The sequence below is a fragment of the Lycium barbarum genome, chromosome 12 (assembly GCF_019175385.1).
Source record: "Lycium barbarum isolate Lr01 chromosome 12, ASM1917538v2, whole genome shotgun sequence".
Taxonomy (NCBI): Eukaryota; Viridiplantae; Streptophyta; class Magnoliopsida; order Solanales; family Solanaceae; genus Lycium; species Lycium barbarum.
Genome location: NC_083348.1, coordinates 91,201,623 through 91,273,711, shown reverse-complemented (window position 1 = coordinate 91,273,711; position 72,089 = coordinate 91,201,623). Strand labels below are relative to the sequence as shown.

General features: G+C 34.6%; 4 protein-coding genes across 6 annotated transcripts; 1 reads left to right on the top strand and 3 right to left on the bottom strand.

The window, feature by feature from the left end:
• Positions 1 to 11,307: 11,307 nt before the first annotated feature.
• LOC132624974 (WEB family protein At3g51220-like) lies at positions 11,308 to 14,210 on the bottom strand. Its single transcript, XM_060339734.1, has 3 exons — positions 13,828 to 14,210; positions 13,588 to 13,741; positions 11,308 to 11,961 (listed from the first exon to the last, which is right to left on the bottom strand). Exons 1-3 carry the CDS (start codon positions 13,836 to 13,838, stop codon positions 11,452 to 11,454), a joined length of 675 nt encoding a protein of 224 aa, XP_060195717.1. The 5' UTR covers positions 13,839 to 14,210; the 3' UTR covers positions 11,308 to 11,451.
• Positions 14,211 to 32,559: 18,349 nt separating this feature from the next.
• LOC132622786 (uncharacterized) lies at positions 32,560 to 56,638 on the top strand. Of its 3 annotated transcripts, none has more exons than XM_060337451.1 (35): positions 32,560 to 32,920; positions 33,025 to 33,782; positions 36,128 to 36,253; positions 36,336 to 36,421; positions 37,058 to 37,166; positions 37,715 to 37,810; positions 37,957 to 38,019; positions 38,129 to 38,188; positions 39,351 to 39,419; positions 40,093 to 40,174; positions 40,291 to 40,343; positions 40,419 to 40,517; positions 40,642 to 41,874; positions 42,086 to 43,087; positions 43,156 to 43,491; positions 43,961 to 44,219; positions 44,312 to 44,534; positions 44,639 to 45,029; positions 45,518 to 45,667; positions 45,760 to 45,981; positions 46,090 to 46,311; positions 47,079 to 47,744; positions 48,303 to 48,563; positions 48,644 to 48,991; positions 49,228 to 49,640; positions 49,747 to 50,176; positions 50,775 to 52,073; positions 52,236 to 52,496; positions 52,579 to 52,869; positions 52,953 to 53,426; positions 53,985 to 54,420; positions 54,679 to 54,953; positions 55,188 to 55,739; positions 55,825 to 56,034; positions 56,181 to 56,638. In XM_060337451.1, the coding sequence occupies exons 1-35, from the start codon at positions 32,863 to 32,865 to the stop codon at positions 56,298 to 56,300; spliced, it is 11,733 nt and encodes a 3,910-aa protein (XP_060193434.1). In that variant the 5' UTR covers positions 32,560 to 32,862; the 3' UTR covers positions 56,301 to 56,638. The 3 variants fall into 3 exon arrangements, with proteins under 3 accessions (XP_060193434.1, XP_060193433.1, XP_060193435.1); XM_060337450.1 differs by having other exon boundaries at positions 32,563 to 32,920; positions 53,985 to 54,416; positions 54,675 to 54,953; XM_060337452.1 differs by having other exon boundaries at positions 32,564 to 32,920; positions 47,088 to 47,744; positions 53,985 to 54,416; positions 54,675 to 54,953.
• A 1,395-nt stretch (positions 56,639 to 58,033) lies between these two features.
• LOC132624427 (uncharacterized) lies at positions 58,034 to 59,728 on the bottom strand. Its single transcript, XM_060339210.1, has 3 exons — positions 59,510 to 59,728; positions 58,982 to 59,412; positions 58,034 to 58,802 (listed from the first exon to the last, which is right to left on the bottom strand). The coding sequence occupies exons 1-3, from the start codon at positions 59,598 to 59,600 to the stop codon at positions 58,239 to 58,241; spliced, it is 1,086 nt and encodes a 361-aa protein (XP_060195193.1). The 5' UTR covers positions 59,601 to 59,728; the 3' UTR covers positions 58,034 to 58,238.
• A 4,744-nt stretch (positions 59,729 to 64,472) lies between these two features.
• On the bottom strand, positions 64,473 to 65,311 carry LOC132624016 (gibberellin-regulated protein 11-like). The gene is made up of 2 exons (XM_060338837.1): positions 65,090 to 65,311; positions 64,473 to 64,840 (listed from the first exon to the last, which is right to left on the bottom strand). The coding sequence occupies exons 1-2, from the start codon at positions 65,208 to 65,210 to the stop codon at positions 64,659 to 64,661; spliced, it is 303 nt and encodes a 100-aa protein (XP_060194820.1). The 5' UTR covers positions 65,211 to 65,311; the 3' UTR covers positions 64,473 to 64,658.
• Between the last annotated feature and the right edge of the window lie 6,778 nt (positions 65,312 to 72,089).

Here is a 72,089-nt window from a genome sequence, read left to right as displayed (position 1 = left end):
CATTAAGGCGCAGCCACCAAGTGAAATAACTGCTCAAACTTTTATTAACGCAAAGGCAATAATCTAAAAGATTTTTCTTCAATTTCACGATGGCACAAAATGGTAAATTTATACTAAATCAAGTAATGTAATCACGTGAATTAAAAATTCAAGTGAAAATTTATAGTATTACTTAATAGTAGTTAAGGAAAAAATGTATATACATAAAAAACACGTATCTTGTATTTTTTAGTTTAGTATCTACACTCAATTTGAATAAGTATTTACCTCACAAAATTAAATTAAAATGAAGAAAGAGATCAGTTAGAGCTTTTTAAATACATATTAATTAAGGAATCATTACGTGGCGTGATAGACCTACAAATTCTTTTTGGAAAAGGAAGGTAGAAAGACAAATTTTAATTTTCATAAACGTGACAAAAATCACAAAAATATTAAATGGTAGTGTATGCATTGTCACATAAAGTAGACGTTATTTCCTTCATTACTTCTATCACAAATTGAAATACTGCAATTGATACTTAGATAGTACCGTTTATTAACCTTATCAAAAGAGTATAGTTAATGTACTAACAATATAAATTAAAACACATCCAATAGATACTTATGTTTTTCAGGTCATCAACTCATGTGTAGTGTCGACACTGCTAATGAATTGTTTAATTATATTTATACTCTTACATAAAAAACGTAAATAGAACAATTTTATATGATTATTTGCGGGCAAAAAGAACTGGTTATGAAAAATTATACGAAAGGGCCACTATTAAGGCTGAAAATCTTGCTGGAAATGCTGTGAACCACATTGAAGTCAACACTCAAAGCCACTGGCTACTCCAGAAATCTAGCAACTTAAACTTTAAATTGTGTAGAATTTATTAACGAAATGACAACTAATTAAACTACTCGTCCCCTCACTCATTGACTAATTAAAATTTTCCAACTCAACTTTTTCATGGTATTAAAAAATTGAGACAAGAATGGGAGCTAATAAAATCCTCGTCTTGTGTGGAAGAGTTTCACATGTATACATGTGAGACTAGTTTGATAGGAGAATGGTCGCAGTCTTTTCTTATAAACGAAAATAAATATTCATGCGTTTACCATTACGTCCATATTCAATTCAATATAACCGACTTACCGACCATATAACACTATTCCCTTGGTTTTTGTTCCATCCCATCACTAATCGACATTCAATGTTCTTCCACCATTCTCTTACGTATACCAAGATGGTGACGAAATAACAAAAACAAAAAAAAAAATAAGGATTTGAAAACTTTGTAATGTGTGGCTCTTGAAAAATGAGAATTTGAAAATTACACAAGATTTGTACACCAATGAACGAAAATCTTCATTTGATTCTGAATTGGATTTCATGTCGGACTTTTACAATAATTAATTGTAGTACATGTTCTCGCAGAAAGGAGTGCTTATTTTATGGAGTAATTGTTTTGTGATTAGACCCGAGAATATATATAAAAGTGGGATAATTTTGAAGTTGCAGCTTTACTTTTGTGTTTCACTTAGAAACATTCAATGAACATGGCAAATAGTTGCTCTGAATCAAGGAAGCGTCAGTGTTTTGTGAGATCAAACAAAGATATGAGATAAAATCTTCCAGATATAATATATGTCAATTGCTCGATCAAATCATGCACGTTCAGGGTTCCCAAATATATATACACGAATTTCTAGTTCTAGCACAATGTCAAGAAATCATACACGGATATATACGATTTTCAGACCTTGCATCTCAAGAACCACGAGATTATCAGCTCAAAATGAAAATTTAGTATTTTTAGTCGGGTGGGTGAAATAGCATTACATCACATATTACTCCCTATTGAGTTATTGACAGTTGCATAAATTAAGAATTAACTGAAGAGAAAATGACTTAATAATATTAGTTAATATTCTATATTACAAAACATAGAGATACTTTTCTTTATTTACAAAATATAAGTACAAAAGTACAAAATATATTATATTTGAAAATTTAAAAGGACAGCCCTTCCCCCCTTCTCTGTTTCATCCACAACAGAGCCGCCTCTGAAAAATAAAAAGACCAGCCCTTCCCCTTCTCCTTTACGCCACAGATTTGGAAAAGCCCTTCCCTTCCCCCTTTTTCTTCACGCCACAGATCTGGTTTGATTATGTTTGGTGGGTCGGAATGGAGAGTTCGCAAGACACTTTGCAGAGGTTGTCATTGGTAAGAGCGGAACTGGTAGTAGGGCTGGGCATAAATACCGAAAATCGAAAAACCGAACCGAACCGAACTAGTTTGATTCGGTATTTGGTGTCCACCTTAAAAAAACCGAAACCGAAATAGCCGAACCGAAATTTGATAAAACCGAACCGAAAAATCGAACACACACCAAAATTTAATACATTACCGGCTTAATACCTAGATGGACCCTTAAACTTGGCATGTTTTGTAAGATAGGCATATAAACTTATAAGGTGACCAGATAGACACTTAAACTTACTCAAAGTGTATTTTTCAAGTTTTTCAGTTATTTTGAAAACAAAAACTATATTTTTCAAACACTCACAATTTTCATGGCCAAACAAGCCCTAAATATATCACAAAATATTTTTTTTAAAATGCAAAAATAAGGCAAACGCATATACATGAGACTATAAATGTGCACTTAAACCAATAAATACTCGCTAATCACAATTTTGCAACTTTCAATTAACTCGTTTTTTTTTTACACTTGAATAATTAAAAAACAATAACTTTAACCAATAAAAATCCTTAAAAAAAGAAATTTCAAATTAAGAATTTTCTTTTTTTTAAGGATTTTCTTCTCGGCTTTACAGTTTTCTTAATTTGAAATTTCTTTTACACTTGAAATACTGAACTTAGAAATTTCTTAATTTGAAATTTCTTTTTTTTTAAGGATTTTTATTGGTTAAAGTTATTGTTTTTTAATTATTCAAGTGTAAAAAAAAAAACCGAGTTAATTGAAAGCTGCAAAATTGCGATTAGCGAGTATTTATTGGTTTAAGTGCACATTTATAGTCTCATGTATATGTGTTTGCCTTATTTTTGCATTTTAAAAAAATAAATATTTTGTGATATATTTAGGGCTTGTTTGGCCATGAAAATTGTGAGTGTTTGAAAAATATAGTTTTTGTTTTCAAAACAACTGAAAAACTTGAAAAATACACTTTGAGTAAGTTTAAGTGTCTATTTGGTCACCTTATAAGTTTATATGCCTATCTTACAAAACATGGCAAGTTTAAGGGTCCATCTAGGTATTAAGCCTACATTACCCAAAAAAATTAAAATAGTTCAGGCCCATTAAGTTTAAAGCCAAAAAAACCCAATTGTAACAAGCCCCCTTTTGCATTTATATCCCTAATTTTCTACTTTAGTTGAGAAAATCAAATATGTTAAGGAAGGCAACTAGGATGTGTCTTTAGGATTAATGTATGTCCTTTTATGTGTTTTCTTAATTATTCTTACGGTATGTATATAACACCTAGTAATCCTATATCATGGTTATAGTTTTCTATTCTTGTATATCCTGTTTGTTTGATTTTGATTTCAATTTATCAGTTTTATGTTTTATTGCTTTTGAGAATATGAATTAGTGTCAAGGGAATCACTTCTAATATCACATCAAAAAAACCGAATTGAAAAAACCGAAACCGAACCGAACTTTAAAAAACCGAAACCGAAAGAACCGAACCGAACTAGTTTGGTTCGGTGTTCGGTGTCCACCTTCAAAAAACCGAACCCGAAATAGCCAAACCGAAGTTTGATAAAACCGAACCGAAAAACCGAACGCCCACCCCTAACTGGTAGTAAAGATTTGGGGGTAAGATTAAGAAATAACATAGTGGAGGATTGTGTTTTTGTTAGTCCAGAGGTATTCTTTGAGTTGTCTAGACTTGATGGTATCGCGATAGAATTAGGCAGTCCAAGGCATCATGTTCAAACTCCCGCTCATTCAATTTTATTTTATTTTTTAAAAACGAAGGTAGAGTTTTGAGGTATCTTATGCCTGAAGGCAAACTCTGCCTTAAGGTAGCCTTATAAGGTATTAAGGTAGAGTTTGCAGCAAACTCTACACTAAGGCAACTCTGCGTTATAAGGTAGCAAACTCTGCGTTAAGGTAAAGTTTTGCAGGCAAATTCTTCCTTGTGAATCCAAACTTTATCTTGTGATTTTTTTAAAAAAAATTTATCAGTGAGCAGGGTTTGAACTCGGAACCCGTAGATTTTTAGGCGAAGGCCAAAAATTAAAGACCAGCAATGTTACACCCCGTATCTTAGAACTAAGTTTGGACTCATATCATTAGAGTTTTAGTGGAAAAAAACTGAAGGTTTGAACGTTTTGCGAAAATGGTTGATAGGCCTACTTCGGGCAGCCATAAATCCTTGATTAGTTTGGAATTTGGGAAAGTACTCTTAATGAAAGTTGTAGTATGTAGAAATACCTTTCTAACAATATAAGTACCAAGCCAATCAGATATCGGAGCAAGGATATATGCTCGTCTCAATATGGCTAATAGCAAGACACTTAAAATTCTATAGAATCGGCTAAGTTTTCGATACGTCTGCCTTCCAGTCAAATTTCGTGAAAATATGTTGGGAATTTGAGAAAACTTAATGTCACACCCCATTTTAACCCGGAAGTTAAATTTAGGTTAGGAGTATGACATATTGGTGATTCCTATTTATTTTGTTTTAAGGAGTCGCCACCTAATTAATTTAACGGTGAATTAGGACACCTAGAGGTTAACTAAGGCAAAGTTAAAATTAAACCTCAATTAGTAGTCTGCTTAACCAGTGTGATTCTAGGTAAGGGCTCTATATTATCCTAAAGGGAAGGGGTTAGGCATCCTTTAGAATCCGTTAACTTACGGTTATCCGACCAACTTAGGTTAATTAATTAAGATTAAATATAATGTTTAAAATTTAGAAAATGACTTTAAGATATTGCTAAAGTTTTTTAAAAGAAAATAATGTTAGTTAAAATAAGATTTACAAAAAATATAATAATTTGCACAAAAGAGGACTTTAAATGCTACTTAAAAATAAGACTTATAAATACTGCTTAGACTTTAAATGAGAGTAATAAATAATGTTATTTAAAATAATACTCGTAGAAAGTATACTAGCTCGCATAAAGAGGATTTTTTAAATGCTATTTAAAATAAAGCTTAATCATTACTAAGACTTTATATGAAAATACAATAAATGCTATTCAAGATAAGACTTGTATGAAATTATGATATTTTGCTTATAAATAATAGCTTTTGAGAAAAGAATTTAGCAATTTTAAACTTTGAATAAATTATATTATATGAATGTAGCAATATAGAAAAATCTAAAATTATAAATAGAATTCAAGATATGTTATATTAATTACGCTTAAAATGTGCATGAACGTTCAACTTGGATGAATTTCCTATAAAAATATATTTGAGTTTGTAGTGACATGTTGAGGGCATCTTGAAACGATAAGATATATAGTCATACCATTTTGCGAATCAATAATTTCGAATAAGATATAAATATTAAATGTTATAAATAGTTTTAATGTAAAAAGAAGATAATAAGATTTATGGGGTTGATGATTAGTCTTCCTTAAACTAACTACCCGTCACTAAAACTAACCTATTACTTTATTAGAAATCATCTAAAGTTAATAAAAATAAGATAAGGTTAGTCATACAAAGCGAATAAAAATACAACAATAAAAATAAGGAAGAGAGAGAAAGAAAAGATGCAATGGATTTGGTCCATCTTAAGGCCCAATAAATTTTATATGCTGCTGCTGTGAGCTGTTGCTGCTTATTGGGCTTTAGCCCAGAAAACTTGTTCTCTTTCTTTGCCGCGGCAGAATTAATAAAAATGACTCAAAAGGATTGCGTTGGGCTTTTAGCCCAACAACGAATGCAAGAGAAGAACGAATCCGAGAATTCATACGCGGTGGTCATGCATAAAAAAAAAAAAAGAGAGAATTAGTATATGATTTCAACAAAAACCAAAGGTCACATTATATTGAAAGAGGCAAACTCAGAACACATTTTTTGCACATGTTGATGATTTCCTTAAATAAGTGTGGAAAGGTGCTAGTGCATTCCTACATGTTAACCTCAAATTATGGTAAAGAAACACAAGCCTAAACTGGCATTTAAAACACTAAGGCAGGAAAAAATCTGATCCAAACTACTTAGTAGGCAACGTATCCAGTAAAAGGATTCTTAAAGAAAAATTCTAGGTTAGCTTATTTATTTCAAAGGGACATAGCTAAAGGATACATAAGCCTTTCATGTCCAGGCAACTTGAGAGAGACTCATTCTAAAGAAGCAGTTTGAATCAAAGAAAAATGAGCAAATCTAATTTTGGAAAGAGGAGAAGAAATCTGAAAATCCTACAAGAAGCTTAGCTGAACCCGAATTCAAGTCATACTTAATAAGCTAAACGCGTGACTGAAAAGTACATTGATTATACCACAGAACCAGATATTTTCATAAATCAGTTCTAAAGGACAAATAGAAAGAAGACAGCCAACTGGACTCATGTGTATTCCTATTTATGTTGAAGCAGAAACAAATGACAACTTCATATCAAACTTAATTTACACGGAGATTTATAATTTAATAGGCTATTAATGGATTTAAACACATGCTGCTTCAGAATCGCGCCAAGATATTACATCACTCATGCCGGAACAAGATGGAGAGGCAGAATAAGTTTGACATGACCATACACGCCACTTATGCCCATAATGAGCTAAAGACACATATTCAACAAATTCCAGCCATTCATCTGTCTTTATTTGAAGTCTAAATATATTTTTTTTAATCTTAACTAAACTGTAGGGAAAAGTATAAGAAAAGGGAAAACATATTCAATCGAAAAGAAAATTTGTGTAGCCATCAAAAGGAACTCAGAACTGAGCAGGAAAGGGATCGATTCCATGTTTTATACACACAACAACCAGATAAAAAGGCCTAGACAAATACGAAATCAAATAGACTAATAACTGCTCATGAACAGAATCAAAACAACCAGCGAGTTTGACTATGACTTCACATTTTTAAACCCAACCTTAAACATGTGATGTTGAGACTCATCCAAACTAATTTGATCCCCACATTTCATAGAACAGAATTGAAGCCAAGAAGGAATTTACAGTTGGGGATTTGAGAACAAGGAAACACACTCATACAAACATTATCTCTTCCCTACACAACTAAACCAGGCAGCTGATCACATCATAAGCTACACATCATAAGCTACAGACCAAAATTATTGATTCAGATTAAGCGAATGATCAGTACAAATTAAACTAGCAGCAAATACGCCATAAGAGAGACACTTAGACCGGAAACAATGGGTTCATAACTGACTTATATTATCTCAAACCAATAAAATAAACCTATGCTAAGTGAGACTATCGATTATACCAGACAGCACACGACCTTAAACAGAAACAACATCGCATGTTTGTGACTGAATTATCTTCATACTGAGTGATTAAGTTATAAACATGCTAAACATTTACCAGCATGCACTAATTACTCAATACATACACATGAGAATTAAAGGGCTGAAACTGAAAGAAGAGGGATTGGAGATCACTACACGACAACAAACAGGTCTCTTTTCTACTAAGGCATATTCGTTTTCGCAATCTACACAGTTTATACATTAGCAGGCAGAATAATGCATCCATTTATCTTTCTTGATTATGCCACAAAATAAATTGACTTCTAATACACGAAAAAATGAACGGGAGTTTGACACTACATTTACTTCTCATACGTCTTAAACAGAGTACATCTTAGGAGAAACAATGTGGCTTAAAGCTAGCCCAAACAATTGTATCCAGTTCATACCCATTATCCCCCTAAATCAAACAAACTTACTCTGAAACTTAGAATCCCAAACCTACATGACTTCATATTTTAGATTAATACAATAGAGAAGTTTTAAGGCCAAAACACATGTGACAACGGTATTGTCAAACCAACCAAACCATATTTGCTAAAATCTAGAACATGTTGAGTACTCAAATTAAACATATAATTAACACTTAGATAGCACAGAAGCCACCGAAAGAAAAAAATTACCTTCTTTGGATGCAGCGAAGTGGGTGCGGGTCTTCGATTTACCCTCGAACACTTCAAAATTCAATTCCCAGAAATAAAAGACTGAATAAGAATTGATATTTTGCTTAGGGGATTTTGGCGACAGAACGAAAAAGATCTCAGTTTCTTTGGGTTTTTTTTTTCTTTATTCGAGTTGATTTTTTTTTTTGGGGGTTCCTTCCCTGATTTTTCGATCCCTTTTTCAACTGACTTCCAGCCCCCTTTTATGGGGCGAACTGTTGTGGACCGATTTATGAATTGGTCCGAAAGTAGCATGAGTTGATTGGGCTACTACATTTAAATAAAAGACCTATTTAAATAAACTTGTGTTAAAATATTACTTAATATAAAATATGCAATTATTGGTGCTCAGATAAAAATGGCGTTGTAATAGCCGTGCAATAATATTTCGAAAATCCACAGTAAATAAACACTATTATTTAATTATGCAAAGATAAATGCGATGCGTGTGCGTAAGCTAGTAAAATTCCGAAATGATAAAAAATTGTGAATAATAATAATAATAATAATAATAATAATAATAATAATAATAATAATAATAATAATAATAATAATAATGGTTCGTAACTGTAATAGAATAATGAAACGCTGGTATTGATAAAAGGCTAATAATTATAGTAAAATGTATATATATATATATATATTTTTTTTTTTTTTACTTTTCCAAAAATATTAGAAGCATAAATAGGTATTTCGGAGGAGAGGCGGGACAAAATTGGGTGTCAACACTTAAAACATAAAAATTGTATCCCTTTGAAATATATTTCCAACGGTATATTGTGGAGCCCAAACAGAGCTGTGTACAAGAAGTTATGTCTATTTTACCGAATACTGTGCAGAACGGACACACGTTGCTTTTTCAGGCGCGTGGGGGCGCGTGCGATGGCCCCGCATCGCGGGCCGATCGCTCAAATCTGAGTATAGACCTGCAGAATGTCGCGCGATGGCCCCGCATCGCGGACCCATCACATAACAGGTCGGGTTCGGGTCAAAAGTCGAGATTTCGCGTTTTAAGTTATATTTAAGCTTGGGGTTTATTTCGCTAACACCCCTAGTCACGAAAAATTATCCTAAAGTCAGGAAGAACAAGTCCTAAGCCTCAAGAACCCTACAAGGTAAGTTTTATCATGATTCTAAGTTGAATTCAAGTCCCTAATCTCTTTCTAACTTAAGTAAACCCTTCTAATCATTCCAAGTCAATTCTAATATACATATATATCCTTGTAATCTAAGCAAGAAATTATTGTTCCTAATTTAGGGTTTTCAAAAAAACCCATCCCAAGGTTCAAGAATCAAGACTTAGGAAATCTTCTTCAAAACTCAAGTCTCTAATTCAAGTTTTGGAGCAATTAAGGTATGTAGAACTTCCATCCACATGTGGGAATCTCTACGTTCTTCCCCATGCTCCGTATTCTTGATATCCATGAAGTTCAAACCCTAGGGAATTAAACCCAACATATTGGTAGCCCGTATTTATGTACATGAATTTTGTATCTATATTCGTTATTGTATTCCTAAATTTCCATTACGGTTATTAGGAACCCTAGCTTAATCCATGAATCATGAATTCTTCCTCATGTGTTCTCATTATGTTTATATGAAACTTTATGATTTTATGTAGCAAGTTACAAGCATGTTTTCAAGTCAATTATGTATATACATGTAATTATGAACTATTGTTATTACTCATGAATCAAGAACATGTTTGCAAGACTATGACAAGTTATCACATGAAACCATATTACAAGTTATTTCATGAAATCATGATTACAAGTTATTTCACGAAAATCATGAGCTTCTTAGCCAACTATATCATGTTCATGTTTTTGGGAATTGCTTAGTTAACCGAGAAGGCTCAGATAGCCTGAAACTACGTTGCCACCGTAGGATAAGAGTTGTCAGCAAGGAGGCAACACCTTCATTATGCAGTTTGGATCCTTACATGATTATTATCACGTAAATCTCATATCCCTGGCAAGGTGTGAGTGTTCTCCTGGTAGGACGCAAGTACCAGATCATGTTGTAGGTTATACTATAGCGTTCCCCACGTTACAAGTAGTTTTACATACATGTATTTCCATTGATTTACTGTTTTCAGACTTTATTCATGTTTCATGCTCATGTTCAAGTTACACTCAGTTTCAGTTCATGTCCTATACCTATGTTGTGCCATGTTCTTCATTTCAGCAGGTTTTACATACTAGTACTATTCACCATGTACTAACGTCCCTTTTGCCCGGGGCCTGCACTTCACGGTACAAATACCGGTTTTCAGGAGCATACGTCTGCGCAGTAGGATCATTTCAGTATCAGCCCATTGGTGAGCCCCACTCCTCTCGTGGTTCAACATGGAATCTGCATTAGTATTCAATTTATGGTAGTCTAGGGCCATGTCCTGATAGTTAGTATTTAGACATGTTTTAGAGGTTTCATAGACAGATGTTAGCTCTCAGAGTCAGTGGTGCTTTCATGTTTGCAGACTATTATGTTTTCATGATATTTTATGCTATGAGATAAATTCAAGACTTTATTCCGCAAATTACATTTTCATGATTCATTTAAATTGCATTATATAGATTATATTGTTTGATGCCCATGTTGACAAGCAAGCCATGAGGTTCGCTCGGACACATGCAAGCAAGGCCCGAGTGCCGTGTTACGCACAGGCCATGGTTCGGGGCGTGACAAGCAATTTGAGGGACAAAAATTAAAACCATCCCCAAAAAATCGTGCAAATTGCCTCATTTAAGAGCACTTTAGGGGCTTCTCAGATTGACTGCCCAAAAAAAAGCCCGTTATCTTTTTAGAGTCTCGATTGATATAGTATAAGATGTCTGGTCAACTTTGCAGTCAACAAGAGTAAGTTAATTCTACATATGATGCTCCTTGCCCTTTAGTCTCGTGTATCTGATGATGGAGAAGTTGAAGAGAATTATTTTTGCAAATTAAATCTATGAACCCAAAAACCAAAAGAATGAACAAGATCATATGATTCCTTGGAATCCTGTGCACCAGCTTCTCACTTATATAAAGTCATGAAGATACTATAGGTACTTAGTACTATATATAGAAATTAGTCAACTTCTTGTTGATCGCTTCTAAATTGAACGAATAAATCAAAAAGATTGACTAATAAAGAGGAAACACCATTGAGTAACAGACTAACAGCTTAGAAATAAAATGGTACGGATCTTTTATTTAAGACCTCTATCATTTTCTTATTCAAAACAAGGCCAGAAGCTGAATTTTACTGGTAGAGTAACATAGCTAGTTTCCTATCACCGCAACACATGTTTAGGGAAACAAGTTAAGATTAATTTTCCTGATTTCCCTTCTTCTTGGAGAACAATGCACCAATTAAAGGGATTAACGGCTTCCTCTTCAATTTCTTCTTGAGCTGTGAAGGACTCGTCTCATATTCTTTCTTAACGTCTTCCTTGTTGTCAATGACCTTAGTAAGCAGTGGAGGACTAGCAAACTTGACTGACCTCTTCTTCTCGAACTCGATCTCATCATCATCATCTTCCCCGGTTTGTGTTTTGACTTCAACTTTCGATGATGGTTGCTCAATGAATTTTAGCTCTTCAATCTCATCAGGATCCGCTAACGGTACTTTCTGCTGGGGTACTTCTCTTGTCTTCAACTGCTGTATCTCTCTTCTTGTTAGTTCCAACTCTTCTCTAAGAGATTGAAGGCAATGGGCCATGAAATCTCCTTCTTCTTTAGCTTTCTGGAGACTTTGCTTTGTCTCTTCAAGCTCAACTCTTGGTGCCCCAAATTTATGCTGCTTTTGTCGATCACTTGCCTTGGTCTGCACTGAATGCTGATGAACCAAGCACAACACCACCTTAATTACGGAGTACTACTATGGTATATAATTTAATATACTGCTAAAATGCAAAGAGCAGAAAGTTTGCTTGTCATGCGGCCAGAAATGTGCCACAAAATTCTATGCAAAATACAGTTACAATATATTTTAGTGCCTATAGTGTTAATACTCGAGTTCAGTTTTACTCCATTCATTCCAATTTAATTGTGTAGAGTGTTTGACCAGACAAAAAATTTAAGATGCAACGGAAGACTTTTACTAACACATAAGCAATAAGCATAACAACAACCCAGTGAAATCCCACATCGTGGGGTCTGGGGAGGGTAGAGTGTACGCAGACCTTACTCCTACCAAGGTAGGACGGCTGTTTCCGAACTAACACATAAGCAATGTTATATCAAAATTATATTACCTTTACTATTAACATGCAATAAAATGAAATATATATGTATGATTGAAAGTTTCACGCGTTCTTTCATATGATTGATCTTCTTTTAAAAAAAAATGAAAAAAGGTGAACCTGTTATATAAGTGAGTTCTAACAACACTACAAGAAAAAATATATGTGGTAACAAAATTATTTTTGTTGTCATAGATTGATTATTGTTACAAAAAGTACTTTTGGCAACAATTTTTTTTTGTTGCATAGATTTTTCCCAACGGCTGTTATTGCAACAACTCTTTTTTTGTTGCCAAAAGTATTTTTTGCAATAATAATCAATACTATGGGAACAAAATTGAATTCTTTGGCAACAAAAAAGTTCTTTGCCAATAATAAAACTAAGTTGTTACCAAATATTAAATTTTTTGTTATCATTTCTATACTTTCTTGTAGTGCAAGTGATGTCACTAAAGGTAAAATGAGGATTCGATGATAAAAATAAATTATTTTTTAGTAATATATAAATGTGACAAATCTTTTTAAGAGGACTAAAAAAATAGCATATCGCGTAATGGAACGGAGAGTAATACCAAAGAAAGTTATAAAAAATAAAAAAGTGTGAAGTCTGTAGGTAACTAAGGCCTCGAAATACTTGGAAGTTAAAACATCATACTTGGAAGTTAAAACATCATACTGAAAGTCCATAGCAGATGGACAGTTCGTGAATCATGAAAAGGTGAGATATCTCAATAATATACTGTATATAGAGCCCGTTTGGATCCGCTTATAAGTTGCTTATGAGCTGTTTTCAGTTTTTTTGAGTGTTTGGCTGATCAGCTTATAAGCCATTTTGTGCTTAAAATAAGCCCCAAAAAATAATTGAGCCCGTTTTCCTTAGCTTATCTAAAGCAGCTTATAAGTAGTTTTTTTTAAGCCCATCCAAACAGGCTCATAAACTTATCCTAGAGCTCCAGATATGAGCCTATTTGGATGGGCTTAAAAAAAGCAGCTTATAAGCCCAAAAAAAAAATTGAGATAACCAACTTATTTTTTTTGGCTTATAAGTTATTTTTAACTTATAAGATATTTTAGATAAGCTAAACCAAACGAGTTCAATTATTTTTTTAGGCTTATTTTAAGCACAAAATGACTTATAAGCTGGTCAGCTAAACACTCAAAAAAACTGAAAACGGCTCATAAGCTAAGCCAAACGGGCTCTTAGAAAAAAGATAAAAAACCTCTTTAAGCTGCCTGGCATGAATTTCTCCGGCCAACACCTTTTCCCCAAACAACATGACTGCTTCCTTCACCGACCGAAAAGGCTGCCGCGTGTCAATCTCCACACGTCCCCGCACCACCACTCCTTCTTCCCTTTCCATTTTCCAGTTGTCACTATGCAAGAAAAATAACTCAGTTTCCTCTCTCTATTATATTTGTGCAGTAATAATGATCAAAAGGAGACTAGCTAAAAACTCCACCTTAACTGCATTAATGAAGATGACGACGAAATTTTGTCTTGTCACATTTTGGTTTGTCCAATTTGGGTTTATATATGAGACGACGAAGGAAGAGGTTGTTTGTTACAAATTGGTGGGATAATTCTAGGATTACCTACTAAAGAATGTCATGATAATCATTTTTAGGAAGGAACTAAGGGTGTTATTGGAGCTAGGTGGGAGGGAATTCATTTCTTCACGTTCACTTCACAAGAAGATATATGTGTAAATCATTGTTTGTTATTTGATGGTGATATATTTACTGTTTATATTTGGTCTGTTTGGTGGTTGAACCATCCCATTTAAATCTTACAGCAATAACAATTTCCCAAAACAAAGAGATAAGTATTGGAAAGGGAAAAAACAATATACTGTATAGTTGTGAAAGAGATTTTGCAAGTGTTGGTGCCGCCACCCTCACCAGAAGTGAACCTTAAAAGGGACCCAAACTTCGTTGTTTTGAAATGGACCTCCCTCCTGATCCTGATCCATTTCAGGGAAGCCCACTTAAGTACATGTATTTTTCTCTGTCTACGTAGTTGTAGTAGACAGAGATCACTTTAATTTGACAGAAGAAAATGCACACGCGTTGTGGTCTGTTTTCATGTTAAAGTCTCGATCAAAATCATAGGAGTTTACTAAAGCTCAAGGACATCAAGAAAATACTCTTATGATTATATATTGGTTGTCCAGATTGAATTGATTAGAACAAAAACAATCTTGATCGTATTGAAATAGAAGTGTAATTATCAAGAAAGTAAGGGTGGAAAATGGCACATAATTGGGATCGAATAAAAGTGTATATAGACATTCATGCCAAGAGGCAAGGATCTCCTTTCACTACAAAAAAAAATCAAAAGAAAATGAAACGAATAAAAAGGAAAATATGTATCTCCTACGTATACCTTCCTCTTGACTTTAATCTACATATCTTAACATTTTATCGTATTTGTCGCAACGTTTAGAAGTAAAGAAAAGGATATTTGACATTAATTTATCTTATGTGTAACTCCAATATCGGAGTCCTTCCCCATGATTGCGAAATTTAATGTTTAGAAGCAAAGTAGTTAATTATCTGGATGATCACCCGAGTTTTGGGAATTGCTTACAAAAATTACTCGCGTATTTTTAGGACAATAAAATCACTTAACTATCACTATTTTTTTCAAAAAAAATACTAAACACCTAAAAAACTTCCTTCTCTCTTAATTGACATACCATACTCCCTCCGCCTCAAAATATTTATGGCATTTTGCATTTACACCCCCCTTAAGAAAACATTTATAAGTCTAGCATTTTGACTAGTTTACCCTCGTAACATATTTCATCATATTTCATGTAATCTCTCCTCAATAAATATCGACTTCATCAATGGTGAGAATCTCTTAAATGTTGTTAATTAATACAAGGGTAAAATGGGAAAGAGTTACTTAATTTTGTCTTGAGTAAATAAAACGATAAATATTTTTAGTAAGGGCGACAAATATTCTGAGACGGAGGGAGTATCGTTGAAGCCCCATTCTTTTTTAATAACAAATTTATATAACTCATTAAATTCATTTACCCAAACTCATGTCTTATACGATCAAACATGACCCTATTAAAAAGAGGCAAAGCAACGAACTAGCATGAAATCTAAATGAGTTTGAATTAAAAGATAGGAGTATTTTAATCTATAGATAGAGTTTTAAAATATATATTAAAATATAAAAAAATTGAATTTGAGTTACTTTAGGGCTTTACTTTAATATATTGCTAGATATTAACATGACCAGTTGAAATATTTATATCTTAACATGAAATGGACCAAAAGTATGTTATAATTCATATAAGAGTAACAATATAATACTCCCTCCGGATAAAAAAAAAAGAATTCACTTAGCCATTTGCACACCCCTTAAGAAACTACTCACTCCAGGAAAAAAAATGTAAATTGACCAAACTACCCCTAATTAAATAGGCATTGGGATTTGATCACATAATACTTAATCGGTACAAATCTGGAAATATAAGGTTAATTGTTTCTTGATTTAATGAGTGGACACTTTTTTTAACCCCCCAAAAAAAGGTTAAGTGGACACTTTTTTTTTATTCGGAGGGAATAATAAAATGTAAGAATAGTAATATTAATATATTTAAATAAATATTATACTGATGAAAATTCTATACCTTTTGCAGATTCAAGGACAAATATCAAATAATTATACACTGCAGATTCAAGAACAAATAACTCAAAATAGAAAGAAAAAAATTACAATGCCTTTGTTTACTTAGATATGCTATTCAATTAGATTTCTCAAAATTAAACTGATTCCAAAGTAATCTGTGTTAAAAAAAAAAAAAAAAAAAAAAAAAGGGTCAATCCTTTGCCCCTTTTATTTAGTGTAAAACATGAGTTTGGTTAAATGAGCTTGATGTGTTAAATAGGTATATTACAACAACAACAATAACATATCCAGTGAAATTCCACAATGTGGGGTCTGGAGAGAATAGAGTATACGCAGGCCTTACCTCTACCTTGGGAGGTAGAGAGGCTGTTTACGAAAGACCCTCGGCTCAAGAGAAAACTTGACAAAAAAAGGTCAGATACAGATAAATAGAACAAAGCAGTATTAAAATAAAAAGAATGAGAGCGAAAAAGCCATGATAAAGCAAACATAAAAAAAGAGGCAGTAACTACCACATATAAATAAAGAAAAAAGCATGATATAGCATTATGAAAAAAGGGAGTAACTACATTCGATATACAAATGAACTAATCGCAGTCCAAGAAATAACAAAATGTAAACATAAGTCAAAGGACAAGAACCTATATCAGTAATACTAAGACTACTACTATGGACCTACTAAGTAGTGCAACGCACGGCTACCTACTACCCTAATTTGTGTCCTTCATAGCCTCCTATCTAAGGTCGTGTCCTCAGTAAATTGTACCTTCGTCGTGTCCTATCTAATCACATCTCCCCAATACTTCTTCGGCCTACCTCTGTCTCTTCTGAAACCGTCCATAGCCAACCTTTCACACTTCCGCACTGGGTCATCCATGCATCTCAGCCTCGTTTCCCGCATCTTATCATCCACTGAGACTACTCCCACTTTGTCCCGGATATCTTCATTTCTAATCGTATCTCTCCTTATGCCCGTACATCCATCACAAAAAAAAAAAAAAAAAAAAAAAACGGGGTGGGGTGGCGTGGGGGTGGGACAATAATGACATAGCATGTCAATTAGGAGATAAGGATGGTTTTGAGGTGTTTAATAATTTTTGAGAAAAATAATAATAATTGAGTGATTTTATTATTCTAAGAGAAATAAAATAATTTTTATAGGCAATTCTCAAAACTTGAATGACCTTTCAGAAAATTAACTCAAAACAAATACCTTGCACTAATGGGTTTGATCTTTCATACCTTGTAGAACTAGACCATCCCTTCCCCATTTCTCTCTCCATCACTCTCTGAAAAAAGACTTAATTCTATATTTTTTCATGAAACTTCTTAAAGAAATTCACATGAAACCAAACTTCACAAGCTTAAAAAGGTGGTCATATTATTTATAATAATCTAAGTAAAAAGAAGAATCATTCGTATGTTTTTTTTTTCTATCTTCCATGTCAGTCGGATTTATAAGACGCTGAGTAAGCGTTTGGCTATGAAATCATGATTTCATATTTTTATTTTAAATCAATGTTTTTTATGTAATTTGTACAAAATTTCAACTTCATGATATCATGATTTCAAATTCCAAATTCCAAATGCTCCAAAAATGTTTGATTTGGGATTCCAAATCATGATTTTAATTTTTTTTTAAATGTAAAACTTGATTCAAAAGTTTATATTTTATAAAAAAGATTCATAAGCCGGTAGATATATTTACCAACCATTCATATCAAATATTAAAAGATCTGCAAGTTGGTAGTATATTAAGAGATCGCGCATATAATGTGAGGAGATTATATTAAAGAGTAGTTACACTACCTCATGCTCAATTTTCTTTTTTATTTAACTAATGGATCAATCGATGTTGTATTTTTTAGAAAGGCCTTCTAGTAGTGTATTAATTTTGTTATGAACTATAATTTGCTCATTTGGTAAGATTGTATAACAATTGAGAAAGTTTTGATGGTTTTCACTACTGGTGGGTTTTTATAGCTATGAAAAAAAATGGGATAAGGCATCATTACCCCCTCACCTAGTAGCGTTTTTGCTACGACACACCTTACTTAATTTTTGATCCTATCACCCCCCTAAACAATTTAAAACCGTAACATTTTACCCCCTAAACGATGATGTCCACTCTCATATGGGAGAGTGACATACACTCTCCTTGCCACATGTGCATTTATTTATTTTCTTTTTTTAAAAAAAAATCAGCTTACGTGTCAATTTTTAAGAATAAAAAAAATGATTTTATTTTAAAAAAATTATTTTTAAAACCCGTTAAAAAAAACTGAAAACGCGAATTAAAAAACTGAATTTTTTTCTATAAAAAAATAAATTTAAAACCCTTTTTGAAAAAAAAAATGAAATTTTGATTTTTTTTTAAAACCCATATGTTTTTTTCTAAAAAAAAAAACCAAAATTGAAAACATGATTTTTTTTTTAAATATGGAAAAATGGATTTGTTAAAAATATGGAAAGCTTGATTTTTTTTTTTAAATGTCTTAAAAGATCTTGATTTTCATGATTTCATTTTCTTCGGACACTTTTATTTTTCAAATAAAATCCGGAAAAAGTGTTTTTCTTGTCAAAATTTGAAAAAAAAAATGATTTTTTATAAAATTTTGAAAAAATTAATTATTTATTTAAAATGTGGAAAACTAGATTTATTGTAACAACCTGAAATTTTCTGAGTGAATTTTAAAATTGTTTCCTTAATTATAGTTTACTAATTTTAATGAGTTTCATATCAAAGTGAGTACTATTAAAATATATTTATATAATATGTATGTGCTACTAGAAATATTGCTTTTACACATATAATGTATGAGATAGTTTATTAATTATAAGTAGTAGAGGGTCAAATTTATGTTAGTGGACGTTATATATATTTGGTTAATGAAAAGATAGTGGGCCAAGCCCACTTCTTTAATGTTCACGTGCAGTAGTTGGCTTAGAAGGGGGTAATAGGTGTTTTTGGGAGTTTCTTTTAAGGAGAAGTATTAGTAGAAAAGATTTCAGAGGGCAGTTCATGCTGCTGCTATAAGAACCATTACAGAGGAATATATTTTTTATTTCTCTTGGTTAAGAAAGGCAAGCATTCAGGTACGTATTGTTATTGTTTTTAGCATGAAAACATAGAATTGGTATTGCAGAGATATGTAATGGTGTATAGGATTGGATGGCATGAATTATAATAGGACGTAATCATGATCTAATGATTAGGGGGAAACAATTCATTATAGTAATGATGGTAAGTTGTGGGGTAGAGATATAATTGGTTTAAAAGAAAGAAATTTGCTATGGATTCTGTCCAAATTTCGTGCACTGCTACAGCGCCCACTTTTGGGTTTCTTTTCTTTTCTTTTTCCTTTCTTTCTTTATGCTTTATTTGTATTATTATTAATGTTATTATCATCATTAGTAGTATTTTGGGATTTTGGGACTAGAAACACGCACATATATACTTAGGTACATATATTTATTATATAATTGTTTCTTAATGGTATTGAGAATTTTCACTTTTTAAAAGAATTATGGAATCAAGGATAGAATGTTGAGATTTAGTTCTAACCCTAAAATTTTAGGATTAGTTTTTCTAGGCTAATTTGGACTATTTATTTATGGTATTGAATAGATTGAGGCTATTGGAGTTTGTTTGAAGGAAATTTGGCACTTTCGGAGAGGTTGCGTTCCGGTTATAAGGCAAGTGAGGCTTAAACTCTTAGTTTACTTGCTTTTCATAAAAAAACATATGGTTTGTGTTGTATGTATGCATTTAAACCATTTAGTTCGTGTGAGTAGGCAAGCATGATCTAAATTGGATAATTTTCAAGTTTCTAAAGTAATGACTGTATGAGTCCTTTAGCGTAATTTCGCTTAAATAGATACTATTTATATAAATGTAAAGTTTAGAAGTGGTATTGATTGGATGTATGTTCCACTTATCATATCTTCAGAGGGGCATACTTCCACAACTCCCATTGATGTTCGGTGAGATATAGATGCTAGAATTTTAAGTGACCCGGGTAAGATGGGGGTAGATAATGCCCTCTCCGGAAGACGGGGTAAGACATAGACAAATACGTACTGTGTCCCGTGAGCATACATTCAGATTCAATGTATTTCATGTATTGCTCGTTCGGGTAAGATGGGGGTAAATAATGCCCTCTCCGAAAAACGGGGTAAGACATAGATAAATACGTACTATGTCCCGTGAGCATAGATTTAGATTCAGAGTATTTCATGTTCTGCTTGGTTGTGCATCATGATTTTAGCTTTAGCTTCAGTGTTTGTATATATTTAATATAATTGTACTGTGTAATTGCTTTTATGCATTATCAGGGATTTCAAAGACTTGCCCCAGGGTAAGCTGAGAGTGTCGATGATCTTGCTGGGTCTTTTAGACTCATACTTGTTGATGTTATATGTGTGCAGGTGTGGTTAACGGTGACCAGGTAGCCGATACTTGATTCATTTCCAGCTTTGTTCAGTCCAGTTCAGTAGAGGTGAGCCACCATTAGATCATGGCGGCCTCTTCTTCTTTAGTTGACTTAGTAGTATTCCGAGCTACGTCTCGTACTTTTATATTCAGACTAGCAGTTCCGTGACTTAGACATTTTATGGGGTTTATGGGCAAGACTCAGTATTTGTATTTCGCTTCTGCATTTTTCGTTACATTATGAGACTTTGCGTATTATTCATTTTTCTCGTTAATTTTCTCATGATTAGCTTAGAGGGTTCACCTTATGGGTAGAAGCTCGAAAGGTGCCCGGTCACGGCCTGATGTTAGATTTGGGTCGTGACATTTATATTCATATTTTAAGAAAATACAGATTTTTAAGAAAAAAATTAAGTTTTCCAGTTTTTTATGTTTCTCACTCTCTCAAAGAGAGTGAAACACACTCTCCTTGCCACGTCAACCTTAAGGGGGTAAAATATTACGGTTTTAAATAGTTTAGAGGGGTGATAGGACCAAAAATTAGATAAGGTGTGTCGTAGCAAAAACGCTACTAGGTGAGGGGGGTAATGATGCCTTATCCCAAAAAAAAAATACAACTTGAGAAATCTAAATTGCAAAATCCAAACAAAACTTCAACTTCAAATCATCATGATTTCAAATCATGTCCAAACGGCTCTGAACACTTTCATAAATTATGAATCAAAATGAAATGGGTTATGAGTTTCATATATTTTTTCCTAAGCCGAATCTTATCAAGATGTATATTAATTCTAATCTATTCTCCAAGTAATTCTAATTAAATTCGTTCGCTATATTGTTGGGACGTTCCATATACATCCCTGCAATCATAAGGAATACTGAGTACACTGAAAAAATGTAGCTACTAAATTCGTCATTAAGTTGTTGCTAATAGTCCGCTGCTAAGAAGATTTCTCGATAATCTGTAGCTGAATATGATTATTGACGGCTTTTAATTATTTAATAGCGAAAAGTTGTCAGGTATTTCTATTTTTTTTTTTTTTGTGATACCTTTCATTATAAGGGTGTAACAATGTGATTACATCGAATCAACATTAATCCATTATGAATTTAAGCTATTAGTAAGGGCTATGTCTGGCCCCCAATGTAATGCTGCCAACTCAGCCCAAAAACCAATTAACCAATATTATTTCAAATAACATCTTAAATTCTACCTTGTCCAAGGGTTTCTAGCATTGTAAACTGGAAAGTGCAGTGAATGTAGTATTAGAGTTATATATTAAACTAGATAACTTGATCGCGCTTCGCGCGATTATAAAAGAGACTATTAACTTTACGAAATAATTTTTATAAATAAATACCTAAATATTAAAATAATGAAAAGTAAATTATTGTAAAGGCTAAAAGATGTTAATTTATTTTAAATGGCATCATATGGAAAAAGGTGAAGAACAACAAAAAAGAATATGAAGTTATAAGAGATATTTAAAAGTCCCTAGATCAGAGATCTTAGAAAATGTTTTTTTTTTTTTTTTGTCTTAATAAAGAGCGGGAGAAGTCCGCCCTTAGCCTATTCCTTTATGCCTTTTGAACGAATCTAGAACCTCAAGTAGCAAATTCATTAGAAACCTTTCTTGGAAGACTCAATTCATTAGATAAGCCTAGTACATAATCACTGATAGGATCATTCCTGAAATTAACAAATAATTAATGGGCACTTTGAAGTAAGTTGATCCTAGAAGACTAACCTCCAGTAACAATTGAGTCATTTAGACTTTTTTCAATAATCGGTCGGAGTCATGGAATATCCCTCGTCGAGTGAAATTTAAAACTCTCCCTTTAATAAAGAATTTTACGGTAGAACAACACATTTTGCTACCCTCTTATTCCATGTCCCGAACATATATTTTTGACAATTGATATATTATTCTTAAGCAATTTGTTCTTGAGTTGGAGATAATTAAAGAGAATACCCGAAGAGACGATTAATGTTATCGGTTCGAATTTAAACTAATCTAATCTTTCACCATTTTACTATATATCAAAGGTGTAAACATCTTTTTTATCCTCGTTATTCAATTTTATTATTAAATATTACATTTACTCTTAATTTCATTTGTAATAGGTTTTACTTGTGAAAATTGAAAATTAAAAAGGGCCACAATTTAAAATGAAGTTTATTTTTATTTTCAAGAGAAAATTAAAAATATGTAGATTTTAACATATAAGTTGCTTCTTTTATATTTTTTTAGTGACATTTAATGCAGGATAATTATTTGATTTTCTTGTATGTTATTCGTCTCGAAGTAGTTAGGTAAGGAGGAGTGTAATGTCTTCAATATTTTGTACTCCTATATGTTTTTTTTCATCTTTAAAAACTAAAGAGGACCAACAAACTCACCGGGAACCAGTACGAGGTTATTCTGACACCACTATTTTGTGTTGGAAGAAAATTGAGTACTAATACTAACTCATAATAAGAGCTTTTTGTCCATCAAACCGACTTCCTCACTTTTAGATATATTATGCATCCTTCGCCAACTAAATTAAACCCAGACCAGAACAACAAAACATATTTTATAGTTGTTAGGAAAACATTAACAAAGTAACTTTAGAAAACAAAACAATTATAGTCCCTGCAGCAAGCAAAATAAAAACTATGTCTCACAATTGTCAGTATGTAACCACATAACTAATTCTACCACAGTTAATCACTACAACAGGGGGAAAAAAAAGAAGTAAATCTACCAAAAAACTAAATAGTTCTCCCCTTAAACACTACCTAGAGTTGTACAGTTGTGGACCATTGTATTCTCGTGTCTAATATATTTTGAGTGTTACAACGAAGTATGATGGAAGCAATCACGAGCCAAATATTACATAGGATCAAATGTTCTTGAAAGAAAAATAGATGTTATATCATATTTATTGCCTATTATATTGGTGATGCCGGTGGTGACAAGCGGTCCGTCGACACTGCAACTTCGTCTTCACAATACAAACCATTTGTTTCTCCATCAACATTACAAAATTCTTCACATTTTCATAATATATATATATATATATATAGTATCCTAAACTGAAAATGAAAAGGTATTGAAAATGAGGGGTCTTTGAAACTGAAACTTGATATTTCGTTATTCATTTTTATTCAATGTCTAATCTCTTTAAGGTGTCATTATTAGCATGGATATCAGCCATTACTCATTATTTGTTATTCATTTTTATTCAATGTCTAATCTCTTTAAGGTGTCATTATTAGCATGGATATCAGCCATTACTCATTATTTATACACCGGTTACATCCCTTGAGTGAGCAACTGTTGAGGTTTCCTTTTCACAATAATAGAGAACATAAATTTGCCATTGCCATTATGTAGTGAGTTAATGAGGTGATTTTTGGAGTACTTAAATTATCACATAAATTCAAATAAAAGGGATAAAAAGCCAAAAAAAAAGGAAATAAAAGATAAATAGGAATAGTGGTCATAGAGAGGTGCCACATAGGATTGTCTATGCCTAGCTTTATATTATATATAGATGATTTTAGTTAAATATTTAATTATCTTTTTAATGAGGGAGAAGTTTATTCATTGTGGTCGCATTGGAGTATATTACTTTATTACTATATAGAAAGGTGGGTTGGGCACTTTTCGTCATCCTTTTTCGTCGTCAACAATAAGCTCACTTTTTAGAGCACCAACAGAAGAGGAGTACGTGTGGTTTGCTAAAAAATAAAGAGCAATACACGTGTTTAATAGAAATAGGTCAAAGATATGTACTAAATAGATGGGCCAAACATAAAAGTACCATTCATATTACTTTTGGTGCTGAAAAAAGAGGATTCTTACACAATTTGATAGAATGTATGTCTGAAGCTATAAGCTATCGAATGCCATACAGTCCGAGGCATTTATTTGCTACATTATTAATTTATTACAATCCTACTAATCCAAGAGAATTGTGGGAAAAATTTAGAGTACCAACAGAAGAGGAGTACGTGTGGTTTGCTAAAAAATAAAGAGCAATACACGTGTTTAATAGAAATAGGTTAAAGATATATACTAAATATATGGGCCAAACATAAAAGTACCATTCATATTACTTTTGGTATCATAAATGAATGCAGTGTTCGTCCCACCCAAGTCTCATTTATATTAATCGTGTTTTGAACATAATATCCCATATTGACAAAATCAAGCAATATAAAAAATAAAAAAAAGTGAATCCCATATTAAAAAAACAAACAATATCAAAAAAAAAAGTGCAGACTTTGTATTCGTAGCAAACACTAATATAATAAAGTTTTAGATACGGAGCACAAACTACAATGTTATATTAATCGTGTTTTGAACATAGTATAGTGTATATATATTATATACACTATACTAAATAACACCGAGCAATAAAAAAAAAAGGAAGAAAAAAAAGTGGAACTCACCATCTCCAAACTCATGGGAAAAAAAAGTGGATCCCATATTATCAAAATCAAGCAATATAAAAAAAAAAAAAAAAAAACTGAACCCCATATTAAAAAAAATATAATGTTAAAAAAAAAAAAGTGGTGACTTTGTATTCGTAGCAAACACTAATATAATTAAGTTTTAAATACGGAGCACAAACTACAATGTTATATTAAACGTGTTTTGAACATAGTATATGTATATATATTATATGCATAAAAATAGTACAAACTAATGTTATATTAATCGTGTTTTGGACATAGTATATTACTATTATATATAAGAGCAAATGTGGGGACTTTTGTAGTCCTCACAATAATTTCCCAATTTTTTTAAAACTTTTTAATTAATTACTTTTAGGTCCTAATTTTATTTATTTAAGTCAAATTTTTTGTTTTTTGTTTTTAAGGTCTACTTTTCAAAAGCTATCGAACCTAGGGACTTTTGTAGTCCTCACAATAATTTTCAATTTTTTTTAAACTTTTTAATTAATTACTTTTAGGTCCTAATCTTATTTATTTAAGTCATTTTTTTTCTTTTTTGTTTTTAAGGTCTACCTTTAAAAAGCTATCGAACCTCCTACCTTATTTTTCATGTTCTTTGATTTTCTGGTTGGTGTTTGATATCCGCATTTGAGCCCAATTAATCCAGATAATTTGCACTGTATCGCGCCTATTCGGGTGGAGCGCTTCCTCCAAAGATTTTTTCCATATCCATGTTCAAACCCCTAATCCCTAATTAAGAGAGGAGCAGCTCCATCCGCTGCACAAGTTAAATTATGTATCTGTCTTAAAAGTTCATTAACTATGTATAGATTATTATATTTCTTTAGTTAAAATATCTACTTTTATATCTTGAGTTTGGGCCCGGGCTTAGCACGGGCCTCACATAACTAGTATATATATATATGCATAAAAATAGTGCAAATTAATAATGTCAAAAAAAAAGTGCACTCCATATTAAAAAATCAAACAATATTCATGTAATTTTCAAAGTATCTCATTAAGTCAATAATGATAAATTCATTGCCACATGCGTATCAATCCATTAGTGGGAGCAAATGAAATTGCATTTCTTCAAAAGATTAAGTAGTCAAACCATACAATTTTCTTTCTTTTTTTATATTAGCGTGAGATCTAATCTAGATATTAAACTGTTGTATCTGCTATTCCTCCATGTCATTTATTTGTTATGTTTACTAAAATAAATATACTTAAAATATTTATATTTTAAAATAAGATAGAATTTAATTTAATTTTTATTTTTATTCTTACTCTAATAAATGTGAAAAGACATTAATGTCGTAAAAAAAATATATCAAATGGAGATCAAATAATAAATAAGGTAAATTAGTCAAATTATAATTCTAATCGACGTTTTCTTAAAAAACCATACAAAAGACAACATGACAAGTAAAACGAGCTAAACCAAGAATATTTACCAAAAATTAAAAAATAGTATTTCTTCGTTTAAATAGAAAATCAATTTCTACTTTGTTTCGTTTTAAACTTTAAATTAATCGAATTAAAATTGAAAGTAGCAACTAATGCTTAAATATTGCTATTATTTTATCTCAAAGAGAGGAAAATAGTTTCCTTTAAAACAAGTCTTCTCTTTTAAAAAATATTAATAAATTTACCGATTTTGTATTTGTAGCAAACATTAATATAATAAAATTTTAGATACGAAGCACAAACTACAATGTTATATTAATCGTGTTTTGAACATAATATATATATATATATATATATAATCACTATTCAAAGACAACTACATACACATAGATGCACTATAATCTAAAGTGTTGGGCCCGTGCGCAACAACGCTTTGGATTATAGTGTCTATTTTAAACAACTACTAATATTTTTAAAAACAATGTGGGCCCCATATTAAACACCATGCCCCATATTAAACACAAACCAGTAATTAAAAAAAAAAGTGGAACCCACCACATTCAAACTCACGGGAAAAAAAAGTGGATCCCATATTAACAAAATCAAGCAATATTAAAAAAAAAAAGTGAATCCCATATTTAAAAAAAAAATGTTAAAAAAAAAGTGCTTAGAAAATCAAACAATTAAATCAATAATGATGGATGCATTGCCACATGCGTATCAACCCATTAGAGGGAGCAACAACATACTCAATATTTTACTACTATTTCGTCAGTTGTGGGCCCCATTAAAAAAAATTGTGGACCCCATATTAAACACCAACCAGTATTAAAAAAAAAAAAAAAAAGTGGAACCCACCACATCCAAACTCACGGGAAAAAAAAAGTGGACCCCATATTAACAAAATCAAGCAATATATTTTAAAAAAAAGTTAATCCCATATTAAAAAAACAAACAATGTTAAAAAAATGCTTACAAAATCAAACAATTAAATTAATAATGATGGACTTATTGCCACATGCGTATCAACCCATTAGTGGGAGCAAATGAAATTATTGTACAACAACATACTTAAAATACTTATATATTAAAATAAGATATAATTTAATTACTTTTTCATTATTTCTTTACTCTAATAAATGTGAAAAGAAATTAATGTCATAAAAGAAAAAATAATATTAAATGGAGATCAAAAATTATAATTCTAATTGACGTTTCCTTAAAAAACCGTGTAAAAAACAATATGACAAGTAAAATGAGTTAAACAAAAAATACTTACTAAAAATTAAAAAATAGAAGTTTTTGATTTAAATAGAAAATCAAATTTCTACCTTGTTTCATTTTAAACATGTAAAATTAATATAATAATTTGAATTAAAATTATCCAAATCAAAATTTGATTAAAAAATTATATGTATTACTTTACTATTACTACTATATAGAAGAGCCGGTTTATAGCGGCAAGATCGTCGTCCGTGTTCGGTCTTACTTTTTAATTTAAGGGTAAAAAAATCCTTTGTGGTCCCACCCACTTTTTTATTTAAGGGCAAAAAAATGACGTTTTATACTTTATATTACCAACTCTTCTAAAAAGTAGATAGAATACTTTATTATATTTCTATTTTTCTACTATATAGAAGCATCGATTTACCCGTGCTTTGTCGACAGTCAATCTTAAAAAAAAAAAAAAGGCGGACCCCACCCTCTCCAAACTCATTAAAAAAAAAATGGACCCCACCCTCTCCAAACTCATGAAAAAAAGTGGACCCCACATTAAAAAAGAAAAAAGAAAAAAGGCAACGTCAAAAAAACAAAAAACGTGCACCCCATATATTAAAAAATCAAACAATATTCATGTAATTCCCAAAGTATCTCCATCAAGTCAATAATAGTGGATTCATTGCCACATACATATTAACCATTAGTGAGAGCAAATGAAATTATTGCACAGCAAAAAACATGGACCCCATATTATTACTTTTCTTCAAAATATTTAATTATTGTATTTGCTATTCCGCCATGTCATTTATTTGTTATGTTTACTAAAATAAATATACTTAAAATATATATATTTAAAAAATAAGATACAATTTAATTACTTTTTTATTTTTATTCTTACTCTAATAAATGTGAAAAGAGATTAATATCAAATGAAGATCAAATAATGAATAAGGTAAATTAGTCAAATTATAATTCTAATTCACGTTTCCTTAAAAAAACATGCAAAAGACAACATGACAAGTAAAATGAGTTAAACCGAGAATATTTACCAAAAATTAAAAAAAAAACATTTCTTCGTTTAAATAGAAAATTAATTTCTACTTTGTTTCGTTTTAAACATGTAAAATTAATTTAATAATTTGAATTAAAATTATCCAAATCAAAATTTGATAAAAAATAATAAGTATTTTACACTTTTAAATTAATCAAATTAAAATTGAAAGTATCAACTGATGCTTAAATATTGCTATTATTTCATCTCAAAGAGAGGAAAATAGTTTTCTTTTAAACAAGTCTTTTCTTTTAAAAAGTATTAATAAATTTTCGTAGCAAACACGAATAAAATAAAGTGTATATATATATATATATACGACTACATATACATAGATAAACTATAATCCGAAGTGTTGGACCCGTGTTGCCGTCTAGTACATATACGAATGTTTCAAAGTGAGGGATAAGAGATGTGCAAAAATCTTGATAGAACAATCTTCATTTTTTGTTCTTCTATAGACATTTTGGAGCCGAGAGTCTTTCAGAAACAACCTCCTTATCTTTCAAGGTGGAGGTAAGGTTTGCGTACACTCTACCCTCCCCATACCCCACATTGTGGGATTCTACTGGGTATGTTGTTGTTCTTCTTCTATAGACATTTTGAACTAATGGCTATACTTTCTATTTGGATGATCCCTACACGAGATATATCTTCTCTCTTAATTCTTCTTAATAATAATGTACGTAGTAAAAAAAAAATTAAGATTTTGTAGTGGCTTGTATTGGTTCCTGATTTAATATTTATTTAGGCAACTTATCATCTGCACTGGGGCATCCGTGCATCTCAGCCTCGTTTTTCGCAACTTATCATCCGCCGAGACTACTCCCACTTTGTCCCGGATATCTTCATTTCTAATCGCATCTCTCCTTATGCCTGTACATCCATCACAAAATAAAAAATGCAGGGTGGGGTGGGGTGGGGGTGGGGCAATAATGACATAGTCTGTCAATTAGGAGATAAGGATGGTTTTGAGGCGTTTAATAATTTTTGAGAAAAATAGTGATAGTTGAGTGATTTTATTGATCTAAGAGAAACAAAATAATTTTTATAGGCAATTTTCAAAACTTGAATGACCATTCAGAAAATTAACTCAAAACAAATACCTTGCACTAATGGGTTTGATCTTCCATATCTTGTAGAACTAGACTATCCCTTCCCCATTTCTCTCTCCATCACTCTATGAAAAAAAGACTTAATTCTATATTTTTTCATGAAACATCTTAAAGAAATTCACATGAAACCAAACTTCACAAGCTTGAAAAGGTGGTCATATTATTTATAATAATCTAAGTAAAAGAAGAATCATTTGTATGTTTTTTTTTTCTCTCTTCCATGTCAGTCGGATTTATAAGACGCTAAGTAGGCGTTTGGCTATGAAATAATGATTTCATATTTTGATTTTAAATCAATATTTTTTATGTAATTTGCACAAAATTTCAACTTCAACTTCATGATATCATGATTTCAAATCCCAAATGTTCCAAATCATGATTTTAATTTTTTTTAAATGTAAAACTTGACTCAAAAGTTTATATTTTGTAAAAAAGATTCATAAGTTGGTAGATATATTTACCAACCACTCATATCAAATATTAAAAGATCTGCAAGTTGGTAGTATATTAAGAGATCGCGCATATAATGTGAGAGAATTATATTAAAGAGTAGTTACACTACCTCAGGTTCAGTTTTCCTTTTTATTTAACTAAAGGATCAATCGATGTTGTATTTTTTAGAAAGGTCTTCTAGTAGTGTATTAATTTTGTTATGAACTATGATTGCTCATTTGGTAAGATTGTATAACAATTGAGAAAGTTTTGATGGTTTTCACTACTTGTGGGTTTTTATGGCTATGAAAAAAAAAATACAACTTGAGAAATCTAAATTGCAAAATCCAAACAACACTTCAACTTCAAATCATCATAATTTCAAATCATGTCCAAACGCTCCGAACACTTTCATAAATTATGAATCAAAATGAAATTGGTTATGGGTTTCATATATTTCTTCCTAAGCCGAATCTTATCAAGATGTATATTAATTCTAATTTATTCTCCAAGTAATTCTAATTAAATTAGTTCGCTATATTGTTGGGACGTTCCCTATACATCCCTGCAATCATAAGGAATATTGAGTACACTGAAAAAATGTAGCTACTAAATTCGTCATTAAGTTGTTGCTAATAGTCTGCTGCTAAGAAGATTTCTCGATAATCCGTCGCTGAATATAATTATCGACGGCTTTTAATTGTTTAATAGCGAAAAGTTGTCTGGCACTAATTTCTATTTTTTTTGGTGGTACGTTTCATTATAAGGGTGTAACAATGTGATTACATCGAATCAACATTAATCCATTATGAATTTAAGCTATTAGTAAGGGCTATGTCTGGCCCTCAGTGTAATGCTGCCAACTCAGCCCAAAACCAATTAGCCAAATATTATTTCAAATAACATCTTAAATTCTACCATGTCCAAAGGTTTCTAGTATTGTAAACTGGAAAGTGCAGTGAATGTAGTATTAGAGTTATATATTAAATGATCTTAATTAAATATTTAAATATCTTTTTAATGAGGGAAAAGTTTATTCATTGTGGTTGCATTGGAGCGTATACATATACGAATGTTTCAAAGTGAGGGATAAGAGATGTGCAAAAATCTTGATAGAACAATCTTCATTTTTTGTTCTTCTATAGACATTTTAGAGCCGAGGGTCTTTCGGAAACAACCTCCTTACCTTTCAAGGTGGGAGTAAGGTTTGCGTACACTCTACTCTCCCTAGACCCACATTGTGGGATTCTACTGGGTATATTGTTGTTCTTCTTCTAATGACATTTTGAACTAATGGCTATACTTTCTATTTGGATGATCCCTACATGAGATGTATCCTCTCTTAATTCTTCTTAATAATAATGTACGTAGTAAAAACAATTTTAAGATTTCTGTAGAGGCTTATATTGGTTCTTGGTTCTTGATTTAATATTTATTTAGGCAAATAACATTTTTGGTCTCTTAGTTATCGCTGCATTTCAATTTTGATCATTGTGTTATTTGACTAAACACATCAGACCTCCAATTAATCTAAGCGTGTTATTTTGCTCTTTTAAAGTAACATATGTTAAATAATTAACAGATTTATATGTTTTCAATAATGTCCAACACAAAGTGGGAAAAATGGTCTCGTATCAGCTCTCTCTTTCTGTTACTTTTCCAAACACACTACGTTAACTATTAGTTTAAAGGAGCAAAATCACACCACAGGTTAACTGAAGGCCTGCCGTGCTTAGTCAGCCAACACAATGATCAAAATTGGAATACAGTAATAGCGCAGGGACCAAAAAACTATGCCCTATTTATTTTCAAGGTAATAGAAACTCCCTCGAATAAATAAAATGAGGATTAATTTTATTTTGTAGAGTAACCTTTCCTTTATATATCTATCAAGATTTACAACCATTCACGACAGTTATTTACAATCATACAATCGAAGGTACGTCATATGCCATAAATTTTAAGAAAGGTCATTGCAAGTGGATATATAACCTCGTCAACAAAATTTATTTTATTTTATGCTTGTTTGATTTGAATGTTAGGTCTTGACTACTTATAATATGTATATCAATCATTTAATTCGATCAATTTCATTTGTTTTCTGCTTGAATATGTGAAAATTGAATCTCATAAATCAAAATGCTAACATAAATTACAAACTAATGCGGTCAAACACATATAAATTACTGACTCAATATAAAAAATAATAATAATAGGAGTACTAACAATAAAAAAAAAAAAAAAGAAAAAGATAAAACACAGTGAATTTCTCGTCTATTCTTTCTCAATGGGAAGTTAAGAGGCACTTGGAGCAAGCAAAGAAGGAAGTTGACACATAAAAGAATTATAGTGGTAGTTAAAGTTGAATTACCAAAGACATTAGGGGATAATCTTCAATTATGAGGAACACCAGGGAGTGTTTCACTCAAAAATAGTCTTGGTCTTTCACGTTAAATAGCTCGTCCACCGCGAACCGAGCGGAGCAACACCCTCCATACTGGGACTGAGAGGGATTCTGCAAATATTACTTTCTCCCTTCTGTTCAATTAAAACCCCTTCACTTCTCTTTTCTCAAAACCCTAATTTGATTTCCCCTTTCAAAATTCACTACAATTCATCTACAAAAACAGCAAATTTCACTCCCAATTCTAATTATATATACATAAACATAAAATCACTCTATCAATTTCTCGTTTTTGTTAAACCCTAGTTCAAAGTATTTATTTTAGGGTTTATTCAACATGAGTCCAATTCAGAATTTCGATCAACATTCTCGGCACCTTCTAGAACCTGACCTCCGTAACTTCACTTACCCTTTACACTTCACTGTGTGTGTTTTTTTTTTTTTTTTTTTTTAAAGTATATGTGTATAATTATATGTTTTTTTTGTTGTTGTGTAACAGCAATTCAAACAAGGCTACATATGGCAATGGAGGTACGGGATAGTTTGGAGATAACACACACAGGGGAGTATTTGAATTTCCTTAAATGTTATTTTCGATCGTTTTCCGGTGTTTTATATCAAATTACAAAGCCACAGTTTGTGGATAATACTGAACATAAGCTGAGGAATATTGTGGTTGAGATACTGAATAGGCTTCCTCATAGTGAAGTTCTAAGGCCATTTGTACAAGAGCTTTTAAAGGTGGCAATGCATGTTCTTACGACGGATAACGAAGAAAATGGCTTAATTTGCATTCGTATTATCTTTGATTTGCTGAGGAACTTTAGGCCTACTTTAGAAAACGAAGTTCAACCCTTTTTGGACTTTGTTTGTAAAATCTATCAGAATTTTAGGGCTACTGTAAGTTACTTCTTTGAGAGTGGTGCTATGGCGGTGCCTCCACCGCCCATGCCCACGTCGTCTGTGTCGTCTTTGGGTGATTCAGATGTGAAGCCAATGGATGTGTCGGATCAAATGACTACTTCTAATGGGTATTTTGGTGCTGGTCAGCTCAATCCCAGTACCAGATCGTTTAAGATTGTTACTGAGAGTCCGTTGGTAGTGATGTTCCTGTTTCAGTTATATAGCCGGCTGGTTCAGACAAATATACCTCATTTGTTGCCGTTGATGGTTTCCGCCATATCAGTGCCGGGTCCTGAAAAGGTGCCTCCTCATTTGAAGACTCACTTTATTGAACTGAAGGGTGCGCAGGTTAAGGTGAGATTTTGATCTCTTGAAAATACTCTTTTTACTTGAGCTCTTTAGTTTTTGTGCAAATTGGTACAAGTCACCTCTTTTTTAGGCCAATTCTGATAATCAAGTTGTTTGACAATTGCTCATGATAGTTATCTGAGTTTGCCAATGGAGAAAAGAAGCTAATTTTATTTTTATTCTTGATCTTTTGCCTTTACTTTATTTGACACTACCTACTTATGCTTCTGTACATTCTGATGTGCAATGTTTAGTGGATATTCTTCTGCCTGTTTGGCTGTCCTTACTCCCTGGAAACTGGCAAGGAGTAGAATGCATGGACCATTTTACTCTTTGTTATTGTAATAAGATGGGAGAGTGTTAGCCCATCGACTGTTGAAGTAGTTCATGCTACAATTGTCCCTAAGATGGCCATTATTGTAGGATTACTGGTTAGCTATGTACTATTTTAGTATTTTATCATAGGCATATTTGGATATATAGCTATCGTTTCCTTTCCCGAGGAAGAATATAGGAAAAAGAGAAAGCATGAGCTTATTTAGTAGTCCTCATACTACTTATGGAAAACAAATAGTAGTCCTCATTCTTCATCACCTTGGTTGGTAAAGTTTGTGTCAACATACCCAGTGAAATCCCACATAGTGGGGTCTGGGTAAAGTCTTATTCTCCTTTTTTTGCTTTACACTTAACCTTATTTTGTGTCTCTTGAGCGGGATAAGTTTATGATCATGAGCCAGTTTGAATTGGCTTATTTTAGATGCTTTTAAGCACTTTTATAGTGTTTGGGTAAAATAAAGAAGTGCTTTTAAGCACTTGTTTTTAAGCCAAAATAACAAAAATAAGCCAAAACCCATAAGTTACAATTCCTAACTTATGGCTTTTGGCTTATAGGTCATAAGGCAAAAGCCCATCCAAACAGGCTCCATATCTTGGTGCTTTCCTGCATTTTGGCAATTCATCTTTTTCTCCCTCCCTTTCGAGTCAAATCAGGTTACCTCAGTTGAGCAAAACACACGTAGAAATGAAAGGTAGAAAAGCCTAACTTGATTCATTAGATTTATTTTAACTCCTACAACAATTACAACCACCACGCCTTAGTCCCAAACAAGTTGGAAGCCCGTTTTTGTGTAAATAACTTCAAATTCTGTTACAACTGAATGAAGACGAAACATGAATTGAGGATAAACACAAAGACAAAATAGCGAGGACAGGAGGTGGGATGTGAATCAATGAGGAAATTAGTACAGGATCCATAGAGTGACCCTCTAAATCTCCTTTATTCTTGTTAGTTTGTGGTTATAAAGGTAATATCGGGAGTAACTTGTGAAAGTTTTAACCATTACACTATAACCACTTTTCCCCCTTTATTATTGGCACAAACAATATTTTAAACAGAAGTCTTTCTACCACTCAACCTCACCACCCACCAACCAAAAGAATTTAAAAAGAGTTCAAGGGTGGATCGTTCTCGTGATTTCTAATGGTGTGTCCATGGGTAAACACCACAAAAGAAGTGGCCGAGCGGTTGAAGATTTGCAGTGACAACCGTGGTACCATGGTTTGAATGTCATCAGAGTGACGCTAGGTGAAGATTTCCTATATTTCTAAGCTTTGGTGGGTAGAAATATCTTGTACATGGACTAGCGGGAGGTTGGAGGTGCTTGGTGAATTAGTTGAGGTACACACAAGCAGTGTTATCAAAAGAGAAAAGCGCAAAAAAGCTCTAAGGTCAGCTGGGGCTTTAAGCGCAAAGCGCAAATAAAGCGTGGACTTTAATGAAAAAAAGCGCAATGGTGCAAAAATACAAATATATATATGTTTAGTCCAAGATGAATAATAATAAACATGAGTAACACATGTATGGACAAAGATGTAAAAATATTACGATAAAGTGAAATATTAATCATCTAGTGTCACCTCTCCAAGAGAGGCTCATTGGCAAGGAAAAGTATGTCTTAGAGGCTTGATGATGATACTGAAGCGCACATAAAGCGAGGCGAAGCGCTCAACATGTTTTCAGCCTCGCTTCAGGGCTTAAGTGCGCGCGCGCCTTTGATAACACTGAACACAAGTTGGCATGAACACCATGGTTATTAACTAAAATTTTGTCCAAGAACAAGCGGTTATGTTTGAGTAAATTTCCCAGATTCTTATTAATCACTTCACCCAAAAAAATGATGTCCCAGATTTTTCAATATTATTTTAAGGTCTATAAATTGGAAGATGGGTTCGTTTGTGCTTATTTTGTTGTTTCCTGTTCAACTTTATCTACTTCTTTTCTAGATAACTTATCCTTTCCCTTTCATTTTGTGGGGGAAGACTAAGTAGACCTCTTTTCTTCAAATCTGCAGACAGTTTCTTTCTTGACTTACCTGTTGAAGAGTTTTGCTGACTACATCAAGCCGCATGAAGAGAGTATATGTAAAAGCATTGTGAATCTGCTTGTCACATGTTCAGACTCGGTGTCTATCCGAAAGGTAAACCCCTTCAGATGCACCTTGCAAACTTGATTTTTCTTTGCTTTTGCATATAGTTAAAAACTGAACTTTGTTGTTTCAGGAACTGCTGGTGGCCCTGAAACATGTTCTTGGGACAGATTTCAAGAGGGGTTTGTTCCCTCTTATTGACACGCTTTTGGAAGAGAGGTAAACTGTCAATCAGAAGTTGGCTGGGAAAAAACTCATGCTTTCTTGTGACTGCAGAAATTTAGTTTCTTGTATCAGTTTGATATAAAATGTTTAGCATTCTTAGTGATAAAAGCTGTTTGTGAAGTGTTCCCCCACTCACCATTACCTGTAAAAGTGTTACTGCATTTGACTTGTCCCTAGATTAGTACCACTTTACTGGCCTTTTGACCCATTCTGGCATTTCTGGGAATACATTCCTTGTTAGGAAGTTTCTGATCAGCATGTAGAATCTAATTTGTGGATTGCGATGGGCCTTATGGGCAATTTTTGGAACTAGGTTTATTGAAGTGTGGTTATAGCACTGTGCCTTTTGCTGGCAAACAATGGGAAAGGGTAGATAGGAAACAAGATTAGGAGAATAACCAACAATATTAAATAAAATTGGCTGCCGCTAGCACTCCCGCAAGAAAACAAATCCACTAAGTCGCGTTAAAGTATGCATGTTTGAATAACTTCTTGGTGCATGATTTTTGCAATTGTGGACTGTACTTTATCTTGTTTTGTTTGTGAGAATTTAGGAATGAATTAGGATTAGTCATTAAGTCTCTCTTTAGTTAGATGTTGCAATTTGATGTTTGAAATAAACTCCATCAGGGTCCTTGTTGGAACTGGCCGTGCATGCTTTGAGACATTGAGGCCTTTGGCTTACAGCCTATTGGCGGAGATTGTTCACCATGTCAGGGGGGATCTTTCTTTGTCCCAGGTATTGCATGCTTTGATACTTTCGTCCTTTTCTGTAAGAACATGGTGATTTCCGTGGTAGTCTGTTGTTCTTATTGCTTCCTGAGAGATAAGTCTTGGTGAAGTGATTTAAAGTGAATGAATGTGATGAAATGCCTTTGCACCTCCTCCCTAGTTCCTCAACATAGTGGAAGGTTGTATGATTTCAATTCTGTTATAAGTATGGCAGTTGTTTTCTTTGGATAAAGTCCTTACCCAAGGAATGACTTTAATGGATAAACGGGACTAGTTGAGAAAAAGAAGCTTATGATAAGGAAGGGAAGGGGTCGAATTGCCTGATAGTTGGTTCTTTCAATTAATTAATGCTTGGAATGTTGTGGTTGAGCAAATGAACATTAGTAGTTGGATTTTTCTTTTTCTTCACCCTTCCCCTTGGCTAATATTTATTTATCAAATTTCTTCTGTGATTTATATTTTCTCCCCATCTTTGGACTGATGATTCCGTCTGCATATGTTTTTGTTTCCTCTGCTAATACTGAAAAGGGTATATCTTGATTTATTTGTGTGCAGTTATCACGAATAATTTACCTGTTCTCAAGCAACATGCATGATGCTTCTTTGTCGCTCAGCATCCATACCACGTGTGCTCGTCTGATGTTAAATCTGGTAAGGACTGTATTCTCTCCTTGAAAGCGTTACATATATCTGCTCTCCGTCATTGCAGCTGTAGTGTAACTAGATTTTTTGGACCTTTGGATGGTGGCTAGTGGTGAATGTTCAATTTGACAGAGACCTTCATCTTCCTTTGACAGGTGGAACCGATTTTTGAGAAAGGTGTCGACCAGCAATCCATGGATGAAGCAAGGATTTTGTTGGTCTGGGACTACTATTTCATATTTCAAGACTTTATTTGTTTCTTGAAAAGCCACTTTTTTTTCTCCTGATATTTGTGTACTAGCACTCATGTCATTATATTTGTGTTAGGGTCGGATCTTGGACGCTTTTGTCGGCAAATTCAACACGTTTAAGCGTACAATTCCGCAGGTAGTCAATCGATTTAAACTTTCAGTTAGATGATGTGGAATTCTGTAGGGTCTTTGAACTTCCTGTTACTCTGTTAACTTATCTTTTTGAGAAAGATCATTAGCTCTATTAACTCTATTAACTTATCAAGTTTAGGTGCTTGGTTGCAGGACAAAAAGCCTGCATTAAACATCATATAACTTATCGCTCCTTCGTTCTCTATATACAAAGTAGCGTTGAACTTTGTTGCAGTCGATTGTTTGATATCCTGTATAGCTTCATGGTTGTAAGTTGGATATTATGAAACTCACAAATAATAATATTTCCAGTTCAGCTCTCCCTTTTTGTTATCCTAATTCCCGCCAGTATCGGTTGTTCAAGCTAACCATACGTGATCCAATTTTTAATCTGCGTGCTATGATTCACTTCCCTTTTTTTTTTTTTTGATTAAGCACCGGGTGTCCGGGTCTCTTTGAGCCCCGACTAATCCCGGGGGTGCACAGGCCCTCGGCAAGGAGTTTCCCGCAAGTGCACCACGGGTAATTCAGGGTTTTACCCCAGTCCGATGGCCCTCAGAAATTGTTTGCACCCAGTGGGTTTCGCTTCCCTTTTCCAACCAACTCATTAGAAACTTACTGATATCAAGTGCGCAAATAGAAAATAAATAAATAAGTAAGAACAGGTTTTGAAATTGTTGAGTAACGATGTCCAAGAACTTCGTAGTTCTTGTTTTGCTCGATATTTTGGATTCGCTTCAGCTTTATGCAGTCTATATCCAGTTTAATCTCTGTAATGCTGTAGTATCAGCTTGGTACTGCCCATTATTTAATAAAAGAATGTGCAAGACAGCTCACAACGTAGGAGTATTAGGTTATGCACAATATTGTAAATAGATATTCTTTACTTCTAATTAAGTAATTAAACATTCTCTTCAATAAAAAAAAGCAATTAAGTAGTCTACAAAGACAAAATATTCTATGGTATCCTTCGGAATATTATGAAGTACTCTCTAATATTGTCTTTAGAGTTTCGTTTATACATGTGTGCTCAATAACATTCACAGTGACTTCCTGAATACAATGGCATCAAATGTGCTTACGTGCCGGATATTCCCAGTTTTCCCCGTTTATAAACCAATCAGCTATGTTCAGACTAATAATTCCTCTGTATATTTGGAATGTAGCTACTAGAAGAGGGGGAGGATGTGAAAGGTCGATCTACATTGAGGTCAAAACTAGAACTTCCAGTACAGGTAATTTTGGTGAATATCTTTGCTTTCCTCAATTCAGTGCTTTCCTAAGTTGTCAAGCTCTTTTGAGCGTAGCTCCAAAATTGATGTGTTTATGTACTTGATAAAAAAAATTGAGATGTTTATGTAACTCTTCTAGTTCTAATGTCTTTTTTTTTTAATATGTACTGATAATTTGCATATTCAATGGCACAAGCTGAATAAATTGTGTAAATGCAATAGTTATACTTACATTATTGTTTGATTTTTATTCCATTTTTCTGATGAGTAAGACATTTTGGTAGCCTTAAGTAGAATAAAATAAAATCTCTTTCCACCACTAATTGTTAACAATAAGCTTCTTACTACCAAAAACTCCTTTATGTGCACGGCCTTTGTATTTATAATTTAAACTTCATCCTGAGTGGTGGGCATTGTCTTTCTAGTACATATTAGATCATGAATCTCCTGAACCCCGAATGAGAATCCGCTAGTATAAAGATTTTACACTAGGGTGATACTGTTACTGGATTATTTTCTTGCTTGGCTGTCGTTGCTACTCTTTGCTTGAAAGAACGCTCATAGATTAGAGGTGAAGTTTGAACGCCGGAAAGTTTACTTAAGTAGTATTGTTCTGTGACTAAATTTCATTGTTGTATTTGGTCTTCTCTCTTGACTGTAAATTGCGTTTTTCCAGGCGGTACTCAATTTGCAAGTCCCTGTGGAGCACTCTAAGGAAGTCAGTGATTGCAAGCATCTGATTAAAACTTTGGTTATGGGTAACAATTTGCTAACATTACCCTATTCATCATGGCCGGTTGAACCGTCTTGCTCTATTTTAATTTGAGTTAGTTTGCTCTTTTTCTTTGTAACTAGTTACCTTTACGTCTTTCAGGAATGAAAACCATAATATGGAGCATCACCCATGCACATTTGCCCCGATCTCAGGTATATAAAATTAACTGTTCCAGGAGTTCCACCTTCATATTTCTACTTTTTCTTATGTGGTCCAGCTGGTTTTAGGTTTCGGCTTCCACCCAGGGGACACCTCCTCAAGTTCTTGCCTCAGCCTCATCTAGTTCATCAGTACCTCAACCTTTTAAAGGAATGAGAGAAGATGAGGTATTATGCTAATGCAGCATTTTATCTTGCCTAGTGGCCTCAATTGCATCACTTTAATCTCTGTTGTGGCATGCTTGTGGCCAAGGAGTGTTGTTAATTCAATTTATGTTTTAACTCTTGGTAGGTTTGGAAAGCTTCTGGTGTGCTTAAAAGTGGTGTTCATTGCTTGGCATTGTTCAAGGAGAAAGAGGAAGAGAGAGAAATGATCCACCTTTTTTCCCAGATTTTGGCTATTATGGAACCACGGGATTTAATGGACATGTTCTCCTTGTGCATGCCTGAATTGTTTGAGTGCATGATTTCTAACACACAGTTGGTCCACATCTTTTCCACCCTATTGCAAGCACCAAAGGTCTTTAGACCATTTGCAGATGTCCTGGTTAACTTTCTTGTAAGCAGCAAACTTGATGTCCTGAAGCATCCAGATTCACCTGCCGCAAAGCTGGTTTTGCATCTTTTTCGGTTTTTGTTTGGTGCTGTTGCAAAGGCTCCTTCAGACTGTGAGCGCATTCTGCAGCCTCATGTGCACGTTATTATGGAAACTTGCATGAAAAATGCAACTGAGGTTGAAAAACCCATTGGTTATTTGCAACTCCTCCGTACAATGTTCCGCGCCCTTGCTGGAGGAAAATTTGAACTTCTATTGCGCGACTTGATTCCTATGCTGCAACCTTGTTTGAATATGCTGTTGTCCTTGCTTGAGGGGCCTAATGGTGAAGATATGAGGGAGCTTCTCCTGGAGCTTTGCCTGACACTGCCTGCCCGATTAAGTTCACTGTTACCTCACCTTCCTCGCCTGATGAAGCCTCTAGTTATGTGTCTCAAAGGAAGTGATGACCTAGTGAGTCTCGGTTTAAGAACACTTGAATTCTGGATTGATAGTCTGAATCCTGATTTTTTGGAACCAAGCATGGCAAATGTCATGTCTGAGGTGATTTTAGCATTATGGTCTCATTTGAGGCCTGCACCTTATCCTTGGGGTGGGAAGTCTCTGCAGCTCCTTGGCAAGTTAGGTGGACGTAACAGGCGCTTTCTCAAAGAACCTCTTGCTCTTGAATGCAAGGAAAATCCGGAGCATGGGCTTCGTACGATCCTTACATTTGAACCATCCACTCCATTTTTGGTGCCTTTAGATCGTTGTATAAATCTTGCGGTGGCTGCTGTCATGCAAAGAAGCGTTAGTGTTGAGGCTTTCTACAGAAAACAAGCTCTGAAATTTCTTCGTGTATGCTTGTCGTCTCAACTTAATCTTCCAGGTAGTGCTACTGATGATGGTTTTACTTCTAGGACGCTATCGACATTGTTAGTTTCCTCAGTCGATCCATCTTGGAGAAGATCAGAGACATCTGATATAAAGGTTTGTGATATAACTTAGTAGTTGTGTTTATTCCTAAAAACCTGTTGATTACTCCGTTGGTGGTAATTCCTTTATCTTGTGTTGCTAGCTGCAATATCAGATATTTATTTGATCTAGTAGTTGCCTGAGAGTAAGAAAGATTTCAGGTTAACCTCTTATCTTATTTCCATTTTGATTTAAATAGTGATGATTGAAACTGTCGTGCTTCTAGGCTGACCTGGGTGTCAAGACAAAGACTCAACTCCTTGCTGAAAGATCTGTTTTCAAAATTCTCCTTATGACCATTATCGCAGCAAGTGCTGAACCAGATCTGCATGATTCCAAGGATGAGTATGTCGTCAACGTCTGTCGTCATTTTGCCATCATATTTCATATAGAAAGTTCTGCTGCCCATGGTACTCTTTCAGCTGCTCCGGTCGGTGCTTCTGTGCTTTCATCTAGCACCAGCATTAGTGCAAAGTTGAGATATAGTACTTCTTCCAACCTGAAAGAGTTGGACCCTCTTATCTTTTTGGATGCTTTGGTGGATGTCCTGGCTGATGAAAATAGACTGCATGCCAAGGCAGCTTTAAATGCACTAAATGTGTTTGCTGAGACACTTCTATTCCTTGCTCGCTCAAAACATTCAGATGTATTGATGTCAAGAGGAGGCCCTGCCACACCTATGATGGTCTCTAGCCCATCAATGAGTCCTGTATATTCTCCACCTCCTAGCGTTCGTGTCCCTGTTTTTGAGCAGCTTCTGCCCCGTCTTCTGCATTGTTGCTTTGGATGTACATGGCAATCACAAATGGGGGGAGTCATGGGGCTTGGTGCTTTGGTTGGGAAAGTCACTGTTGAAACTCTGTGTGCTTTTCAAGTGCGTATTGTGCGTGGACTCGTTTTTGTTCTCAAAAGACTTCCTGTTTATGCCACTAAAGAGCAGGAGGAGACCAGCCAGGTGCTTACACAAGTTCTTCGTGTGGTGAATAATGTTGATGAAGCAAATAGTGAAGCGCGGAAGCAAAGCTTCCAAGGAGTAGTTGACTACTTCGCATCAGAATTGTTTAATCCTAATGTGTCTATTAATGTGAGGAAGATTGTGCAGTCTTGTTTAGCACTTTTGGCAAGCAGGACCGGTAGTGAGGTTTCTGAGTTGCTTGAACCCCTATATCAACCTTTGCTTCAGCCTCTTATACTGCGTCCATTACGGTCGAAGACTGTTGATCAACAGGTAAAATTTTGTTGCTAGAGTTGTTTTTGTGATATTGTTGCATCTGAACTAATATCTTGTATCTTCAGGTGGGTACTGTTACAGCTTTGAACTTTTGCTTGGCCTTGAGACCTCCTCTTCTAAAGTTGACTCAGGAGCTAATCAATTTCCTGCAAGAAGCATTGCAAATAGCTGAGGCTGATGAAACAGTATGGGTTATGAAATTTATGAATCCTAAGGTTGCAACCTCATTGAACAAACTGCGCACAGCCTGCATTGAATTACTCTGTACTGCTATGGCGTGGGCTGATTTTAAAACCCAAAATCAATCTGAACTGCGCTCAAAAATTATTTCGATGTTCTTCAAGTCTCTGACAAGCAGAAATTCAGAAATTGTAGCTGTTGCAAAGGAAGGGTTGAGACAGGTTGGTTTTAGCTCTCTGACATCAGGATTTTTTTTATTCCATCGTCACTTACTGATTTGGTCTATTCTTCCATGCTTATGGCTTATTAGTGGCTCTGCTAGAAATGTGATTTGGTTACAGTTGTGTTCCTTTGGACAATCCTTTACTGGTGAAGTTGGGAGAAAAACTTGTTTTACTTTGCTGGACTGTAAGTACAAATTAACAAAACGGGAATGCAGTTAGGGCTTTGACAGTAAATCGATATTTGTCTGCCAATTCAGAACATTGGGTGTTGTATTTAAAGGCATTTTCGAGCATATTTTGACATTAGACTCTCATCTTCTACTCCCTAAGGCACACAGATGATTTGGATTATGTACACATGCTTAGCTGGATGCTTGATTTGCTGTTGCATGCTATAACTCTTAGTCAATTCTTTGCTTCAATAGTTTTAGTTTCTTCTTTCCTTCACGGTGTCTTTGTTATGTAGGTCATACAACAGCAAAGGATGCCAAAAGAACTTCTACAAAGCAGCCTTAGGCCTATATTGGTTAACTTGGCCCATACTAAAAATCTCAGCATGCCTCTTCTTCAAGGTTTGGCCCGCCTGCTTGAACTACTGTCCAATTGGTTTAATGTGACCTTAGGTGGCAAGTTACTGGAGCATCTTAGGAAATGGCTGGAACCTGAAAAGCTAGCACAGTGTCAGAAGGCGTGGAAGGCTGGAGAAGAACCAAAAATAGCTGCTGGTAGGATACAGCTTTGCTCCTAATAATCACATGGGTACTTTCTATGCGGATATACTTTTGTATTTGACACGTATTTTTCCTTATGGTTGCAGCTATTATCGAACTCTTCCACCTGCTTCCCTCTGCGGCTGGGAAGTTTCTGGATGAGCTTGTGACATTGACTATCGATTTGGAAGCAGCCCTTCCACCTGGGCAGTTTTACAGTGAGATTAACAGTCCATATAGGCTGCCATTGACCAAGTTCCTGAATCGATATCCAACGGCTGCTGTAGATTACTTTCTTGCTCGGCTGTGTCAACCTAAATACTTCAGGCGGTAAGCAGCATGCTTGTTGAAATTGCATTCCCTGGGTTGCGTTACGAGCAGTTACGTTGCTTTTTTGCATCCACGGTTCTCTGATATGTCTAATATATTTGCAGCTTTATGTACATCATAAGGTCAGATGCTGGGCAGCCTTTAAGAGAAGAACTGGCAAAATCACCGGAAAAGATAATTGCAAGTGCTTTCCCTGAATTTATTTCCAAATCTGATGCATCTGCTGGACAAGAATCTTTGAGCCGGCCAAGCACTTCAACTAGCGATGAAGGCCTTGGTACTCCTCAAGCCGAGGCTTCTATTCCTTCAGCTTCAGCCAATGTGGCACCTCAAGATGCTTATTTCCAGGGTCTTGCCTTGGTGAAAACTTTGGTCAAGTTGATGCCCAACTGGTTACAGAACAATCGTGTTATCTTTGATACTCTGGTACTGATGTGGAAGTCACCAGCAAGAATCTCCCGTCTGCAGAATGAACAGGAATTAAACTTAGTTCAGGCAAGTTACTTTGCATTTTCGTGCAAACTGGTATTTTTGTTCTTCATTACGTAATCGTCCCCGGATAATTGTTTGTTTCCAAGGTGTGCTGGTTCACATACATGAAAGCTTTATCTCTTTGATTGCTTCATAGTATTGAAACCTATAACTCAGTGAATTCTGTTTTTACCTGTCTTATGGTCGTATTTTATTCCCCCTCATGCTTTTTTTTGGTGAATTAATAATTGGATTCCTCAGTCTATTGGGGAAAGGATGATGGTTTTCTTTTTGTTGTCACGCCACTTAAAATAGTCTAGAGACAATAATTGCTTAATGAGCAGATCAGATAATTGCATTATTTCTGAGGTTCCACAAGTATTGCTTTTCTTCATTATATTGCCAAGATGTTCTAATGATGCTTTTGGTTTGGCGTATTATCCAGGCAAATGTTTTTTGATTTTTCTCTATCACACGAATTTCCTGCTTTCTTATGGAATACAAATTTGCAGGTCAAAGAGAGCAAATGGCTTGTCAAATGTTTCCTGAATTATTTGCGACATGATAAAACTGAAATCAATGTTCTGTTTGATATCCTTTCCATCTTCCTCTTTCGTACTCGTATAGATTTTACCTTCTTGAAGGAGTTCTATATCATTGAGGTATGTTTGTTAGTCTGCTATCTGTCTATCAAGTTTTTTCTCTAGACGGAAGTGTCCTTGTTTTGATATCTTATTGTTGGCTTGCCATTAAGGTTGCTGAAGGCTATCCACCCAACATGAAGAGAACCCTGCTCCTGCATTTTTTGAACCTTTTCCAATCAAGACAACTTGGTCACGATCATTTGGTGGTTGTAATGCAAATGCTTATTCTTCCAATGCTAGCTCATGCATTTCAGAATGGTCAGACTTGGGATGTAGTCGACTCTGCGATAATTAAAACTATTGTTGACAAGCTTCTTGATCCTCCAGAAGAGGTAAATGATTGCATCTCTTTTTGTTCGTATGGAGTTCATTTTCTTTTACTGTTAATCTTGTGCTGATTTTGGGCATATTTCATTTTCTTCCCTGATTTATCTTTGTAGGTCTCTGCTGATTATGATGAGCCTTTGAGGATAGAGCTTCTGCAACTTGCTACTCTGCTTCTCAAGTATCTGCAGACAGACCTTGTTCATCATCGGAAGGAACTTATAAAGTTCGGTTGGAATCATCTGAAGCGTGAAGATAGTGCTAGTAAACAGTGGGCATTTGTTAATGTCTGCCATTTCTTGGAGGCTTATCAAGCTCCAGAGAAAATTATACTTCAGGTACCACTATTTGTGGTGGTTCCACGCTGCCATCTGCAGGCAATACGTCACTGGCGTAAAGTTCTATTTATTATATATTTCACTTGATCTCTCCCAGATAAATCCCCTTATCTCACCTGAAATTTTATTGTAGTGCATATCGACTTCTATATATACATATCAGATTCAATCACCTCATTATATCAATACTCCTCATTATATCAATACACATAGTATTTCATTGCTTTGGTGTACTCTCATCAGTGATATGTTTCTATGCTAGCCTTCTGAAGCATATGTTGTAGCCTTACTATCTGTGTAGAGAGCTTTTTGGTGTTTTCTCTGTTCAATCCATTTGTGCTAAAACTGTATGAAACAAGCATTAGTTCTTATGTTTTTGTCCTGTTTGGGAGATATCTGCTTCTATTCCATTGCCTCCAACCAGTACAACGCTGTTTGTAATTTAGCTAACTTTGGTTACAGGTTGTTTTCCATATGTGCAATAGTTTGTGAGGCTACAAAAAATGCTTATTTTGTTGAAGATTATATTTTTTATGCTTACGAATAGGATAAAAATGTTTGAACTAATGCTTGTAAGTGTTTATAGAATAGGCTATAGGTTGTGTTTGCATGAGTTTGTGATGCCTGTTACTTTTCTACTTATCTCATTATGAGGATCATGGAAGAACTCGTGGTTTTCTTATTGATGGTTGACACAACTTAAATTCTATCTCTGAATTATATCGTGTGCTATATTCTTAGTGCAATCTAATCTTAGAGGAAATTAGTTGCTGCAGGTATTTGTCGCTCTCCTTAGGACTTGCCAGCCGGAGAATAAAATGTTGGTTAAACAAGCACTTGATATACTCATGCCAGCACTTCCAAGAAGGTTACCTCTTGGTGATTCCCGTATGCCTATCTGGATTCGTTACACCAAAAAGATTCTCGTGGAGGAGGGCCATTCCATCCCTAATCTCATCCATATATTCCAGCTCATAGTTCGCCATTCAGATCTATTCTACAGTTGTAGAGCACAGTTTGTACCTCAGATGGTGAACTCTCTGAGTCGCCTTGGATTGCCATATAATACCACGGCAGAAAATAGACGACTTGCAATTGAACTTGCTGGGTTGGTTGTGAACTGGGAACGGCAAAGACAAAGCGAAATGAAAATAGTACCTGCTAATGATGGGACTGGTCAAAATGCTGATGGACTGAGTCATGCTTCTGGTGGTAGTGTTGATCCCAAGCATCCAACAGATGGATCTTCATTCTCAGAAGACCCTAGTAAGCGTGTGAAGGTTGAACCTGGTCTTCAATCCCTTTGTGTTATGTCGCCTGGCGGTGCTTCATCAATTCCTAATATTGAAACTCCGGGATCTGGTGGGCAACCTGATGAAGAGTTTAAGCCAAATGCTGCTATGGAGGAAATGATTATTAATTTTCTTATCAGAGTATGGATTTTTCCTGAATTTGTTTGTGAAACTCTAGGCAGGAGCATACTTCATTCTATTTTATCCTGTCTTTGCCTGCTTCTTCTGTTTGGTGAACATGGAATTGGATATTGTATCCACTTCCTTAAAAGAAGATAGGTCATGAACCTTTAGTTTTTCTGTTAAATGCTTGTGTGGGTCTCCAAGCTGAGTTTCCTGAGATGCTTCTTTTCCAAGTCTTTGATGCAGTTCTGTTCTGTCTGGACTTTTCTTTATTCACTTGCCTCGAAAGAACATAGCATATAATACAATTTATTGTGTGAAGCTACAGTTTAATGTTCAAATTCAATCACTAGCTCTGTTTTTTGTGTGGTGGTGGTTTGGGGTGAATCATTTTGAGCATGTGGAAGTCTTGCTTTGTTTTCTTTTCATAATGTTGAGGATATTGTGTTTCTTTTTTCAATTTGTTTTTTCCATTTTACAATACCATTCTAGTGGAAGTTTTTTTTTTTTTTTTTTTTTTAATGATTTGAGGTTTCTTTGTCCTCGGATGTTAACTTGTTTGAGCTCTGGCATTAGGTAGCCTTGGTGATAGAGCCCAAAGATAAGGAAGCAAGTTTGATGTACAAACAAGCTTTGGATCTGTTATCACAAGCTTTGGAGGTGTGGCCAAATGCTAATGTCAAATTTAATTATTTGGAGAAGCTGCTCAGCAGTATTCCACCTTCTCAGTCAAAGGACCCTTCCACAGCACTGGCACAGGGTCTAGATGTGATGAACAAGGTTTTGGAGAAGCAACCTCATCTGTTCATCCGCAACAATATCAACCAGATATCTCAGGTATGTCCCTAGGCAGAACCATTTACTATGACCCTGCTTCCGATCAGTGCACCATATCTCAAACATTACATTTTTTAAAGATTCTAGAACCGTGCTTCAAGTACAAAGTGCTAGATGCTGGGAAGTCAATGTGCTCCCTGTTGAAAATGGTTTCCGTTGCTTTTCCGCCTGAAGCAGCTAATACAACACAAGATGTGAAGGTGTTGTATCAAAAGGTAGAAGAGCTTATACAGAAGCACCTTGCTGCTGTTGCAACTCCTCAGACTTCTGGTGAAGACAATTCAGGTAGCATGGTGAGCTTTGTGCTTTATGTAATCAAAACCTTGGCAGAGGTGCACAGAAACTTTATTGAGCCAGCAAATCTGGTCCGTCTTCTTCAGCGCCTGGCTCGAGATATGGGGTCATCCATTGGTTCCCATGTGCGGCAGGTATTGCATAATGTTTCAGGATGCTATATTTATTATCATTTAGTTTCTGCTGATTCATATGAGATGTATTTATTTAGTAATTCTTGAGTGTCTTTTGGTATAAGCTAGAGTCGATATTCTACATTTTTCTTGAGTTTGAGCTTGCCCAATTCTTCTCTAAACTGTATGTGAGGCAGGATTCTTTTGAAGTAGTTCATTTTGTTGACAACAAAATCATGGTGTGCTCTCACTTACAGGGTCAGAGATCAGATCCCGATTCTGCTGTCACTTCTTCTCGTCAAGGTGCTGATGTTGGAGTTGTCATTGCCAACCTGAAATCTGTGTTGGGCCTTATTAGCGAAAGGGTCATGGCCATCCCAGATTGTAAACGATCTGTAACCCAAATACTCAACTCCCTGCTTTCTGAGAAGGGTACTGACCCTTCTGTGTTGCTTAGCATACTAGATGTAATAAAGGGATGGATTGAAGAGGACATGACAAAACCTGGAGTTGCTATTGCATCAAGTACCTTTCTTTCTCCAAAAGAAGTTGTTTCTTTCCTCCAGAGGCTTTCACAAGTGGATAAACAGAACTTCACGCCTAGTGTTGCAGAAGAGTGGGACAAAAAGTATCTTGAGCTTCTCTATGGTCTTTGTGCAGATTCAAACAAGTAAGCGATCTTCATTTTTACTTTTACTCATTTATTTTTCAAATTGAGAGGGATGTCAGCTTGCTTTAACCATGGTATGTGATGGAACGGCCTTGTTGATTTCCAGGTATGCTCTTTCTTTGCGTCAAGAAGTTTTTCAGAAGGTAGAGAGGCAATATTTGCTTGGTTTACGGGCAAAAGATCCTGAAACGAGAATGAGATTTTTTTCTCTTTATCATGAATCCCTTGGGAGAATGTTGTTCACAAGATTGCAGTACATCATCCAAATTCAGGACTGGGAAGCTTTGAGTGATGTATTTTGGCTGAAGCAAGGGCTTGATCTTCTTTTAGCTATTTTGGTTGAGGATAAGTCCATAACCCTGGCTCCAAATTCTGCCAAGGTGCCTCCACTTGTGGTGTCGGGTTCTGTTGGTGATTCTACAGGGCCACAACCAATGGTCTTGGATGTTCCAGAAGGTTCCGAAGAGGCTCCTCTAACCTTTGATAGTTTTGTAGCAAAACATGCACAGTTTCTGAATGAAATGAGCAAGCTCCAGGTAATGGCATTTTCTTTTAGATTACGAACAACATTTGTCTCGATTGTTCGATGAGATAACCATATACCTCTCTGGCGCAAGCACTCATGATCATAATTACAGTCGGTGTTTTGTCTCAGGTCCTTGTTAATTGTTTATTTATTTCTTTGATAACCATTTTTGTCAAATTCCTGTTATTCCTTACTTTTGTAACTGGGCTTGAATAATTTCTACCCTTATTGCTTGAAACTCGGCTCTCCTATTGTTGGGTAGAGTTCCCTTTTAGATTTGTTTATGCATGTTTTAGTCATATACTTAACGGACTTGGTCATTTGTTCTAATATGGTGATTGTGACTGTTCTTGCATATTTGGAACTTGGGTCTCCTATTGTTGGGCTGCGTTCCCGTTTAGATTTGTTTATGCATGTTTTAGTCATATACACTTAACGGACTTGGTCATTTGTTCTAATATGGTGATTGTGCCTCTTGCATATTTGAATGTCAATTTTAGCATCCTTGTGAGATCTGTATTACAGCAATTTTTATACATCCTGATCTCTGCATTACACTTTTTATTTTTAAATCATTCTTGTATATTGAGATTTCGCCTTCGTTTAAGGTTGCTGATCTTGTCATTCCACTGAGAGAACTAGCACACACGGATGCAAACGTTGCATATCACCTCTGGGTTTTGGTGTTTCCTATTGTGTGGGTGACTTTGCACAAGGAAGAACAGGTAGCACTTGCAAAGCCAATGATAACTCTGTTATCAAAGGACTATCATAAGAAGCAGGCAACCCATCGCCCAAATGTTGTGCAAGCTCTTCTGGAAGGACTTCAGCTGAGTCATCCTCAGCCTAGAATGCCTAGTGAACTAATCAAGTACATTGGAAAGACTTACAATGCATGGTACATTGCGTTAGCCCTGCTGGAAAGTCATGTTATGCTTTTTTTGAATGACACGAAATGCTCGGAGTCTCTGGCTGAGCTTTACCGATTACTCAATGAAGAAGATATGAGGTGTGGATTGTGGAAGAAACGGTCAATTACTGCTGAGACACGGGCTGGACTTTCACTGGTTCAGCATGGCTATTGGCAGCGGGCTCAAAGTCTCTTCTACCAAGCCATGGTTAAAGCAACCCAGGGCACCTATAACAATACAGTACCAAAAGCTGAAATGTGTCTCTGGGAGGAGCAGTGGCTATGTTGTGCTAGCCAACTTAGTCAATGGGATGGATTGGCCGACTTTGGCAAGATGGTTGAAAATCATGAGATATTGCTTGATAGTCTGTGGAAACAGCCTGATTGGGCATATTTGAAAGACCATGTTATCCTAAAGGCTCAAGTGGAGGATAGTCCAAAACTTCGTATTATTCAGGCCTATTTTTCCCTTCATGAGAAGAGTACAAATGGCGTGGCAGAGGCTGAAAACACTGTTGGAAAAGGTGTTGATCTTGCTTTGGAACAGTGGTGGCAATTACCTGAAATGTCCATTCATGCCAAAATTCCCCTTCTACAGCAATTTCAACAACTAGTTGAAGTTCAAGAATCAGCTAGGATAATTGTGGACATTGCCAATGGAAATAAATTTTCTGGAAATTCTGCTGTTGGGGTTCATGGTGGCCTATATGCAGATCTTAAGGACATCCTTGAGACATGGAGGCTGAGGATACCAAATGAATGGGACAGCTTGTCTGTTTGGTATGATTTGCTTCAATGGAGGAATGAAATGTATAATGGCGTGATTGATGCTTTTAAGGATTTTGGTAGTACAAATTCACAGTTGCATCACCTTGGATATCGTGACAAGGCTTGGAATGTCAATAAGCTTGCTCATATTGCTCGTAAGCAGGGACTTTATGAGGTGTGTGTGTCTGTATTGGAGAAAATGTATGGACATTCGACCATGGAAGTTCAGGTACTACGTACTCTCCATTTTGTCTACTTTGGTTCTTTTCCTACAATTCTAAATGCTTATGCCCAGAGAAACAACTGAAAACCCAAAAAGGAAAAAAGAAGCAAATTTGATTTGTTTGATATGCTGCATGGTTTGATGTATTTTTCTTTCTTGTGTTTGCAGGAAGCTTTTGTGAAAATAAGAGAACAAGCAAAGGCTTATTTAGAAATGAAGGGAGAGCTGACTAGTGGCCTTAATTTGATAAACAGTACTAATCTGGAGTACTTTTCTGTTAAGCACAAAGCTGAAATCTTTCGCCTCAAGGGGGACTTTCTGCTGAAGCTTAATGATTGTGAAGGGGCTAATCTTGCTTATTCAAATGCTATCAGCCTTTTCAAGAATCTGCCCAAGGGGTGGATTAGTTGGGGAAACTATTGTGATATGGTATGTATGTGCTATTGCAGGTTCGTTTCTTTGGTTAATTTTTTTTTTCTTTAAGATGCTATAAAATTTTGGCCTATGACAGGCTTACAAGGAAACACACGAAGAGATTTGGTTAGAGTATGCTGTTAGCTGCTTCTTGCAAGGCATCAAATTTGGTATTCCTAATTCGAGAAGCCACCTCGCACGGGTTTTATATCTTCTCAGTTTTGATACTCCAAATGAACCCGTAGGGAGGGCATTTGATAAGTACCTGGAGCAGATACCCCACTGGGTTTGGCTTTCTTGGATTCCGCAGTTATTACTTTCCTTGCAGAGGACAGAAGCTCCACATTGCAAGCTTGTGCTATTGAAAGTTGCTACTGTTTATCCACAGGTAACGTTTTGTTTGTTGGTGTTTTGGGCATTTGATATGCTTAGTGACCTCTAGATGTGATCCCATCTTGCATGTAATTGTAGGCATTGTATTACTGGTTGCGAACATATTTGCTTGAGCGCCGTGATGTTGCAAATAAGTCTGAATATGGTAGAATGGCAATGGCACAGCAAAGGATGCAGCAAAATGTTTCTGGTGCCAATGCAGCTGGACCTATGGGCCTTGGGGACGGGAATACTAGAATGGCTGGCCAGAGTGGGGGATCATCAGCTGCTGACAATCATATTCCCCAGGGAGCTCAGTCTGGAGGAGGTGTTGGGTCACATGATGGTAATAGTTCTCAAATTCAGGAACCTGAAAGGCCAGACAGTAGTATGCCCTCTGGGAATGACCAGTCCTTGCACCAGAGTTCATCAGGCAGTGATGGTGGTCAAGCTGCATTACGTCGTAATAGTGCTCTGAGTCTAGTTGCATCTGCTGCCAGTGCTTTTGATGCAGCCAAAGATATAATGGAAACTTTACGTAGCAAACACGCTAATCTGGCCAGTGAACTTGAGGTGGGTGACTGGTAATGTTTATTTTTTCACAAATAAATGTCTGGTTAGATGAGACACTTCCATTTTTCACTTTATATGGTTCTGAAACTTTAATACTGTAGCAAGGATTGGATGTTATATCCATTATCAGATACGGAAAGGGATTGGATGTTTCATTTTTTTTCAGAACCTTTTATCTTGTGCACCTTTTTGTTGATACCATATGAAAGAGAAACAAATTCTGGGTTTTCTTTTTGTAAAGGTTATGAAGGAGTATTTTGGATTATATGGAGAGAAGGAAAATTAAAAAAAGAAGCATTTGTAGGGGCTCAGAGTTAAGATTTATCTTTTGTCTGTATTGTACTTTTAGTGAAAACAGAAAATACCAAACTTATATGGATGATTGGTTTGATTCTTGGGAGGCTTAATAGATACTTTTTATTACATAAAGACAATACCAACTTGGGTAGTAATAAACCTTTTGTTGATTTATTGAAAAGGATAACCTACATTGTAAATCTAATTTTTCAGTTATGCATAAGTAGAGTTGCTAATTCGTCTTCTGATAAAATTTATCAGATCTTGCTCACCGAGATTGGATCCAGATTTGTCACTTTGCCAGAGGAGAGATTGTTGGCAGTTGTTAATGCTTTACTTCACCGTTGCTACAAGTACCCAACTGCAACTACAGCTGAAGTTCCTCAGTCTCTGAAGAAGGAGCTTTCTGGTGTGTGTAGAGCATGTTTCTCAGCAGATGCAGTGAACAAACATGTCGATTTTGTAAGAGAATACAAGCAAGATTTTGAACGTGATCTCGATCCTGACAGTGCTGCAACATTTCCGGCCACTCTTTCTGATCTTACTGAAAGACTGAAGCACTGGAAAAATGTCCTGCAAAGCAATGTGGAGGACCGGTTTCCAGCTGTGCTTAAGTTGGAAGATGAAAGTAGGGTGTTGAGAGATTTTCATGTTGTTGATGTGGAAGTTCCAGGACAATATTTCACTGATCAGGCAAGTATCTTAGTCTATTCTGTTTCAAATGTAAGTAGAGTGTAAAGACAAAAGTGATGCAATAAAAGCCCGTGGCCGAACTGGGACATGAATTTCCAGATGCTAAATGTATTCACAAGGATTTAGTTAGTTATAGAATGACAAAATAGACTTGTCGTGATAATCAATGGGACTTGTTTCTTGGTTTCCCTTGTTATTCTGTTTCTTGCTTTAGCAGATATCATAGTGCTTTTCCCTGATCTATGGCCTTTCCTTCAGGAAGTTGCGCCAGATCATACTGTGAAGTTAGACAGGGTGGCAGCTGATATTCCAATAGTGCGGAGGCATGGTAGCAGCTTCCGCCGTTTGACGCTGATTGGATCGGATGGCTCTCAGCGCCATTTTATTGTTCAGACATCTTTAACACCAAATGCCAGAAGTGATGAGCGGATCCTGCAGCTTTTCCGTGTGATGAATCAGATGTTTGACAAGCACAAGGAATCGCGACGGCGGAACATCTGCATTCACACCCCTATTATTATACCCGTGTGGTCACAGGTAATTACTAATCCTCTTTACTCATAAATTAGTGTTATGTTTTCCCGTTTTTGCTCTATTAGCCTGAAATAAGGCAGTCATTTTTTATTGAGTTGTAGTATAATTGATGTAGTGATATAAATTGCATTCTTCACTGAAACTGCTTTGATATCCAGTTGTTGATGTTTGATTCTCACAACTTTCCAGCACTGAGCTTTTTTCTTTGGAATAACTCCATATGAATTCATGAAATAGGTTCGCATGGTAGAGGACGATCTGATGTACAGCACTTTCCTTGAGGTTTATGAGAACCATTGTGCGAGAAATGACCGAGAAGCGGACTTACCAATCACATTTTTCAAGGAGCAACTCAACCAAGCAATATCTGGCCAGATTTTGCCAGATGCTGTTGTTGATCTCCGTCTTCAAGCATATAATGAGATTACAAAAAGTTTCGTCACAGAGAGCATTTTCTCACAGTATATGTACAAAACACTCTCGAGTGGCAATCACATGTGGGCTTTCAAAAAGCAATTTGCTATCCAGTTGGCTCTTTCTAGTTTTATGTCATTCATGCTCCAAATTGGTGGAAGGTCCCCAAACAAGATATTATTTGCTAAAAACACTGGAAAAATTTTCCAGACTGATTTCCACCCTGCTTATGATGCAAATGGAATGATTGAGTTTAATGAACCGGTGCCCTTCCGCTTGACTAGAAATTTGCAAGCGTTTTTTTCTCATTTTGGAGTGGAAGGCTTAGTTGTTTCTGCCATGTGCGCGGCTGCCCAGGCTGTGGTCTCTCCTAAAGTAAGATTTATTTCTGCACACATCATATTTTCCACTTTCTTTAATTCCTCAATGCTGATAACTTTACTTAAATTCCCATATGCAGCAAAGCCAGCACTTATGGTATCATCTGGCTATGTTTTTCCGAGATGAGTTGTTATCTTGGTCTTGGAGACGACCTCTTGGGATGCCTCTGGCCCCTGTTGTAGGGGCAGGTAGTCTGAACCCTGTGGACTTCAAACAAAAAGTCGCTACAAATGTTGATAATGTCATTGGGCGGATCAATGGAATAGCCCCACAGTACATCTCAGAAGAGGTATCCATCCACTTATTTTCTTTAATTATGTCCCCGCATATCTGTGTGTTAACTGAAATCATAGACTTAGATAAGTTTAGCTTCAGTTAATATCTAAATGCCTGCATTTTGACGTTGTGGTGTTTGGCTTCTTTCTACTTGTATAGGAGGAGAATGGCATGGATCCCCCACAATCTGTGCAGAGGGGTGTAGCGGAGTTAGTTGAAGCTGCCCTTACTCCAAGGAACTTGTGCATGATGGATCCGACATGGCATCCTTGGTTCTGATTTATCTTTTTCTAATTTAGTTTTTCTAGTCTTAAGCCAAGTTTTAGGTGTCTAGTTGTGATCTAACATTATTAGTGACTGTATAGTCTACTTGTATTTACCTTTAGGTGATGCAAGCTAGATAGTACTGTAAATATTATTGCTAATTGCTCGTGTATATAAATTATCCCTTTTGCTGCCGGTTCTTTCCAGGCGCTGAGGAATGTCCCTTAGTCAGCAATAGTGGAATTAGTTTATTCAGTGCAGCCGAATGTGTGTAGCCTCTTTTTGTAGCTACTTTCGAAGACGTTTGATCAGCGCTGTAGTATTAGCAGGTTTTGAATGTTCTTTTGATGATATTTCTGTGATCGTTCTAGCTTAAAGTAGCGCAAGACAATCTGTCAGGAGTGCCGGCGCTCAGTAACTGGGAAGGTCACGATTGATGTAGAATGAGAATTGTCGGTTGTACAAAGCTGAAAGAGTCTGTAAATTGGTCATTCGCCCAACTGCCCCTATTTCGTGGTAGTCCTTAATTTTTGCCTCTCAGACATAAAGACCCAGTACGTTATGCTTCCAAAATTAAGGAAAACAATAAAGGAAGTGCATAGTTTAATTTCATTATGAATTGAAACTGATAAAATATGTCAGATGTGTTCTTGATTCTCTCGTTATATATATATATATATATATATCCCTGCCCCTCCTTCTTCAAGAGTGAAAGGGCCTAGTGAAAGAAGGGAAAGATACCTTTCCAAAGATACTCTATCCATAAAGGCGGTTCTCCTATCAATTACTAGATTACGAGACAAGCCAGAAAGCTTAGAAAGCAGTAAGGTGTCTGTGGGACTTGCATTACAGGTAGTGATTATACTTACATATCGAACCTAAGAACTTACAAAATACTATCAAGGGATGGTAAGGTTTTGCGCGTTGTATCGAATTAAACCACATATGCTCCATCGCTTGGGTAAATCCCCGTCAATTCCTTTTAGTTTCAATCTTGCGATCGTACTCTCCGGGCAGAGTGTTTCACGCGTTAGCTGGCCCCTGATTCACGTAGACCAAGGGCGAACAATTGAACACTCATCCTGTACGGCTGGACTACCAGGGTATCTTACCTGCACCTCAGCGTCGCTAGGGGCTCTCTGCTTGTGGTGTTCCTTCATAGATTTCCAGGTTTCACTGTGTATATATATATATATATCATAAGTTAATTGATTGATAATTGTTAACTCAAATTGATTGATACTGGGTTTAACTTCCACACACTTTGTCCAAATATACTTGCATATTTGACACGATGCAGATGCAGAATGTTGTGGTGGTGGTACTAGTTATAACGAGGCATTTGTGATTTTCGTCCAACTTTTTCTTTCTTCAGTTGATCCTTTGAGATAAGTTATATATATAGCAGCTTCTTACTGTCCAAACATTACTGATCTAGGCAAAGAAATTACTGTACTTGCATGTTTTTTAATTTTATTTGAGGTAAAAAAAACTCTGTGCAGCTAATATAATACATAACAAATGACATTAATGCCGCCAATTCTACTTTTGCCGTATGCCAAAAACTCAAAAAATAATCAAATAATATCGTATAGAATTGTGCTAATAAATGTGGAGACAACCACGATCCAGTGAATGGAGTGTACAGAATTGGAATGAGATGATTTTGAAAAGTAAACTTCGACAGCTAACTTTCAATGGTCCAAAATCAGATATAAACCAAAAGAAAGCAATAGAGAATCAGTGACTTTGGAAAGAGATGATTTTGAATTACTTCAATTTGACAGCTAACTTTCAATGGTCCAAATCAGATATGAACCAAAAGAATAGTACAGCATAGCAGCAACACGATAGAGAACTAAAAGAACAAAATATTCATGAGTAGTATAACACCACAGAGCAAGTAGGTGTCTGTCAATAACCAAAACAGCAAAATACAAAGCTAAAATTTCATCAGTCAGTGTGTTCTTCAGTTTCTTCGGGGAAGCGAAGATGCTTCCCTTTTGGAGTTGGCAATCCCTTCAAGTGCAAAACACCTGGTGATGATTCAGTCTCAACACTGCTCTCTTCAGCTCTTTCTAACTCATCATCACTGTTGTACACAAAACGCGTATGCTTTCCCTCAAATTTCGCCATCACTTTTTTCTGTCCTTCATTCACATCAATCTTGCTAATTGCTTCACAAAGTTCATCAACAGCATCTCCTCCATCTTCTTCAATTTCATCATAGTTGTCATCATATTCTTCGTCTTCATCATCAAGTACTTCTTCTTCCTCGTCATCTTTAGTACTAGCATTCACTTGAATTGACCACATAGACGCGTTATCATCATCTGAAGGTGTCTTCTCTTTACTTTCAATCTCTGCTCCTTGGCATGTCAGCACTGAGGAACACACTGATGATGATTCTGACCCTTCTGACTTATCATAAAAATCCATAAGCAGAGATCTTGTAACGTAACTCTTATCAGATTCAAGATTCCCCTGCTTTTCCCCTTCAAACATCTCATTGATTATCTGTAACACAAAGCAAGAATCAATTTCTATAATCAAACACGAAAAAACAAGTAGTAAAGAAAGAATCTTTCTTGACAAAATGAAGCAAGATATCTTTAACATCTATAATCAAATGAAAACCAAATTAAATCAAGAATCAATCTTTTCTTGAAAAACATTAAGGGGGATGGAATTAATACCTGAGAAATGACAAACTTGTCTTCAACAGGGGATGCAGTGACAACAGGCAACTCATTAACAGACAGATCCATCATAGGTGTATTTGCAGGAGTTGGGGCAAGAAGACCCATAGGAGAATTAACAATGCCTTTGAGATGAAGGAAAGGCCTATTTTCAAGTGAAATTTTCGAGAGCACGGCTTCTTCTTCAACTTTTTGCAACAAAGTCTTAACTTGGCCTCTCAATAATGCCTCACCAGATCCAGGAGTATTCAAGTGTTTGCCTTGAATATTAGTCCTTTTCTTGGACATTTCTGATGATGGGGTTTCCAAATTACCCATAGCAAGACCAACAATAGGGGAATCATTCGTTATATCGATTAAAGCTGATTGTTTCCCAGTTCTTTGTCTTGATTTTGCCACTGTTTTCTTTCCAGATTCTTCATTTTTCTCTGAACAAGAAAAGAGAAACAGAAAAATGAATGTTGGTTGAAGGAGACATTAAATCAAATAAATTTCGAGAAATGAAAGGGTAATAGAAAACCTTACTAGTTGTTGAGACAGGGATCTTATTTGCACTGTTGGCAAGAGCCAAGGCTTGTGATCTAGTCACTCTTCTTGTTGATGATGGAGTCTCCATTCAAGAAAATTGCAGTAAGTTTGACTGTTGGATTATTAGGATTTCCGTAGACAGCAGAAATTCACAGAGAGAGTACGTAATACAAATGAGATGAAATTTGTTCAAAGAAAGGAAGAATTTATAATAGTGAAATAGGGTTTTCAGGAGGGGCAAACATAAAGTGACCGTTATAGAGCGTTCTGTGTATGCAGCGTGTTAGCTAACTAGCCGTTAGGATTTGAAACAGGGATTTGGGCTTCTATTGTGTGTTTAAATTAGCCCCATTCGTTCTATATCTGGACTAGGCCTAGGGGATCAGCCCGGTTTCAAAGTTCTCATTGGTCCATGGGGTGGCCTTTAAATTTTACCCCTCATATCTGAAATCTTTGAATTTTGCCCTTCGGCTAAAATTCATGGGTTCCAGGTTCGAACCCCCACACAGTTAAAATTTTTAAAAAAATTCGCAAGGTAGAGTTTAAATTTCGCTATGCCCCCATCGGCATACACTTGTGAAGGAATTACTAAAGTTATGCCGGACCCGGCATACTTATGCCTGATGGGCAGACTTGGCATAAGTATGTCGGGTCCGGCATAACTTTGGTAATTCCTTCACAAGTTTATGCCGGGTCCGGCATAAACTTTTGCTCATTAAAAGTATGCCCCCACCGGCATAAACTTGTTAAGGAATTACCAAAGTTATGCCGAACCAGGCATACTTATGCCAAGTCTGCCCATAAAGTATGAGTATGCCGGGTCCGACATAAATTTGGTAATTCCTTAACAAGTTTATGCCGGGTCTAGCATACACGCGACACAAACCTTGCCTTGCAATTTTTTTTTTAATTTATGCTTGAGCGGGGATTCGAACTCAGAACCTCATGATTTCTGCGTGAACGCTCAGAATTGCAATGCGAAGGGCAAAAATTAAAGACCAGCAATATGAGGGGTATAGTTTAAAGACCACAAATATGAGGGGCAAAATTTAAAGACCACCCCAAAAGAAGGGCAATTCGCGCAAAAAAAATGATCTTTTTTTTTTGCGCGGATTGTCCTTCATTTGGGCTGGCCTTTAATTTTTGCTCTTCAAATTGGTGGTCTTTAAGTTTTGCCCTTCGCCTAACACCCGAGGTTGTAGGTTCGAACTCCAGTTCAGTCAAAAATTAAAAAAAAAAAATCGCAAGGCAGAGTTTTACCACCTTCAAGCAAAGTTTCAAACTCTGCCTTAAGTAGAGTTTGCAGCCAAACTCTACCTGATTAGACAGAGTTTGACTGTAAACTCTACTTAAGGCAGAGTTTTGCCTTCAGGCATAAGGCAAACTCTACCTTAAGACAATATTTTTTTTTACTCAGTTAAAATTTTGCAAAACTCTGCCTTGCGTTTTTTTTTAACTAAGCCAGTTTTTGAACCCCCAAACCTCATGATATTAGGCGAAGAATAAAAATTATAGACCAACAATTTGTGGGACAAAAATTAAAGACCAGTGCCTTTGAAGGGCAATCAGCACAAAAAAATTTGCATGGCTCGGTTATACTATCCAAGTAATTGCACTGCTATTTGGGAAAGTGATTATTTCTGAAAATAGATTATATGACATTCTTTACTTTTTGAGACGTGCCTTGAATTTCATTGAGGAAATGATCGTAACAATCATTTCCATTTATCAGCATATCACATTGGATCGTTTGTTATGTGGGATAAGGATAATAATTCATGAATAAAATTTAGGATTAACTTTATTCCATGTTTGATTTGAGATATTAGCAAATTCCAGAACTATTTTATTCCACCATTTATACTAAAATGGTGGGAGTGAGATTACTAACTCATATAGAAGGTGTGATAAAATAATCCAGGAGATAGAATTTTATTGCATTTTCACAGTGAAAAAATGCTAGAAATTACTAAAGGGTCTATAGATTGGACCCAGAATGACCCATCAAAGTTTTGGAGTGTGTGTAAAGACAGTGACCACCAAGATGATTTTTCATCCACTGTTTGAGCGTCTACATTAAAATACTCAATTGTCTAACTAAAATATTAAAAATAATAAGAAATTCTGACCTAATTGTCACTAGATGTACTAGTCTTACCGTAGAGGACTTATGTTTTTACTCACAACACACAACACATATTGGATCCAATTAATGTTTGATTCATCCAACAAAAAGGACCTTGGGTTAGTCATAACTTGCACTTAAACTAAACTTGATTTGACTCGTAGAATCTGGAGCGGACTGATTTCTTATGGTCACTTTGTGGGGCAGTGGAGCTACAACTGTCAATTAAAGTTTCCAGTTGGTTCATGAATGTACATGGAGTCTGAATTACGACGAGCTAGTTCATATTCCGCACTTTCATAGTTTCTCTTGGTTTTGAGTAGCTTTGGTGGGATCAGAGCTTAAGTTTTGTGCACCTCAAACGTTGTTTATATTATCAAACTAAATTAACTTGTAAATACATGTAGCATTTCATAATAAATTTGATATAATAATATGAAATGGAGCATTAACGATTATTTTGAATTATATTAATAATATAAAAATTCTTTACTTGTACAGTCAAACGTCTCTATAACAACACCGTTGGGTCCTAAATTTTTTAGCTGTTATACACCTATAATAACATTGACATTTTAATAATATTTAGCTGCTATAGGAAAAAAAGATGCATAAAATTTAATTTTTTGTTTTAAATTGTCAAATTCTAAGCTTAATCACACTAGAAAAATCTTTTAATGATGAAATTATATTTATTCATATGATATTCTTTGCCATAAATAGTTTATTAAAGGATCGAATATTTATTCAAATCTCTACACTTATTATTGATAATCATAGTTATTCTGTTTTTATAAAGATGGTTAATTATTATGTTATTAAAAAAAAAAATTGTCGTTATATGAGAGTTATTTAATAAAAAGTGTATTGTTATAAAGTTGATTGTTGCTATTATAAGTAAAATATTGTTATAGAAAAGTAAAAATATAACATAAAAAATTAGTTTCGAAAAATCTTAACTATTATATAAAAATGTTGCTATATGCGGATGCTGTTATAAAGAGGTCTGACCGTATATATTAAACCCGTTAAAGAAAAGTACCGCCGTTACAAAGCAGCCAGCCAGCTGTGCGTGAGTAGGCTTTTGATCTGTACTTGCACAAAGCAAGCAAGTAGGTTCAACGCGATATGCATTGATTGGAGTGAGCCCAACTTGGATGCTATCTCTCACCTAACTCACATTACTATGAAGCTAATCATTTTGACTTATCAAGCTTCTTTCTTTCAACTAGTAGTTTATTTATTCCTTTACTAAAATCCATCCATAATTGTCTCCCAAAGAGATTCAAATAATTCTCAAACTCTGATGTTCCAGCACTAGTTTTGACTTTTTGTTCTTTTATTAAAAAAAAAAAAAACACACACACTTATGGGCTCTCAAAGTGTGAAAAATAACACAATGACTTCAAATGATATTAATTGGATTCTTTACAATTTCGACTAGGATATGATATAGGATTTAGCCACTACATAAATATAAGGAACAAGGCCAAAAAGTCAGTTTATTCAGATTATTAATATGAATGAGAGTGAAGTTACAAGTAGAGGCACAATCAGGATTTCAACTCTATGAATTCTGGAGTTTTAAACAATGAATTCAAATGATAATAACTGAATTCTATATGTAACATTTGTCCATATTTAATGAATTTTAATACGAATATATTGTTTGAGCAAAAGCTAGTGAGTTAGACGATCCAGTATCCCGGCTTCTAGCTCCGCCCCCGGTCACAAAGACCGGAGTTTTTTAAGTTATGAACCGAAGCTACACTAAATTAAACAATACTATGTTTATCCAAACATAAAAGATAAAAATTAAACAAAGAAGAAGAAAAGAGCATTCATAACATGTCCAAATGTACTTTGCTTCAGTGCTTGTACAGCAAGGGACATATAGGGTTGGCACTCGTCAACTTTACTTCATTTCAAATTCTTGAGAAAATGGACTTCATAAACTTTATACACTTTACTAATCGCTATTCCCTGTCACCTTTATAGGATCAAAAAGCATGCTATTATTTTGTGAAGCTTTTGGTTGCTGACATTACTCAGTTTCCTTGCTTTTACCTGTTTAGTATGTTCAAAATAAATTTTTTCTTTTACTTGTTCATTTTAGCAAATTAAGAGAGTATTAATTATATTTTCCAACTTCACCAATATTATTAAGTAACTTTTTCTCAAACTAATTGGAGTACTTGTATTTAATTTTAAATCTTCAAAGTGCAATCAATAAAAGTAAATTAATTAATGTTTTATAAAGGGAAGTCCAAAATGCAATGCGGACATGTAAATGGGAAGGGAGGAAGTGCACTTTTGGGTTCAATTATTATGTACTGATAATAATGTACAAATATACTTCACATCAGGTTCTTTAGAAGTGAGTACTAAAATTACTTTTCTGAAAGAACGTGAATTGGTAGCCTGAAAGGAAAATGGTAAGTAAAGCTATATACTCACAAATTGTACTGGTACATCTAGAACAGCTTTGTTTTGTAATAAAGTTTTCGATGACTATTTATTTTTCGCTTTCTACACAAACAAGAAAAAAGACATAAATGTATCTCAATCAACATTTGGTCCTCGTTGGTCGAGATTGTTTACCAGACAAATGGGCTATATAGTATAATGCATAATATATTGATCATGTAAAATAGTTATGTTATCGATTGCTCCAATGGTTGTGTCAGCTACTATTATTGAGTATTGAGAAATACCTCTCTGAGTTGGAACTTGGAACCATTCCATACACAGTAAGTAGTATCCATAACAAATTAACAACATCTCCAAAGAATGGCCCACTTTTTTGTGTACGGGAAAAGGGACGACCAGAGTCAATAGCATCAATCAAATTAATAATATCCATTAATATTGCATTTAAAACTCTGAACCTTCAATCGTACATAGAAGAAATTGAATACTAGCAAAATCAACAGCTGGCATACTTATCGGTACACAACAAATTCCATAACGGGTACATCTAATTTATGGAACAACAAATATTGAAAAACATAAGGCGATCAATTAAGGACATTTGCGGGTGTTGTTGTGAGTAGTAAGGTTGAAATAGCAAGGGCATGCTTCATAATTGCCAGAAGTGCCTGGTGGCACGCAGTGGCAGGTACGGCAGCAACTTCCACATGCTCTGTTGCACAGATTTGGACGTTTCGTTTCGCTGCACCTATATTTACAAGCTCCACCACAATCTGTAAAAGAGGCCAATTCAAAATTTAAAGTTAGTCCTTAAGATCGAATGTGATCAATTATATATAGAAAATAATATTTTCTCTGTCTCAATTTATGTGATACATTTTTCTTTTTAATTTATCAAAAAAACAAATGATACATTTCTATACCTAAAAATAATTTAACTTAAAACTTTCCTCACATAAATTAGGACGGATGGAGTAGCACTTCTTGTCATGGAAAAATTATTTATGATAATGTTACAGTACCTAGTGGCTTTGGAAGTTGAGGGCTTGGTGCTGGTGGCTTCACCTCTTGAAGGGCATGAGTGAAATGGACAAGCGCAATTGATGCAATGAGCAAAGCTGCAAATGTCTTTTGGAATGCCATTCTTTTAGAAAAGAAAAATGAAATGGGGTATGAAGGAGAAATCTGAGAACTCTGAAATCTGAGCTGGCTTTCACTATGGTTGTGAAGCAGTAAGCAGAGTGATGTGGTATTTATAGCACAAGAAAAGAACAACCCCCCCTTCAAACCCACGTTTTTCTTGGGGTGTCGACATTGGTGGGTTAAGGCAAGGGCCTAATTAATATTTCTACTTCTTATTTTATTTCGCACTCGATATTTAGTGCTCGTTTTGGGTCCTAACTCTTTTAAATTTATTAAAAAAATCACATTTGGAGGTAAAATGCTCCTTAATAAAGATAATTTTATTCTTAGAATTTAAAATTACTAGTTAAAAATGAATGGATACTTACAGTCCATCAAGACATTTGTTGGTAATTAATATTTCCACTTGTGATGCAAGTAGTAGTTGATAAATTTGGATCGGAAAATGTTTCACAGAAGTGATAATGTTTTGTTTGTTGACTGGACTTCAAAATGGTTAGAGCTTTTGAATGGAGTGAACTTACAAGCCAGTCAAAATAGAGACGCTGATCTTATCGATCTAGGCCTCAAAATTCTTTTGTTTCAACCACTGTTAAGTCTAATTATTATTAGTACTTCCTATTCTGATAGTAATTTATTTAATGTTTATCTTTTTATGTAAAGTCCGATAATTTGCAGATTTATTATGGTTTGAAAAGATAATTTAGGTCGAAGTCGAAAACTTTATGAATTAGTTTGTAAAAAAACATTTTCTAGCCTAGTGATTGGGTAAAAGTTTGTGTGTAATGACCGCTATAAACATTTCTCTGATTTTATAATTGTGGAGGTACTAATATCAGGGTAAACACCCCACAATCTAGATGAGTAAATTCTTATCTATTACTCCCTTCATTCCATAAACTTTTAGATTTTTCATTTTGTTTCAAAATAAGTGGTGCTTTATGATTTTAAACAGAAATTGATCTTCTTCTTTCAAAATGACCCTTATTTACATAATCAAGAATCATTAAGTTTTTCTTTTTCTAGAAATTTAATTAGGGGTAAGTTGGTAAAAATAATTTTAATTTTGTAGGAGTAAGTACTTTTTTAAGGGACGTGCATAAGCTTAAAAAGTCACTTATTATGGAACGGAAGGAGCATCGGTCATTGTCTCGTTGATATTAATAATACGAGTATCATTTTCATGTTTCCGCTAAATCAACTTGTCTCAGTGAATCATTGATGACGATGACAACAAATGGGAAGTAGCTTCGAAAGTCACATTGCCAGCCTAGCTTCGCACCGTGCTGGATTCTTGAAAAAAGAGTTTATTCGAATGAGTTTATTTTTTGTATACAGCTAATATTGAAATATTTGTACCGAATCCTGTTATTTAACAAAAACATTAAAGATACATGTTCATAAAAAGTGAAATTAATTACTGAAAAATAATGCAAATTTCCTGCTAAACTTTTTGCGATATCCAGTGAATATATGTTAAATCCTAGTGAAATTCAGTCTAATTAGAATAAGAAGCACCCGATGGAGACTGCTGGATTTGCTAACGCAATTGAATTGGATTAGAAGCACATAGTTTATTACAGATTCTCACAAGTTGCATTAATATATTACGCTAAGCTCGTGGTTTTGCAGAGTTTTTATTTTTTCACTCTACAGAAATTTAAAAGTGAGATAGTAAAATGTAAAATAGACTATGATAATGTTTGACTAAGCTTATGGCTAAGATGGTTAAACTACTTTATCAAACTTGCTAAAATGTCACTTCTAATTAGTTCTCTATTGTATTTCACCATTCATCATTTTTGTATATAAAAATATGTTTTAACTTTCAATGTATATTTATGAACAGCTCTAAAGATATTTTAGTCACTTTAACTGAAAAAGTGCTTATCAATATATTTTTACCAAATGCAATAATAACTGTTTATTTTCAATTACTACGCTCTTCTACCCAAATACGAAACTATATAAATCAATTTATTCTATGTAAAATAACTGCTTATTTTATAAAGTCAGTTTCAAAATCTAAAAATATTTTTTAACACTTAATACTTATCAACTAATTCAAACAGTCTTTATATGTCACAATATGTTAAAATACATTTTTGAATAGATCGCGTACGTTCTATCCTGCCCAGACCCACTTTGTGAGATTGCGTGCACTCTACCAAAGCAATTTAATTTACCATGATTAAGTGGTTTAACAGAGTAAATATATACATTAATTAATCATGATTAAGTGATAGCTGTATATATTCAAACACATGTCACACATTCATTGATTTGATGCAAACACCCGATGTGAGTAAGTTTTTATAGTATATTATTGTTGTTGTACACTTTTGAGTATATTGAAAGAGTAAGAGATATCCAATTTTCTAAAAGAGTTCACATTATTGCAAATCTATATATATATATAATAAAGCTAGGCATAGACAAGGTGATGTGGCACCTCTCTATGACCTAGAATAGCATTTATCTTTTTTCTCCTTTTTTTGAATTTTTCCCTTATAGTTTCAGTTATATCTTGCTTTTTATTTCCTCTCATGCTTTACATTCAATTAGCCTAAATGTTGTATTATAATAAATTTAACAACACTTAAAACAACAATCGTTTGTAAGTCTAAAAGAAACAACCGTTCGGCATTGAAAAGTCTCGCCATGAAAATAAAACGTTTTATTTGCTCTCCTATGCTTAAATTCCCACAGCTTCACTCGTTCCTATTTAACATTTTGCAGCAGTGTGGTTGTGGCCAAGACTTTGAGGAAAAGGAACATCAAAATTCATATGTGGCAATAGCTTTGGGCAAATATATAGTGGTGGTGGAATGCCTATTGAAGCTGCCAAAAATGTGACACTACGTACAGGTTTTTGCTATAACTTGAAAAGTATTAGCTTCAACCAATTTGTGAGCTCGATCTCTCTCAACTTGATGTCCTCTTATTAATTTCTTCATTGGTTTATCCTAAAGATTTCGTTGCAATTGGAATTTGGTCATTCACCATGTACAATAACTATAATAGTAATTTTTATTTTTTTGGCACATAAATGGTTGGATGTCACAAGTAGGAACATGTTTTGTTATGACCTGTTATGTTTCCATAAGCGCTTTTTCTGCGGAAAATTTTTATTAGGACACGGTGATAATTAAAGGGGCGAGATTAATTGGTCAGAAATTCACAATATCTGAACATTGGTGAAAATGTTCACAATATACTCTATGGCTGAAAAAGTGTTAATTTTTGTGTATATTGATATGAAACTACATATGTGTTTGGTATCGCTGTATACAACAGAAACCTTCTCCTGTTGAGTTTCACAATTTTTGGTATCCTATTTGATTTTAGAGCAGGTAGTTGGGCGGGCATATTTTTTAAAGTAGCAGTGGTTGTACCACAGTAGCAGCCTCATAAGGCCATTATATTGCATCTGCAAGAATTTAAAGACAAAATTTGGCATCCCTATTTTTTTCTTTTCACGTTCAAAATGCTGCATTTTGTCCATAATGTGTTGATTTCATAATAAAAGATGCAGTAAGTATAACATAATAAATAGTCTATCTTCTATGAATACCTTAATTAAGGAAGGATCGGAAAAGATTTTTTCAGAAGAGGCTAATTGAGTTTCGATTAGTATTATGAGTGTTTGTAGTGCTTCTAATAAGAATGTATGAATAACTTGGCTCAATTATTGTTGTGATTTTGAGTAGTAAGTAAAACATTAGGATGGTCGGTTGCCGAGGAAGTTGTTGTTGCAACAAAGTTATTTCTCTTTTAACACTGCTTCTAAATTTAATTTCCAATGTTAAGATGACTAATTCATATGACTGAGATGTTTTGCAAATACGAGGCATGGAATAAAATGATGTTTTTATTCTTAATTTTCTATCAATGGCGCAAAGTTCGATAGAAGAATATCACAGATTCACAGTGTAACCAAAATGTATTAACGAGGATAGTAAAATCATGCTTCATCGAACGCACAAGATATTTAGACAATTTTGATTAGATCTTTTATTGTTGTGTCGTTATAATTATTTCTTTATATTTTTAATTCTTTCTTTAATATAAAAATGCAGTTGTTTAAATTTTGATTTCTTCTTTTACAAAATAAGTATAGATTGAAATTACAAACTTTTATGTTTTAGATAACTTTTTGAAAGAAAATTTAAAGATAACTTTAGTATGTGAAAACAATAATTTCGATTATATTTTAGTTTTAAATAGATTAAATTATATATTTAATGATCGCGCGAAGCGCGGTTAAATTTACTAGTTAATATATTAAATGGCGCACAGCTGGAGTGCTTAGACAGCATCTCTCCTTAGTTCGAAGAATATGTAGCTGGTACTCGCGTCCACTTCATCATTTTTTTTTTCTTTTGTGAAAATGATTTCCTAAACTTATTGCTGGTCCTTGTTATCTTCACTTGGATAAAGAGAGATGCTAAATGACCACACCAATTTGACCTAAATTTGGCTACATTTATGTAAAAATCACCATAATCTCTATTGTACAATTTTAAATTAAGATAAACTTTGAGAAAAAATGATAGAAATGACATTAAGTAAGCATAAATTATTAAATTTGTCCTAAATAATCATATGAATTTACCTCATTTGGGTTATTGAGGCTAAAATAGTGTGGCCAAAAGACCTTATTGAAAGAGAAATTATTCGAAGTAGTTGGTTGTAAATATCTTAATAAAACCCTCTACTTCCCAAAATCTTGAGTTCATACTACAGCTTGACTGACTAGAAAACTGATTTTTTCTTTTTCATTTAAATTTAAACTTTGGATATATTACCTTGTGTTTATTCGTTATGCAGTAAAGCACAAAAATGACAAAAAAAATTTTTGTCGTAGCTACCATAACAACTCCTATAATTTTAATTAAACAAAATATTGTCCTCTTTAATTTACTTCAACTTTGATAAAATTGAATAAAGTGCTAGCTGCATGAGTTCCGTCATTAAGGTTAACAAAAAACACTATCAACAACACTAATAAAGTTGTATTCTACGTGAATTTAAGCCACAGCAGTTTATCAATAAAAAGACAATTATTTTCTTTGAAATAAACTAACAAAATAGAAGAGAAAAGCAGTATATGATCAGGAGGGAGAAGATATCTCCAAAGAGAATTGAAAAGAGGCAAAGGGTATCCCTTCCTTATTTTTGTAAAGAGGAGTATTTTTATTTAGAGAAAAGGCAAGTATAAGATATACTTTAATATCTAAGCAGGTTAATTTGCTAAGATATGCAACCTATTTGAAAGTATATTAAGTATATTTAAGTAGTAATTAACATGCAACACACAGAAACTATACAGAGGTAATGGGGGATCTAATGAGTTCTTTACCCCTGAATGATGCCAACTATATTCTTCAGACATGATTGTAGAGCCAACTAATCGCTAATATAATAACTATAATAGTCAAAATACTTAATAAATAAATAAAAACGCCAGTTCATTTTTGTAATTTTCTCTTGTCATGTTAATATGGAAATTCTCCTTACTACCTGAGGGTCGTTGCCTTTATGCTACTTCATTTTCGTCTGAGTCAACTTAATTCTTAATTCGGGTACACTACTGTCTCTTTGTCCAAATAAATTTAATTTGGCCCGTTCACTAGCAATCTGAAGAGCCAAACAATTTTAAAAAAATTCTCAAATAAATTTCTAGGGGTTTGTCATTTTAAATTTTGTGATTAACAATGTCTTCTATTTAATCCTTAAATCTGAACCCTTGTTACTATGAATCAGTAAATTAGTGATAAGAGTTTGAAATTAGTCCTCGTAGGTCAAGATCCCCTTAAATAAATTAAACAACTTGGGGTTGTACAGTATAATATACTAATAGGTATAAAGTGGGTATATGCTCTAAACCTGTTAACCGGTTCGGTTTAACCGGTTAAAACCGTTAACCAGACCGGTTAAACCGGAACCGGTAGAACCGGTTAACCATTTAAAAATTACCGATCCGGTTCCGATATTTTAGAAACCGGAACCGGACCGGTTAAATTAAAAAAAAAAAAAAAAAAAGAGAGCCGTTGGGCCGCCGCCCGCCTGTGCGTTAATGGACCGTTGGCAACGGTCGATTTGCAAAAATGGTCGTTGCCAAACGGTCATTTTGTTAATTTTTGGCCCCAATTTTTTTTTTTTAACACTTTAACCCATCCCCCACCCCTATATAAACCCTTCTTCATTTTCATTTTAATTCACACCAATTTACTCTTCTTCATCTTTCTCTCAAATCTCAATCTCTCAATTATAGTTACTTTGCAATAATTAGCCACAAAGTGTTATTATAGTTTCAACTTTCAATTATTAATTTTGCAATTATAATATTGTTGGTGGAGTTGGTGATTTTGCAACAATCCGAAGTAGCTTTGGTGGATTTGCAATTCTAGTCGCCTTCACTTTGTTGGAAATTAATCCGGCAATTTGGTACCTTCGTTCCAACTCTATCTTTATTTTTCGCAATTTAATTCAAGCAATTTATTTTTCGCAATTTAATTTGTTGTAATTTATTTTCTTGTGATTTATTTGATTGTGATTTAAATTAATTCTATTTAATAATGTATAAGAGATTAAGACGTGGTGCCGGTAGTAGTAGTCGTATTGTTAGGGGTGCGCTTAATGAGGAAACATTTGTGGAAGAAACACCTAATTTAGGTATTGATGTTGGTGGAAATAATCCACTTTTAGGTCATGAGGCAATGCAACAACATTTTACCGACACTTTTGATGAAGACTTAGATGATGATGATGAAACACAACCCCCCGAAAATCCCATAGGAGATACATGTCCTGCACAATCACATACACAAGACAAACCGCCTAGAACTCGTAAGCCAACAGCTAAAGTTTGGAAAT

Excerpts from the sequence above, each read along its gene's own strand:
- LOC132624427 (XM_060339210.1), bottom strand. The coding sequence starts at position 59,600 with ATGGAGACTCCATCATCAACAAGAAGAGTGACTAGATCACAAGCCTTG. Across the intron at positions 59,413-59,509 it reads GATCCCTGTCTCAACAACTA|AGAAAAATGAAGAATCTGGA; the intron begins GTAAGGTTTTCT and ends TTTCTTGTTCAG. Across the intron at positions 58,803-58,981 it reads ACAAGTTTGTCATTTCTCAG|ATAATCAATGAGATGTTTGA; the intron begins GTATTAATTCCA and ends TTTGTGTTACAG.
- LOC132624016 (XM_060338837.1), bottom strand. The coding sequence starts at position 65,210 with ATGGCATTCCAAAAGACATTTGCAGCTTTGCTCATTGCATCAATTGCG. Across the intron at positions 64,841-65,089 it reads TCAACTTCCAAAGCCACTAG|ATTGTGGTGGAGCTTGTAAA; the intron begins GTACTGTAACAT and ends CCTCTTTTACAG.
- LOC132624974 (XM_060339734.1), bottom strand. Across the intron at positions 11,962-13,587 it reads ATGCCAGGCAGCTTAAAGAG|CATTCAGTGCAGACCAAGGC; the intron begins GTTTTTTATCTT and ends TTGGTTCATCAG.
- LOC132622786 (XM_060337451.1), top strand. The coding sequence starts at position 32,863 with ATGAGTCCAATTCAGAATTTCGATCAACATTCTCGGCACCTTCTAGAA. Across the intron at positions 33,783-36,127 it reads TGAAGGGTGCGCAGGTTAAG|ACAGTTTCTTTCTTGACTTA; the intron begins GTGAGATTTTGA and ends TCAAATCTGCAG. Across the intron at positions 44,220-44,311 it reads AGAACCAAAAATAGCTGCTG|CTATTATCGAACTCTTCCAC; the intron begins GTAGGATACAGC and ends TTATGGTTGCAG.